Source organism: Physella acuta, unplaced genomic scaffold (assembly GCF_028476545.2).
Source record: "Physella acuta isolate Inbredline_101_S28 unplaced genomic scaffold, ASM2847654v3 ptg000239l, whole genome shotgun sequence".
Taxonomy (NCBI): Eukaryota; Metazoa; Mollusca; class Gastropoda; family Physidae; genus Physella; species Physella acuta.
Genome location: NW_026731758.1, coordinates 329,601 through 401,689, shown reverse-complemented (window position 1 = coordinate 401,689; position 72,089 = coordinate 329,601). Strand labels below are relative to the sequence as shown.

General features: G+C 35.1%; 3 protein-coding genes across 3 annotated transcripts; 2 read left to right on the top strand and 1 right to left on the bottom strand.

The window, feature by feature from the left end:
* Positions 1 to 7,561: 7,561 nt before the first annotated feature.
* LOC131938230 (uncharacterized) lies at positions 7,562 to 20,141 on the top strand. Its single transcript, XM_059296152.1, has 8 exons — positions 7,562 to 7,706; positions 9,057 to 9,118; positions 9,426 to 9,570; positions 10,905 to 10,979; positions 11,542 to 11,549; positions 16,879 to 17,026; positions 19,425 to 19,652; positions 19,820 to 20,141. The coding sequence occupies exons 1-8, from the start codon at positions 7,655 to 7,657 to the stop codon at positions 19,999 to 20,001; spliced, it is 900 nt and encodes a 299-aa protein (XP_059152135.1). The 5' UTR covers positions 7,562 to 7,654; the 3' UTR covers positions 20,002 to 20,141.
* An 8,914-nt stretch (positions 20,142 to 29,055) lies between these two features.
* On the top strand, positions 29,056 to 43,302 carry LOC131938231 (uncharacterized). The gene is made up of 12 exons (XM_059296153.1): positions 29,056 to 29,149; positions 33,930 to 34,053; positions 34,351 to 34,466; positions 34,813 to 34,915; positions 35,593 to 35,759; positions 38,257 to 38,318; positions 38,977 to 39,121; positions 40,103 to 40,164; positions 40,477 to 40,621; positions 41,787 to 41,861; positions 41,981 to 42,199; positions 43,000 to 43,302. Exons 1-12 carry the CDS (start codon positions 29,092 to 29,094, stop codon positions 43,179 to 43,181), a joined length of 1,458 nt encoding a protein of 485 aa, XP_059152136.1. The 5' UTR covers positions 29,056 to 29,091; the 3' UTR covers positions 43,182 to 43,302.
* A 24,311-nt stretch (positions 43,303 to 67,613) lies between these two features.
* On the bottom strand, positions 67,614 to 68,304 carry LOC131938237 (uncharacterized). Its single transcript, XM_059296159.1, has 2 exons — positions 68,081 to 68,304; positions 67,614 to 67,800 (listed from the first exon to the last, which is right to left on the bottom strand). Exons 1-2 carry the CDS (start codon positions 68,283 to 68,285, stop codon positions 67,622 to 67,624), a joined length of 384 nt encoding a protein of 127 aa, XP_059152142.1. The 5' UTR covers positions 68,286 to 68,304; the 3' UTR covers positions 67,614 to 67,621.
* Between the last annotated feature and the right edge of the window lie 3,785 nt (positions 68,305 to 72,089).

Here is a 72,089-nt window from a genome sequence, read left to right as displayed (position 1 = left end):
AGTTCAAAGTAAACAAAAACAATCAACCAAAATGTATTGTAAGATAACGACATTTTTGCGATTTTTAAAGTTACTCCAACGCTCTACTGTCGGCTGGCTGAAAAAAAAATCTTATTTTGCTGAAGTTGTTAGTAGGGGGATGTCACACTTTAGTACAACTGTTTTCATTGCGATTATAATTATTTTCTCTTGTGACTGGCATTTCATTTCTAAGCTCAAACAAACCTAAACTTATCCAGAACACATTGACATCTAGACATCCCCCACCACTAAGCCACTGATGGCTTACTTCCCTTCCACAAGTCACCCTCCTGCCATCAACAGAACCACCATACACCCCAACCCCACATCATCAACCGTGGATACCCCTGCTCCTTACCCTACATTTACTTTTCCGCATGACTGGAGTTCAACAAAGTAGAAACTACTTAACGGGGTTTTATGGGGGGGGGGGGGGGGGGGTAGGGGGCGGGGGGGGAGTAGGGGGCGGGGGGGGGGGGTTAGGGGTGGGGCTTGAACTAAAGTGCAATTAATTAACTGAAGCTACACAACCTACCCTATACCACCTATCCTGTACACCTCCCCTCATGTACAACCTATCCGCCACTGTTCACCTGAGCGTTTTCATACAGCTGCAGCAGGTTACTGAAAAATTAACGCATGAATGAGGGCAGTAAAAAAAAGCTTGTGCTCATTGGAAATGTCTTATTTGACCCTCAGACGTACGATTCGCCAGAAGCTATTGAGAGAGACAGTGTTCAAGACTGTCAGCAAACTTTAAGATGCGGATTTTCGTTTTAATCGTGTTTCTAATCTGCGTTTTTCATCAAGCTCAATCAGGTAAGCTGCCTTATTAATTAATAATAACGAGCCGACCCGCAGCGTATCATACGCCGCTATTTAGTTGTTTTATTTTCTACTTTTCAGTAATTCATAATTTGTGAATTCGACAGTACCAATGCTGCCACTGAAAATATTTGCTTTAAAACACTAACACCCGCCCCACTTTACCCTAACCCCGACCCTACACCCCCCCCCCCCCCCCGTGAAAGCAGCCTCCTCTTAGTTATTTCTTAGTTACCTCCTGTAAGTTTAAAATCGAACTAAATTATCTGCCCCTAATAGAAACCCGGCTCTACGATTTGTAAACATTTAGCTTTGTACACATTTAGCGTGACCACAGCTCACCAGACAATGTGGGGGTGGGGTGGGGGTGGTAGTGATAGTGATAGAGAGAAAGAGAGGGGACTGCAAGGAGGCGATTGCAGCTTGTTTTCTAACGGCTCCCAGAAGAGAATTATATATATAGAAGAAGATAGATTTCGTTACCATTAACTTATGATGTCAACAAAAATTTAAATTTTAGGATTGCCCACTCGTGTCCAATACCAATAAACCCTTTCTTCTCCCGATACAAAAGTTTACTAGAACTCCCAAAACATATAATTTACTATTTCAATGATTATTAATATACGGATTCAATATTTTTGTTAGTGATTATTATTAGGCCTAAATAGTGAAACTAGAATCTACACGTTGTTTTGAAAATAAGTAGATCAAGTAGGCCATGTTTTTAACTTCAACGTAACATATTTTTAATTTTATGGATTTTTCCATTCAAACTAAACAAAACTCCTGCAAAATAGGCTATATTGATCCGCCTTTTTACAATCTCGTATACGAAGTGTATAGGAAGTATTATAATCGTGCAAAAGATCAATGAGTCGGAAAAACATAGTTTTGAAAGTTTGTCCGTATGTTTGTGTGTGTATGTGTGTGTTTGTGTGTGTGTGTGTGTATGTCTGTGAACACCATAACTTGAGTACCGTTACAGCTAGGTTGATCACATTTCTTATATAAATATTAAATCAAATTTGTAGTTCTGTTTCAACTTTTAAGCGATTTCCGATAAAGGGAATTTGAACTCATTCTACTTTTGGTTTTTCAAAACCTATAACTTGAGTACTGTTTTAGATAGATTATTGACATTTCACACATAAGTAAACGATTTTATTCTATGCCTTCTCTCACATTTTGAGTAATTTCCGTGTATCGGAATTAATACTTTACGCGTTTTCCGATTTCTCAAGAAAAGCATATACAGTACTAATATTCCGCACTATTTTTAACACATTGTAAATGTTTTTTAAAGAAATAGCCACCAAATATCAAATGTAAGCATACAATGTACATAATAGCGCGGAGAATTAGTACTTTTCAAAGAAAACATTGATTCATTTTTTTAAAAAAGCGAATTAAGTCGCAGTTTATATCACATTTAATTGTCATTTAGTCATTACCTACAGGAACAAGTTTGAAAAACATCAATCCAGTAGATATATTGTGATATTTTTTGAGAAATTAGAAATACCGTAAAGTTATAGTTCCGGTCTCCGAAAATCTCTCAAAATGTGGTAGATTCAAGAAAGTAAGATTTTGTACCTAAGTAAAAAAATTTCGATCACCTAAATAAAATGGTATTTTCGTTATCGGTATTATAGAAAACGGAACTAAAGTTAAATACTACTTTCAGTTATCGGAGGTCACTCTAAAATTAAAAATAATCTAAGTATAAGATCCAATACCTATAAATGAAATTCCTTTTATCTAAATGAAACAGTAGTAGAGTAAAGTATCACAAACATACGGTTACCGGAAATCGCACAAAAGTAGATCGAATACTGAACATATAGTTTAATACATATATGAAAATTGTCTATCAAACTTACTTGGCGGTCTAGTTATTGGCATTTAAGGGGATATGCTCCTTACAAAATCACCAAATTCCTGTTTTTTTTTCGTCATGATGGGTTTCTTGCACTTTTGGATACTTTGTCCATTTTTTATACAATGCCCACCCTATTTTCATGAACTGTTCTTCGTGCAAAAATAAAACTCACGCTGAAATTGTGGTTATTTTCATAGAGATTTTTTTTATGGCAAATAATATGACAATTTGAAACATTTGCATACTAAAAAGGGTGCGATTTTTCAGACCTTGTAGAATTATGACCACCAGTTCTTTCAAAAAGTTGTCGTTTCAAAAATTTTTGGTATATACTGAAATATAAGATATTTAAATATGATTTCCATAAATGCATAAATAAAAAAGCCTTAGCGTTTTCAAAATGGCGGAGGATTTTTCAGGTTTCCACGACAAACCTTTTTTTGCTGTTTAATACTTACTTTCATGTGCCAAACATGGTAAAAGTTTTCAAAAATGGTTAGATCTTAAATTGTAAAAAATAGAAGAAAAAAAACAGAGCAAGAAACCAGAAGCACAATACGCACCTCTTCCGGTTATTGGAAATCCCTCGAAAATTGGCGCCCCCCACCATATATTATTTTATTATGCATATATTATATTTATTATGCAAAACTGCAGCTAAATAAGCTTTTAATTTTTTTTCCATCCCATTTCGGCCCCCAGGGTCGGCGCCCTGGGGCATATGTACCCTCCCTATACTTCTCATACTTTTATATAAGAGTACATGAGAAAGTAAAGGGGAGATCACTCTCGCATTTTTAAAAACGATTTCGAGACGTGTCATAGGCTGATGTGTTACGTCATTTTAGAAGGTGAATTCTGGCTTTGCGTGACAATGTGTGACGTCAGATAGGAAAGAGGAGGTAAAACTGACCCCAGTGTAGATATAAATCATGTGATTTTTTTTACCCGCTGAGTTGCATTTTTACTTTCTCGTATAGAGAAAGTCTTGTAATCGTGCAGAAAAAAAAAATCGAGATTTTTACAAATCTCGACGTTTTACACCTCACTGATACGGAAAAACATAATTTTACAATCTTGTCCGTATGTCTGTGTGTCTGTGTGTCTGTCTGTCGGTGTGTAAACACGATAACTTGAGTACCGGTAAAGCTAGGTTGATGATATTTCATATTTAAGTATTTTAGTAAAATCGTAGATCCTGATCAACTTTTGAGCGATTTCCGATAACCGGAAGTGGTACTTTTTCTACTTTGAATTTTTCAAAAGCCTATAACTTGAGTACTATTTCAGATAGATAAATGAAATATCATACCTAAGTAAAAGATCTAATCCTCTGCATTCTTTCAAATTTTGAGTAATTTCCGTTGACCGGAAGTACTAATTTACGCTATTTTCGATTTCTCAAAAAACGCATGTAAATTTATAAAGTACTAATAATATTGCGCACTATTATGCACATTTTGTTTTGGCGTTCGCTTGGTGCGCAATTATTTTTTCTAAGAGATTCTATACTATTTTTAAATGTTTAAGTAATTAAAAATCATGTCTATATTTCAAGTTATATAAGAATATTCGAGAAAGTTTAGGGGAGATTACTCCCGGTTTATTTTTGTTCGCCGTCACAATTTTACATCTTGTATGGAGGATACAAGTTTTATGTCAGTTTTACATGTGAGTACAGCGATGTTAAATTCAACAATAATCACACCCCCCTCCCTCCCTATCTGCACCCGTCCACAAAAGTCTTTTATTGGGTCCCCCCTCCACCACCCCATGGGAATGTCACATAAGGATGAAAAATATAATATTTCTAAATTGTCATAACTGATTTGAACAAACTCCATCGCCGGGCAGATTCCAGCTGGATAATCAGGTTTAGTAGGCGCGCAATCTACCGTTAAAATTAGGGTCTGTAAAGATGTTTTGTCTCCCTTGGCAAAATGCCTAAATATCACTGCATAGCTTTCCTAAAAAACTTTTTTTTATATCACATAGCTATTACCACTCTATTCATACCACTCAGCCACAAACACTTAGCCACTGTCACACAACCCTACCACCCCTCCTCCCCTGATAAACTGCATGCGATATCGCAATAATTTACATTAGAAACATACATACAAAGAGTGTACGGATGACTGATCTGACATCAGATTTGAAATACATAGAGCCTAACAAATATGGGACATCTTCGCCAGATGTTTATTCAGAGGATAAGTTAAACATTGCATATAGTTTAATTTACAAAGACGCGGGTCATTTTAAACACAAAATCCCATAAATCTATGTAAATAGGGCCTACTGTTTTTTTTTAATCGCAGGATGGCAGTCGAGATAGTAGCAAACGAGCAACTAGTTGGACGGCATCAGTGTTTCTTTCAGATATTCTTCTCCGGGGAGGGAGGCAATTGCAACTTTCGTGTGTGTGTGTGGGGGGATACATTTAGGGGGAGGGGGGACACTGGCTAAATTATATAGTTTAAAAATAAAATATGTTCTATCTTGTTCGTCGGAACTGTGATGGGTGGGGGGGGGGGGTACTACCCACCCCTCATCATCCCCTCCCCACCCTCCCACGAAGAGCTGCCTTAAAAAACTGTGAATCTCACATATTTTATGTCGTTTTAGAACCTTATGTACACCTCAATATCTCACTGCAGTCTGTGAACGAAATAATGGGAAAATCAAGTATGATTTATCGCTGACCATTTGCTAACGTTTGCCACAAAAAGTTTATTCAGAAAGTACAATACGCTCCTCAATACAATAACGTTAGTTGCAGATACAGATATAATGCAGATGTAGAAGCATGGTGGGACGGAGTGGTCTAGCGGTAGAGAGCTGTACTGCTAACCCGCAAGTCTCGAGTTCGAATCCGTGTTCAAATCAGTAGACCGTTCTTGAGTCTAGACCATCAGGTTTGAAAGGGAAACTTTACTTAGCAGTATAAGTATTGCATTATTGCATTTCTGTGAGAATAGAGGGAAATAAGGTTTCAAGTGGTGAAGACGATATTACGTCAGATCGTGCTCCTTTTGTACCCAATTAGCCACTTACACGTGGATGTTACCCGTGATGAGGCTTTTTCAATTGTGTGGTCATTTGACTAAAAACATGAAGACTGAGTGAAATAGACCACTGCCTTATATAATCTACATATCGGAGAAAGTTGGTACTCAATGAAACCTCAGGGAAAAAGTTAAATCCACCCCCGAATCCCCTCAGAACAAAACAGAGGCTGATATTCTTTTGATAAACAGTGAACGTTTACAATAATAGCTGGCAAAGTCGTCAGCAGCAAACCTTTTCCATAGTTATTTCATCGAATTTGGAAACCTAGAGTCGTTCTAAATGACATCGTTGAGGACTAGAAGGTGATCGTAAGTGAACACCTTATTATAGAAAAATATTTTTTTTAAAGGCGTAGACAATATCTCATTAACTTTAAAAAGTGGGTAACATTTACCGCATATCGCTTTTATCCGACGATTGAGAAGCTGCTCCATAAAATGATAATTTCTTTTACGAATACATATATATATATATATATATATATATATATATATATATATATATATATATATATATATATATATATATATATATATATATATAAATGAAATATATTTACGTTTATATGTGCGTATGTGTACACGCTGAGGCGAATGTATCTATGTACACATTATTTATTATACATTCTTTCTCATGTGCATGTTTAAACCATTTATTTTCAGCATCCCAATGTACAGCCTTAAGAGGTGTGGGGACGGTTACTCCACCTGCACCTACCAACCAGGTAATATGGGAGTTTTTAAGCTTATTTTGTATTGACTTTATAGTAGGTACTTTAGTAGGAATTTAGCTTTAATCTTTTTGAAGGTACCGAACTCAAACAAGTAGGCCTACATGATCCCGATCACCAAACCATTTTTAATAGATAGAAATATTTTTCTTTTACTTTCGATCATAAACAGTATAGAGAACATATTGTAACCATGCTGAATAATTAACATATACTTTGACAGTTTTTGATAGTTATGGTATACGGAACATAATGAATGTATTGTAATCGTTCAAAAAAATCTAAATCGAGTTTTTGACAAATGTAATGTTTCCGGGGCCGGAAATTTGCAATCTTGTTCGTCTGTGTCTGATTATGTGAACACGATAACTAAAGTATCGTTATATCAGGTTGTCAAAATACCTTATATAAGTATATTCAAAGGGTAGCCGTGGTCGAGTCGGTAAAGCTCCTGATTGCTAAACCTAAAAAATTCGGGTTCGAACCCTCAGGCAGATGAGGCACGTTATCTGGGGACAGCCACTAACAACTGCTGCCTTGTAGTTTATTCTTGGTTGGACAAAGGTTATGGACGCAAATCCAAAAAGAAAAGCAGGCTGAAATCGGAGTCAATGGCCTCAAATATTTAATTGTGTTGGAAGGGATCCCTTCCAACAATAACATTAAGAGAAGAAGAAGAAAAAGAAGTATATTCAATATAACATTTTATTGTCAACTTTTGAACGTTTTATGGTAACAAGAAATAGTACTTTCTCTACTTCCGGTTTTTCAACTTGAATGCCGTTTAAATTAGGTAGACCACATTTCACATATATATTTATTTTGGATTTTTTGATAAGTTGCCTGTTGATTTTCGAACCGCCTCCGGTAATTGGAGGGGGTCGAGAAATTGCCAGAGACCGGTAAAAGTGGAAAGTGCTTTCTGTGTTCGGCCCAACGGGTCTTGGGCACGAGAGGAGTTGAATTAAAACTTGATTCTGTTTCTGCTTTACGACAGAAGATGCTATTTTAATATTTGTCTATTAAAACAGGGCTGCTTTGAAGTATGCGCAGCCGACCCACTATGTTACCAGTACACGTTTGAAAACGGCGCGTGCAGTTATCAGATTGTGAGTTTGGATGTCATGAACACAGTGGACAATGTCGACACCTATGCATACGTCTACTGCAACTGTAGTGAGTATTTCAGTAGCTTTCATAGGTTTGTTTGTTTGTTTGTTTGTGGGTAACTGTAGTGAGTATTTCAGTAGCTTTCATAGGTTTGTTTGTTTGTGGGTACTGTAGTGAGTATTTCAGTAGCTTTCATAGGTCTGTTTGTTTGTGGGTAACTGTAGTGAGTATTTTAGTGGCTTTCATGGGTTTGTTTATTTGTCTGTGGGTAACTGTTGTGAGTATTTTAGGAGCTTTTATAGGTTTGTTTGTTTGTGGGTAACTGTAGTGAGTATTTTAGTAGCTTTCATAGGTTTGTTTGTCTGTTTGTGGGTAACTGTAGTGAGTATTTTAGTGGCTTTCATGGGTTTGTTTATTTGTCTGTGGGTAACTGTTGTGAGTATTTTAGAAGCTTTTATAGGTTTGTTTGTTTGTGGGTAACTGTAGTGAGTATTTTAGTAGCTTTCATAGGTTTGTTTGTCTGTTTGTGGGTAACTGTAGTGAGTATTTTAGTGGCTTTCATAGGTTTATTTGTCTGTTTGTGGGTAAGTGTAGTAAATATTTTAGTAGCCTGTTTGTGGGTAGGTTAGTTGTGGCAGTACTAAACACTATTTTGAACTATTTTTAATACAGATGATTCTTTCGTACTTTCCGCAAACGTTCAATACAGAGGCGTAGTGAGGAGAGGGTTTGGGGGTCAGGGGGGATGGCCGGCCAACAGTGTTTCTTCCACATTTTTTTCTCTGGGGGGGGGGGGTCACTTGATATTTTCGGGGGGTCAATATTTTTCAGGGGGGGGGGGCGGACACTGGTAGAAGTATATATTTTCTATATAAATTCCATTTCGTTCGATGGGGGGGGGGGGGGTGTAGAGCGCCGAGACTACCAGGTTAAAAGATTTTACAGCTCACATTTTTAAGCAGCAATTTTAAATTATCCACAGTCAATATACAGACAATAGACTTCTACCTGGTTTTGCTGACTTACCAACTGTTTTCTACGTCGATAAAATAGGAGAAAATGACTGATAATAAGTGCCCCTTTCTAGAGAACACCTCATATAAGCGTGTTTCTATGCAGCAATCCTCATATACATATGTAGCATGTAAAACTTTTAACCGTGACGTCTGACCGAAAGACACTAGTCTTGTCTAAATGCAATAATGCACGTTTAGAAGTTATTGCCGCAAGTGAGAAAGCTCAATAAGACGTTTACCAGAGATATATCAATACAAACGCCTTTTGGACAAGCGTCTTTTGATATTTTCTGTAGACCCATCCGGAAGAATACTAGCCGTATGGCTAGTAGAAAGCTAGAGTTGAAATACATGTATTAAACAAGGACAATTATATTCTATTTGTATTTCAATTACACAGCTAAAGTCTGCAAAACTGGAAAAAATCAAGTAAGATTAGACACAGAAGCGACTACAAATCAGGTAAGGAAAATTTAATTTGTTTAATCTTCTTTATATTATTTTTCAGTTTTTATAAACTAGTTATCACAGCTGTGATGTAGGACACGCCACCATTACCTGTTGTGAATTGACAATTTTAGAAATAGTCCTTAAAATCAACGCATTTATCTTTTGATTTTCTTTCATAGTACTGGTCAATGTTGGCAGTTATTTTATTGTGTTCTCCAATCGAGTTTGATATTAATTAATGGTTGTAGTTGCAGCAGTTAACAAATGTCAACCAGTTTCGAGCTATCTAAAAACAAATGTAAATGTTTCCTTTTACCAGGCATGTTTTCAAGCTTGCTCCAACAACCCGAGGTGTTTTCTCTACGATTATTATCAAGGTGCTTGCAAGCTGTATGGAGCTGACGGGGATGCCGTGGACACAGTGACCAACCAGAACACGCAGGCGTTCGTCTATTGCACGTGTGGTCAGTGTTTATACAGCTTGTGCATATAGTAATGACTTATTAATTGTAATCTCGGAATTTAATCCACAGCCTGATTAAAAAGTTTATCTTGTGATAATTATAAGCTACCAAATGAGGTTGAAGAGATAATTTGGTACACAGTTATAATTAAAGCGCATATGTTATTTTATCTTACGTTGCTAGCTCTTTATTATTTCGCATTAAGCATTTATTTATAATTAGCGTACTTGTCCCACGCGTTGTTGTGATCTAGTTCTACACACATAGTGGGGCACATTTTATAAGGGTTTCATCAACCCGTTATGGGACGAAGTGACCTAGTGATAGAGAGCTGGACTGCTTATCCGTTAGTCTCTAGTTCGAATCCTGGTCCAAGTTAGTAGACCGTCCCTGAGTCCACCCAGCTCTAATGGGAACCTAACTCACGTTAAGGAAAAGTTAAGGCGGCTGGGCGTAGTACTAACCACACTCTCCCTTCATATACAGAGGTCACAGAAACAAGTGAACTCTATTTCACTTGCCCCGTAGACCGTCAGGTTTGGAAGGGAACTTTACTTTTACTTCATCAACCCGTTACTAATAGTTTATTATTAGACTATGAAGTTGTTTTCTAGAACAGAGTAATTTATGTTAACAAAGCTGGCGTTTTATTTCCTGGATCATAGTTCTTGGGGCGCGAAAGTGTCCACACTACCGCTCATACGTCCCAGGGCGTTCTGAATAAAAGCCTTGTTTGTACTTTAGTCTTCCTCTGTAATAGTGAGGTAGAACACACCACAGGTGTCAGTAATTTGGCGGGACGCTTTCATGGACCATAGGATATTTTTTAAAGCTTTATGGGCGTCGACCGACACGCGTAATTCAATTTAGTCAACGAGTTAAGTAGTGCTAACTGGTGGAGAGGGGGGGGGGGCAATTGTGCCAAATCACACCCTAAGGGGGCGCCGCACTTCCGAAATAATTTTTTTGTGTCAAAGAAACATCTCCAGAAGTATTCTCAACAGCTTCCCAAAGCCACATGGCGATATTATGAATGGTGTCATAAAATACAGACACACACCCAAATACACCCACCCACACAAAAACAGACGTAAGATACTTTCATTTTTATATATTAAAATTTCGATTTATTGAACTAATGTTTTTGTATGAAGTGAGACTGTTTTAATAAAATATCACATTTGCTTTCGGTAAATGAATCGTTACACGTTGACAATGTATTAAAATATTATGCTTTTAATATGTTTCTATAATACAAATACATTTTAAAAATGTTTATTAAAAGATTATGAAATTATAGTTGTGGGCTTTTTATATTTTTATCCACTGACCAGATACAGCAGTTTCCGACACAACGCAGAACCCAGCTACAACCACAGAAACAGCAACAACCACTCCAGCTGCGATTGGTACACCTACTCTGTTTATTGTTTATTATATGAATAAATGTATATATAGGCCTATATATATATATATATATATATATATATATATATATATATATATATATATATATATATATATATAAAATTTATAAGCCAATATGAACGTTGAGTAACAACAATATAAGACGCTATGTAGTGTGTCATTCTTTGTATAGTCGGTATAGGAACGCGAGCTACGTCTTCGTTTTCTGTCCTTTTTATTTCTATATCATTAGTAGTTTTCAACGGATTTAAAGAGCATACTATATTATTACAAAAGAAACACCAACATTTGATCGTGTAACACGTGACATTTTTCATGCACGCCAACACGCCTTCGTCATACTGCACTTGTTGGAAGTTTTATATCTCTGTATGCCTCACTGGATGACTAAAACATGTTTTAAAATAAAGGCTTTTAAGTTTAAACTGACATTATATCATGTTCGTTGACTCGCTTGAGAATCCATGTCTCGCACGGCTGAACCCGCAGTCAGTAGACCATGAAGAGAGTCTTGTTTCTTTTTTTTTCTCTTAATTTCCTTAGAACTGGAGGTAATTTTGTAAAATAACCCGACATAAAATTTTTGTGAAATCTCGACCTTGTACAATTACTAAAATTGGATAAACATAGTTTTACAAAAAGACTAGCGGTTTCTACAAAACTACTTACGATTTCTATTGACATTCTACTAGAAGTGACATCACAACTTTCATGCTAATATTAAATACTACTCGCGTACCCGTCCCCGCGCGTTGCCGCGGGGATAGAAGAAAGTCCGACGAAATATACAAGAAGGGTTTAATTTATGCGTTACCAATCCTATATATATATATATATATATATATATATATATATATATATATATATATTCTTAGACGCATGACCTTGTTTTTCAAAAGTGAATTATTTAAATGTAAACAATGCCTGCTCTTGGATCATAAATATCGGGACACGGGTTTACCTACACTACCGCGTGTACATTAATCACTCACCAAAATAATCAGGTAGAACACACTTCAATGACCGCCCATGTGTTAGGGACGTAGTGGGCGCTCTCAGGAGCCCCTCCCCCCGATTACACTACCGCATAGGCGCCACGTATGGCCCCTGGGTCCTTAAAACTAACAGGCGCCATCGTGCCAAATAGCATCCTGTTAACAATGATGCAGATAGCGTCATTCGCTAAAGTTACACAAATGATCAGGATTTTTTTTCTTTAGCAGGTAAAAAAACTATTTGACGTGTTTTAAACGGTGTCCTGTCGAAACAGCCCGAGACAAATCGGCCCTGTCAAAACGGCCCCGTTAATATGACCCCGTCAAATCGACCCCCGACAAAACGACCCTGTTAATATAGCCCCGTCAAAAGGGCCCCGACTTATTAGCTCCCAACAAATGGGTTCCCGACATTTAGGCTCCCGACAAATGGACTCCCGACATGTTGGCTCCCGACAAATAGGCTCAGGACATATTGGCTCTTGACAAAGCGGCTCCCGACATATTAGCTCCCGATATAAGGGCTCACGACATATTGGCTACTGACAAAAGAGCTTCTGTGAGCCAAAATGACGGGAGCCTATTTGTTGGGAGTCGTAATGACGGGGGCCGTTTTGTCGGGAAACTAAATGACGGGAGCCTATTTTACGGGAGTCGTAATGACGGGGGCCGTTTTGTCAAAAAACTAAATGACGGGAGCCTAAATGTCAGGAACCTTATTGACTGGAGCCCTTTTGTCGGGAGTATATATGACGGAAGCCTATTTGTCAGCAGCCTATATGACGGGATCCATGTGTCGATGGCCCTTTTGACGGGGTCGATGTGACGGGGCTCTTATGTCGGGGCCGATTAGTCGGGGTCGTATTGACGGGTCCGTTTTGTCATTTGTCGTTTTGACGCCGCACGCATAACGTATAAGTTTCAGAGTAAAAAAAATACCCTCTTAAACTTACAACTAAGTATTCATTCTAATTCCGGTGTGATTTTCAGACAGCCGGATAGTCGAACATATCCCATTTTTCTTTCATATATCAAGTATCTCTTACTTTGGTATATATATATATATATATATATATATATATATATATATATATATATATATATATAATTTATATGGATTTACAGAGCTAGATTGCCCAGCTTCAAATGGATTAAAAGACATATATCCTGGTGTAAAATCTGAACAGGTAATTATTAACTCACAAGGTGAATCTATAACCACTTTAAGCTACTGAAATACTAAATGTAAATTGCAACATAAAATATTCCACAACAAGGTCGCTTAAAGTAAATTATTAATTATGGGATGGATTAGAATGATGTTTTAGTTTTTACTACGTTGATCACATAAATGTGTCAATAGTTTGGTTTAATGTGTTCTTAATTACAGGAATGCTTTGAAATGTGCGCGTCTAACCCAAAATGTCATACTTACCAATACTCTGGAGGGTGCACTAACCAAGTTTCTGACGAAACACCCCATGGTTCAACTACCCTTGGGGCGTGGGCATATGTCCACTGCAGATGTAGTAAGTTTTCAGCAAGAGTAGATACTGAAAAACAAAAGAAACTTTCAAATGTATTTGTATGTTTAGATGGATTCGTCTAGATCGTATTTTATTACTAACCACAGGCACACTAAGCATATTTATGTGATAAGGGATATTGCTACTTAGCATTCAACAATATTTAAAAATTTATTTCATACAAATCAAAGCTTTTACCAAGTAAACTGTACTTAATATTTATTCAAATGTAAAATTAATTTGCATTATATATTTTTTGAGTAAATTAGGTATTAATAGAAGCTTTTAATTGAATTAATATTAATTTAAAAAAAAAAACCCACGTTTTCTGATTGAACTAAAAAGTAGAAAATAAATGCTATACATCACAATAATACAAGCGATCACTCTATTATAAGCGATGAAAAACGTGGGGCGCCGTGAGTTTCTTACAGTTTCTAATACTGTTGACTCTCTACAAACTCCCTAATAAAACTCAATAGTATTATCTAATCAATAGTAATATAACTTTTACATCAGTGACCGATAACAAGCTTTTACTTCGGCGCCCCACGTTTTCATCGCTTATAGTACTTCATTTGTTTAATATAGCTTTGCGTTTGATGGTTAACTTTATGCGATTGCTTTTGAGTCGATATATCCCCAATATTAATTGTCCCCTTTCTATAGTTCTATAGAATATCTGCCATTGATCGACGAAGTACACATTTTTGTATATCATACTTTGCCTCAGCACCAAGAGAAACAGGCGAGATTTAAAATAAAAGCATTTCCTCCAGAACCCTAGATCTAGACTGCCTTGCCTTCGACCTAGCCCTAGCCCTAGCCCTAGCCCTAGCCCTAGCCCTAGCCCTAGCCCTAGCCCTAGCCCTAGCCCTAGCCCTAGCCCTAGCCCTAGCCCTAGCCCTAGCCCTAGCCCTAGCCCTAGCCCTAGCCCTAGCCCTAGCCCTAGCCCTAGCCCTAGCCCTAGCCCTAGCCCTAGCCCTAGCCCTAGCCCTAGCCCTAGCCCTAGTCCTAGCCCGTTAGGTTCAATGTTAGCTTAACGGCTTTTCTGTTTTTCCTTTTTTTTCTTAAATATTACTTGAAATATTTACTAATAATTATTTGTTTTTCATTGTCAACCAACAGCTAAGCAATGTAAAGCATTACAATCATGGAAGACAGTTAACGTAAACGAAACAACTACTCTGGTAACTATCCATTCTAAAATGTTATTGTATAGGCCCCTATTCTCCAATTACGTCAAGTTAATTTTTGAAAAAATAAACTTCGTTCATATAGAAAACGTATTAATTTAGAGTCTAATTCTTTTGTACGCGAAAATTGGCCCGTTGAGGAAGGATACAACGGGCGCTAGGTTGATAGTGCTGTCTCTTTTCTCTAAACTAAAACCAAAACCAAAATCACCACCTTAATTAAATTTAACCGGAAACGAAAAATGATATTGAAAACGGATTCATATCCAGAATCGTCATTTTTATCGCATTTAAGCTTGATCTACACGTAGCTATCACGCATTTATACCAACTATACTAAATATATATAATATAGTCGTAGCCATACCTCTAAACCATGCACCTAATCTCAATCATGATAAAGGTCGCATTTAGAGTTTCTTTCAGGCAACTACTTGGGAGGAAGGGGCTCCGCACAGCCCCCCCCCCCCCACACCAAAGCATCTCTAACGTCCCTTTTAGCGATATATACTTATATACTTTTTCCAGTCCGTCCCCTCACCGAAAATTTCACCCCGCCCCCGAAAATTTCAAGCACCCCCACCTCTCTCCGGGGAGGAAAATGTCTGAAAGAAACACTGGTAGCATTTGTTGATCATACAAAGTAAAGTTAGAGCTTAAGAGCGGCTTCGCCCCTACCGGAAGAGATGCATGAAAGAAACTGTGCACGCAAAACACTTTTTAGAACATTTCAAGTTCCCCCACCCCTCTCCGGGGAGGGAAAAGTCTGAAAGAAACACTTGTCGTATTTGTAGATCATACAAACTGAAGGTAGAGCCTACTTTTGTAATTTAGACATCGATTCCTACTTTTGGCCGATAAACCTCACTCTCGCAGACAGTGTTTCTATCAGATATTTTTCTGGGGGTGGGCACTTGAATTTTTGTCCCTTACCCGAACAATTGCATGAAAGAAACTCTGCACGCAAACCACTTTCAAGATTAGACAAAATTGGTTTTTTAATTCAATGCTTACTCCGCCCCGCGTAGCCCCCCCCCCCAACCACACACCCTAATGCACGTCTACCGTCTCATTCAACTAAATATACCTTTTATAGAAAACATATTTTTACCTTCCATAAAATGTATAAAAAACGCTGGTCGCATTTGTAGCTCATACAAACTAAAGGTTAAGCCTACTTCTATACTATAGACCTATTTCCTACTTTTGGCCGATAACTTTACTCACTCAGACGTGTACTTGTCAGGCTTTTTTTCCGGGGGTGGGGCACTTGAATTTTGAGCAGCGGCGAATAAATTTGTCCGGGTCGGGGGAAGACGATACATGAAAGAAACTATGCAAGCAAACCACTTTTTAGATTAGACACATGAATTAGGCTGTAATTTTATTATAGAGTATCGTTGACATTTCTTTTGAGTTGGGGGGGGGGGGGCTTAGACGTTCTTACGCGGGGGTGGGGCTTCGCATCTTTACCCGAAGAAATGTATGAAAGAAACTCTGCACGCAAAGCAATTTAAGATTAGAAAGACATGTTTTTTAATTCAATGTTTACTCGAGAATCAATGACGTCATATTACTGTGTGTGCACTCTCCCGGCTTTCGACTATTTCCTACTATATGCTCAATGTGACGTCATGTTTTGTTTTCGTTTCACTATGAAAGTTTTTATTTTGCTTGTGTTTTCTTTATAGCGTTCTTGTCAGATACATACTACATACACAGACAGAGAAACTATTAGTATAGATATTAATGAAGGCCTGGAAAAAAGTCAGAAGATGCTATGTTAAGGTCAATAGTGTATGCAGGGGGTGTGGGGGGGGCATGGGAAGCCGCCGCGTTTCTTGATGTCTTTTTGGTTTTGCTTGTGTTGTGTGTATATTTTGTGTTGTATTTTATGTTTTTTTTTGTGTGATAAATTGTTAGTGTCGCACTTTATTTGTGTTTTCTTCTTTTATGTTATTCAAAGAGTACTTTTTGAACGTTTTTTACACTGCAGCGAAGAAATGTAACACAGTCTCTGGTTTAGGAGAAGCATTATTTCAAAGGCAGAGAAATTGTATTTTAAAAAAATTGAATTTGGTCGATTCGCATCCACTTTTCTTTTTTTGCGTTTTAGGGACTTCATGTGTAGTTTTAATTACACTTTATATAAACGTATTTCAGGGTTGTTTCAAGGCGTGCTTTGTCAATCCCCGATGTTTCATGGTTAGTTTTGATGGTGAGGAGGGTATATGTGAAAATAATGTAGCAGATGGAGACGTTGTAACCAGCACCGTCAACAGCCAGGCGTATGTGTACTGTGAAGCATGTGGTGAGCATACATAGAACAGAAATACAAATGCAGTAGAAAAATTGCTACAAAAGTAACACAACTGCAGTTAAAAGTAACTACAATGGAAATACAATTGCAGTAGAAAATTAACTACAATAGAAATATAACTGACGTAGAAAAATGAAACAAAGACAATACAATAACAGAAGACAAATAACTACAATACAAAATACAACTGCAGTAGAATAATGACTACAATAGAAATATAAATGCAGTAGAAAAATGAATACAATTGAAATACAACTGTAGTGGAAAAATAATTATAGTAATAATACAACTGCTAGAGAAAATAACTACATTAGAAATATAACCACAATAGAAATAGAACTACAGTGAAAAATAGCTGCAATAGAAATATTACTACAAAAGAAACATACGTACAATAGAATTGTAGCAATTTTTCAAAGATGAAAATAATGAATTGTATTTGTATGTGGCTTTGTTTTGTAAATGTATGTGTGTTTGTGTAAGACTTGAATACAGTAAAAAAACTATTTATTTTTTTAACCTCATTAGACATTTGGCTAGTCATTTAAATTTATTTTAAAAAAATACTATAATCAATAATCCGTTGGCGGTGATCTGTTTCGTCAACTGATATCCTGCCTGAGAGTCGACTATAATCCAAGAAGTCGCAGACAGCTGTGTTTTTTTTTTCTGGAAAATGCAAGCTACTGGTCGGGTTTTAACGCGAACATTTTTAGTTTAGACTGTCTAGTGTCAACTTCATTTTGAACGAATGACTAAAAGTAGAAGAAAAAAAAAACATTAATGAAAATTATGTTTGAAATGCACCGAAAAAAAAGAAAAGATAGCAAACTTGTTCTCTTTAATAAAATCTTTGGTCGCTTATGAGATGTCTTACATATTTTAGTGACCCAAGCGTTTATTAAATTTCAGTGCATTTAAAAAAGTATTACTGTAAATGCTTTTATATTATTTTGTTTCATTCAATTAAACATTTTAATTAAAAAGAACAAATAACAAAATTGACATTAATTTATTACCCGACAAAAAATGTAAAAAAAAACCAAATTCTGAAAAAATGTAAACACACTAGTACGCGTGACCAGAATAGATAATTTACATAAATAATATCTACCTTAAAAAACATATTACGTCCAATTTGTTTCATATATAGTTCGAAACCTATAGATTCATTCTAAATTTCAAAAACATTATTTTCAATAAACCGGGAGTGATCTCCCCTCAACTTTCTCGAATATTCTTATATAACTCGGAATATAAACATGATTTTTAATTACTTAAACTTTTAAAAATAGAATGGAATCTCGTAGAAAAAAAGAATTGCGCAACAAGTGAACGTCAAAACAAAATGTGCATAATAGTGCGCAATATTATTAGTACTCTATAAATTTACATGCGTTTTTTTGAGAAATCGGAAATAGCTTAAATTAGTACTTCCGGTCAACGGAAGTTACTCAAAATTTGACAAAAGGTAGAAAATTAGATCTGTTACTTACATGTTAAATTTCATTTATCTATCTGAAATAGTACTTAAGTTATAGGCTTTTGAAAAATTCAAAGTAGAAAAAGTACCACTTCCGGTTATTGGAAATCACTCAAAACTTGATAAAATACTTATGAAATTTTATCAGATAGATAAATGAAGTTCCACATGTAGGTAAAAGATCGAAGTCTCTGCCTTTTATCAAATTTTTTTGAGTAATTTCTGTTGACCGGAAGTAGTAATTTTCGCTATTTCCGATTTCTCGAAAAACGCATGTTAATTTATAAAGTACTAATAATATTCTGCACTTGGTGTGCAATTCTTTTTTCTATGAGATTCTTTTCTATTTTAAAAAGTTTAAGTATTTAAAATGGATTAAAAATCATGTCTATATCCCGAGTTGCCATCTCCTGTTGTTTCATATAAGAATATTCGAGAAAGTTTAGGGGAGATCAATCCCAGGGCATTTTGGGACACACATTCACCGTGTCGCCGGTGTTTGCGTCTGTTGCAGTTTTACCGCTGATTATATGAGTACCCATTTCACGCTATGCAGGACGCTCGATTAACGGAAACCAAGGCTACGATAGCGTTTCTGAAACACTGAGCGCCAAATCGAGACGAAAATCACACCTTCCCGGCCACGGCAATTAAGAAATATTTTTTTTCGCAGAAAACACCGCGGGAGTATTCTCATTAATTCTCCAAAGTTTCATGGCACTCAGATGAAAAGAGTAGTAATGCATAAAAGTCACACATACAGCCATATATACTTTCATTTATATATATATATATATATATATATATATATATATATATATATATATATATATATATATATATATATATATATATATATATTCTATTTTTCTAAATTGATAAGAAAATTGCGTTACATATTTCTAGATGAAACAACAACGACAGCTACAACGACTACCACCATCACTACAAAAACCACACGAGCCCCAGCCCAGCGCTACTACGACTGCCACAGCTGTACCAGCGGCTGCAGCAGCAAGAAACAGAACTACCTGTGTCCTGCCAATGGGAAAATAAAGACTGGGACCAACACACGTTTTGCCAGGTGTAAGGGACCCTGCATGTCTACTGTCAACAAAACACCTTTTGGTGGCGGTGAGTGGATATGTTACATATTTAAAAGCGGTACATTATGGAGCGTCTTCACATTTTGTCTTATTTTTGACAAACTGTGATGCTATGTTACAAATTAATCTATATTCTGAAATGGGACATTAAGTTTGACATTTTCCTAATAGGTGTTTTAAATTTTACCTTTGAAGATGTGGTACGTGGATGTTCAGACGGCAAATTCCCAGGTCTACGTATCCCAGCCAATGGCTGCCTGACTCACAAGAAGGGAGTCACGTGCTTTTGTACTGGTGACCGCTGTAACACCAGAAACATGGTGCAGGAGCAGAGCAGGATGGGAAATGGATGGTGGATTTGGCGTGGACACCACTAATAGGTGTAAATAAGACCAAATTGATGAAGCGGCGAGATTTTCTTTGTACAATTATAATCACTTTCTATATTCCTATCTTGTAGATGTCTCACATATAGGGCAGTTTCACTTATAGGACATTGTTTTTACTACTAAAAAAAAATAAAGTCTGATATTTTGGAATTAAGATAACATTCAGAAAAGCAGCTGAAATGAAATAAAAAATATGAATAAAGTATTAATTGAAAGTTTCACAAGTCTGCCTTATATTTATATGTCATACGGTATCTTCTTAAAACAAGCTGTTTTTCAATCTACTTGTTGGCTGAAATCTGAACTTAATGGCAAGTATCCTACAAACACGACTAACATATATTATACTTATTCGTACTTATTCGTACTTATTCGTTTTTACTACTTGAACATTGTATATTTCGACTAAATGAAATGTAGGTAAAAAATCCAGTGAAAACAGCTGAAATTATATAAGGAATTTTAATAAAGTATAAATTAAAAGTTTTGAAAGTCTGATTTAGTTTTTTTCAATAACTGTGCGAATACATGACTTTAAATAAGAATTTATACGGTATCCTTCTTTTATTAATTAAAACGAGCTTTGTTAAATCGAAACCAAATATTTCATGTAGTTTTACTTTACACATTCAAACTATTTAAATACGTTAGGAGTTCATTGCACATTAAAATTTAAGACTTGTTTTTATTTTAGTAGATGCTACCTAATTTCTAGCCCTCAACTGGTTGAAAAATGTTACTTCAAAAATATACTTGCGAAATTTATAAATTCTCTACTAAAATCTATGTGATATATACACAGAATTTAATACCCAATCTACTGGCAAAAAAAAATAAAAAAATAAAACAGAAAATCTTTATCTCTTATGATCAAAGATAATGAATTAGGGGTCAACCATAAATGACAACACACCAGGGGCGGAACTACAGTGCCGCCAGACCCCGCAATGCGGGGGGGGGGGGGCCCAGGCCATTTAGGGGCCCAAAGCCGACCAGAATCAACTTTTTTATAGTTAAAAAAATATTTTTTTCCCAAAAAAACAAACAAACAGATCTACTACAGTAATGATGTTCTACAGTAACTAGCATCGCTGTTTCATAAAGGAAAAACACATATAGCTACATGAGTTGTAGTGTGAAAGATAGGCAAACGTTCACATCACTTCCATGACTTATTTCCCTTCTTTAAATAGTCAAATATGTGTGCTCTTAATTAAGAAACTTTTTTTTTGCACTAAACAAATTAAAGAGCAATTACTTCTCTCAATTATTTATTTTTTTAAATTACACAATAAAGAATGACATAGTATAAAAAGAAATGTATTAAAAACCTAATAATAAAAATACAAAAAAACTTAAAAATAAACATAAGGCGAGAAACCATTACACATACAAAGCTTTCATGCTTCATAATATTTTGACAGCCTTGTATATAATATAGCACCGTGTCAGACATTGAAACAGAGAATTTCAAAACAGACTAATAGCACTCTCACAAATTATGTGTTTTGCAATATGTTTTAATTAAAAATAAAAACTAAGAATTTTATTTTTTTTTAAATTTCGAACAAGCCCGTATTGAGTATTCTATGTTGATATTTTCGTATTTAGTTTATATATATATATATATATATATATATATATATATATATATATATATATATATATATATATATATATATATATATATATATATATATATATATATATATAAATTTATGGGGCCAAAAATTTTTTTTTGCGGGGTGGCCCTTTTTTTCTAGTTCCGCCACTGCAACACACAGCTAGGAGTTAACGGGGTTTGAACGTTTGTGACGGTTCGTGACGGTTTGTAGGGAGTGGGTTCGAGTCAGTGTTACTCTACACTCTTTTAACCCTACCAAATTAATTCACATACATTTTTATTGTTAATTCTTATTAATATAAAATATGTGCAATTTCAAATTGGTTTCGATACATCTAAAAACAGATAAGCTACATTTTAATATATAAAATTTAATTAAAACATCTGTAGTTGTTCTACCTAATTGATCCTGTTGTAATGTGCTAACGTCGTGTGTTTTGAAGAGAAAAATAAAGCTCTTGGTATTGTACGGTCAAAGAGGAATAACCAATTTTTTAACATATTATTGCAGTTGTCTTTCTTTGACCGTGTTTATTACTCTAATGGTCAAAGGAAAATAACCAAACTAATTTTGATTTATTTAAAGATTATTGCAGTTGTCTCCCATTAATCGTTTGTTTAATTTTGTGGTCAAAGAGGAATAACCAAATAAATTTTGATTATCTTTAGATTATTGCAGTTGTTTCCCTTTAACCGTCAATTATGAATCCCGATTGCCAAAAAATTATATTATAATAATAACATTCTAAAATTCTAATTTTTATCCATTAAAAAAATGTCAAAAACACTTACGCATTAAATTTATTACACAATATAATAGATCTAAGAAAAAAATATAATTAGAAAACCTTTAACACCAGAAACCTGGTGCAGGAGCTGAGCATGATGGGAGATGGATGGTGGATTTGGCGTGGGCACCACTAATAGGTGTAAATAAAGAAGCGGCGAGATTTCCTATATACAATTACAATCACTTTCTATATTCTCATACACGTATCACATATACAGCCGTTTTACTTCTAGATCATTGTTTTACTACTAAAAGAAACTCCAGTCTACATTTTGATTACATTCAGAAAATAAATAGGTGAAATAAAAAAAATATGAATAAAGTATAAATTAAAAGTTTGACAAGTCTGCCCTAGATTTAGATGTCTTACGGTATATTTCTTCCCGCTTTAAAAAACAAGCTGTTTTTAATTTACACATACACGTCCCACATATAGTGTGCTTGTTTGTTTCACTTTTAGAACATTGTTTATTTTGACTAAATTAAGTTTAAGTCAAATATTTTAGAACTTTGATTACATTCAGTAAACAGCTGAAATTAAATATTTTTTTAAAATAAGGAATAAATTAAAAGTTTTTCAAGTCTTCTTTAGTTTTTTTTCAATTACTATATGTGCATACATGAGTGTGAATAAGATGTTTTATTGTATTCTTTTCTTAATTAAACAAGTTTGTTAAAACCAAACCCAATATTTCATGTAGTTTTAATATGCACCACCGAACTATTTAGATACGTTAAGAACTTAAGCTTAATTTAAATTTAAGATTTAATATTTATTTTAGCATGCAAGAAAAATTAGCTCCGTATGCTAACACATATGGCTATATATAAAATATCTCATAATTATTCTTATAATAAGAATTCACAAAACTCATTACGACAAAACCACGCCCCTTTTTGTGTTTGGGGTAGGATTTTTTTCTCTCTGTTGAGAGTGCATGCGTTGAAGCTTACCTAGTAAGTGCAACCTAATTTCTAGCACTCAGCTGAATTCTAAATGTAACTATAAAAATACGCTTGCGAAATTTATAACTTCTCTATTAAAAAAATTTTTTAAAAAATATGTACCTATTATTTCTGTAATAAATCCAAAACATGTTGTAATGAAACATTTAAAATTCAAAATTATACCTTTAAAGGCATTACAATTTTGTATTCAATGATCCTAATTATAATGAGATGAACTAAGACATGACGCTATGTGATATTAACACTAAATTTAATACCCAATTTATGAGCAAACAAAAATAAATAAATAAATCAGAAAACCTTCCTCTCTTATGATCAAAGATAATACATTAAGGGTCATCCATAAATGACAACACACAACTAGGGGTTGAAGGGGTTCATCCCTTTGTAAAAACTACGTCATTTATTTTATATATGTGACAATAGTGGAAGGGACACTACCCCCCCCCCCTGGTTTATATAAGTGGGAGGGGGTGGAGGGAAAAGGGTTGGGTGGGTAACCCACTGTCTCGATCCCGGATGTCTTACAAGAATGTCGGACGAACTAGTGCTTTTAAATTAGATTCAATGCGCTAGATTCGATCTTTTTATCTAACAACTTTCTTCAGTGGTGTAAGACGGCAAGTTGGCTGACTTCAGTTCGGATTCACACGCCTCAGTGAATCTGTCGCACAATCTTGACATTCTATCAGACACGGTCTACTGAAATAAGTGGAAATGCTAGTCAACAGGTCGAGGAACTGAGGCGTCTTACATCCGTGCCGTTTGATAGCAGATGTAAGTGCTATTCTCACATTGTCAACATTGCACAAGCATTACATCAACATTACATCAACAGCAGACAACATTACGTCAACAGTATTGAACATTACGCCAACACAACGTCAACACAACAGCAACATTATGTCAACATTACATCAACAGCAGTCAACATTACATCAACAGCAGTCAACATTACATCAACATTACTCCAACACAACGTCAACACTACAAGAACATTATGTCAACATTAGATCAACAGCAGTCAACTTTGCGTCAATATCACGTCAGCATTAGCTAAGACTATGGCAACATTATGTCAACATTCGTCTCAATTAATCCAGTTTTCAAACTAGAGCAAAGACAACCGCTATCAGTTTATATTTTCAGTTTTTAAACTAACCAAATCACATTTCTTGGCTTATAGTTTTAGTTGTACAGATGTAAAAAAAAAAGCAATTTAAAACTTTCAAAACAAGAAGTTTGAAAGTTCCGATGGTGGCTTAATTAAACATTTACTTAAGTTACATAAAAATGAAATTGTATTTTAAAAAAATCTTTTGTGATTTGATGGGAAAAAAAACCCTGTGAAATCAATTTAAATCAGGGTTTTGAAACTAAAAAGTTCAGAAAAAAATCTAAATCTTTTTATTTATTTTAACACGTTGTTTTCCTTCACATAGTCTGTGAGTGATTGACATTTTACAAATTTTAGAACCACTAATTTAGATTCAGAGATTTTTGTTCAACCTCTATAAATGTCGGACTTAAATAAAACAAACCAGTTACCGGACAGCATACCTTGGTACCATTTCACCGTAATGGTTCAAAGACATCGCACACTACCCGTCCCCCGCTACCAACCTTTGACCCCAATCCCCTTTACCTCACATTCAGCGATCTGCATGACTGGAGACAGCAACTTAATTTGGCCGTACGCGTCAAGAGCGCCATTGGTATACTTATCAGAGGCGAAGCTAGGGGAGGGCGGAAAGGGCGGTCGTCCCGGGCGCCGACCCTAAGGGGGCGCCAAAAGTAGTACAATACAATTTTTAAAATGCTCAATTTAAACTATGCTATTCAATTATACACGGTCAAAGTTAAGAAAGTAAGCTGCTAGAAGTCTTCACACACTGATTTAACGGTTTTCTACATCAATGGTCTCTTTGGGACCTTCATTTATAAAAAACTTGTTTTATCAGCATGTACACTTGACAACAGTTTCAAAATGTCTATCATCGACTCCACCCTCCCTTCTCCTGCTCCGCAAGCAGATTGAATACTGGCAGTACAGTAAACGCCGTAGACCGTAAAGATATTATTTAAGGTTCAGTTGAGAAAAAAAATCATGTGACATTTGACATGCAAGCCTTTTTTTTATAAACCAGCATTTACCCACACTTAACGAAATGCCCGCATAATACAGACTCTATTCAGTTTAAGTATGAGCTCTACAGGCTCTGATAGCTTTTAACCAAGAACATGAAAGACTATATACAAATCTTAGAACTCTTAGAATGTCATAGAACTCCCAATATTAAAACTTTGGAGTTCGTGACTACTACACAGCTTTTAGAAATGATTATTTCCGAAATCAACACAAGGCACATAGCCTTATATGTTCACGCAATTCATAACATGTTAGACCACAATGCTTTAGAAAACATAATTAATCCGATGCAAAGCCTGACAGCATTTCTAGCTATGTCATGAACCAACCAGCCCGATTTGTGGCAAATATGCTCCAGCTAGTCATACCGCACATAAATAGTTATAGCCGCAGCTACAGAATGACTTGCTTGGTCTAGGGTTTGTCTTCTTGGACATGAGGTCCCTTAATAGTTAATATTGCGTTTATTAATGTTATGTTATTATTATTGACTGACTGCCGATATTTGGCTCAGTGAAAAGGTTTAAAATTATGACTAAGTAATTAACTCAGTTTCACAATTATTTAACTTTTAATACATGAATTATTGGCATAAGATACAACTTAGAGTAGCCTGGAATGGGCGACTGGTCTTCAGGGCGGCGTGGTCACACTTGCTCACACACAGACCTCAGTACTGTCTAAGTTTTAGCCCCAAGCTGGCCGGCTGTAAAATACATGTGACAACTTCCTAACATATGTGTGATATACACATTCATTCAGACACATACAAGTTTACAATTGTTACCAAGATAATACATTTACATTAGCCTTCAATAAGGCCTACAATAAACATTACTAGAAAATATGCTTTTCATTCATACATTGTTTTATACTCATTCCATACTTATTAATTAATATTATAACATTACAGCTAATAAAAGTAAGTGTTAATTACCTTCCAAAGAAGCCACACAGTCCTCTACACACGTTGCCAAACGTACGTTTAATTTCTCCGAGGAGAACAAGTGCTGTAGCACCAAAATATGTATAATATGTTATGTTGGCTAGTGCCTTAGCACCAAAAAAACGTGTACCTCCGAAGAGGGGAGAAGGTAGATTGACCGGACTGTAGCGTCCCTACCCTACAGGTCACATGACTTAGGCTCCGCCCTCGTGACCGCAGTCTGAGGTCGAGGCCCGGTCAGCCTTACGATACCGCTGGACTCAGGTCCATGTGTGTACCGTTACCCGTGGGGTAGCAAGAAGGGGGGAGAGGTGGAGACACCTTGATAGATATTTATAATCTATCATAACACGCTTCAATGTTGAAACTGGTTTTGAACGACACATTATGTTGATAATGCAGGATATCAGGTTTTTCTGTATTTTGAAAATTGATATTTCTAGACATCAAATCAAGAAAAAACCTGTTCGGCTTAAAAACTGAAATCATATAATTTCTATTACAAAATAAGTACAAGCTCAATGATGTTATAATATTGGGTTTTATTGTAATCAGCAGAACATTTCGCATGAAATCAGCTCAGCCATCGAACTAGTTTCACGTCTTTTATTTTATTCATGACGACTCAATATGTTTACCCGGATGGTAGGCTATATTAGCAAAGTATATATAAAAATAAAACAAGTATTAAAATAAACCGTCGATGTAAAAAGAAATAAACACTGGTATATTAGCAAAGTAAATATAAATACAACAAGTATTAAAGTAAAACTTCGTAATAAAAAGAAGTAAAAATTTTAATGCACTAATAACAACGAATTACAAAAAAAAAATTACATTAAATAAACTAAGTTAAAGCAATGGTCGCGAAAATGAAGAACCGATGTTTTCACTGAATAAACATGTTTATTTTAATATTGCTAACTTCATTGCTTATTATTATAAATATATATATTTTTTCCTGCATTTTACGCCTATTACTGCAGTCCAGTCAGTTTAAGTAAAGTATATTTTCGGAGAAGAATATATCTAGAAAGACCGAAATATTTGCATAATACGTGGGTCAAAATTAAGAGTATATAGATTCTTACTGGTGCTAAAAAGCATGCTTCACTGTATTCTATTGGGCTTTATGCGCCTCGGAGAATTTAATGCATGACTTGTTCTTGGGTTTCAGACACGGTCCACTGATTCGATCATCCCACATCCTGTCAACAGGTTAAAAGCACAGAGTCTGTTTGGTGTGAGCGCATGGTGTTGAAAACTGCATGTCTGCACATGTTCAAAGTAGACAAAAAACTGTATAATAAGATGACGACATTTTTTGCGATTTTTAAAGCTACTCCAACGCTCTACTGTCCAATTTTGCTGAAGTTGTTAGTAGGGGGATGTCACACTTTTAGAACAACTGATTTCATTGCGAACATTAATATTTTGTCTCGTGACCTGCATTTCTTAGCTCAAACAACCCTAAACTTATCCCGAAAACATTGACAGCTAGACATCCCCCACCCCCTAAGTCACTGATGGCTTACTTCCCTTCCACAAGTCACCCTCCTGCCATCAACAGAACCCCCATACACCCCAATCCCACATCATCAACCGTGGATACCCCTGCTCCTCACCCTACATTTAGTTTTCCGCATGACTGGGGTACAACAAAGCAGAAACTACTTAACGGGGTTTTATGGAGGAGGGGGGGGGGCGTGAACTAAAGTGCTACACTCGGCTCATGGATCCAACTCAAAAACCAGGTCTTGTTAAAAACAAATCTTAAGTGTAGTAATAAAACGATGCCTTTTCTGAACTCCGAATGTGTTTCAGGTTGCGTATGAGAATGTTCAAATTTAATTTTAAACACATTCCTTAGAGAATAGTTTGAGGGTAGGGGGTCGGCGTCTAAATAGGGGAGGGGGTCGGCGTCTAAATAGGGGAGGGGGTCGGCGTCTAAATAGGGGCGGGGGTCGGCGTCTAAATAGGGGAGGGGGTCGGCGTCTAAATAGGGGCGGGGGTCGGCGTCTAAATAGGGGAGGTGGTCAGCGTCTGAACACTTACCATATCTACACTTGTGACAAATTAACTGTACACCTATGTGACAAGACTAGCTGCACCTACCTATGTGACATCGCTAATTACATACATATTATCCAACTGAAACCTTTAGTTATAACTCCCCCCCCCACCCTATAAATTAAAATTATCAGATAAGTTTTGTTCTGGGAACTATAAATAAATAACTATATATATATATATATATATATATATATATATATATATATATATATATATATATAAATATATATATATATATATATATATATATATATATATATATATATATATATATATATATATATATATATATATATATCTCCTGTACCACCTATCCTGTCCACCTTCTCCATCATGTACAACCTATCCGCCACTGTTGAATTCACCCGAGCGTGTCCATACAACTGCAACAGGGCTATTGAAATATTAACGCATGACTGAAGGCAGTAAAAAAGCATTTTATTATTCAAATTGTTTTCTCTAACCAAAGTCTAACGATTTGCCAGAAGATATTGATAGAGACAGAGTTCAAGACAGCAAATTTTAAGATGCGGATTTTCGTTTTAATCGTATTTCTATTCTGCGTTTTTCATCAAGCTAAATCAGGTAATCTACTTAGTTAATTAATTAATAACAGTTGTGTTATTATTGTTGTGATATATGGGGTCATTTATTTATGACGTCATCGAAAATTAAATTTTCGACCCTCCCACTCGTGTCTTATACCAAAAAACCCTCCTCCTCCCGGCAACATAAGTTTACTAGAGCTAAAACATAATTAACTATTTCAATTATTATTTATATATGAATTCAATCTTTTTGAGAGTGATTATTATTAGGCCTAAAAAGAAAAGCTAGAATCTACAGGATGTTGTGAAAATAAGTAGATCAAGTAGGCTCTGTTTTTAACTTCAACGAAACTTATTATTAATTTTATTAATTTTTCCATTCAAACTAAAAAAGTTCTGCAAAATAGGCTATATTGTTCACATATTTTACTTTCTCGTATACGAAGTATAGAGGAAGTATTATAATCGTACACAAAATCGAAATCGAGATTTTCACAAATCTCGAGCTTTTACACCTCCCTGAGTCGGAAAAAAACATAGTTTTGCAATTTTGTCCGTATGTCTCTCACTGTGAATACCGTTAAAGCTAGGTTGATGAAATTTTATATATAAATATTATATCTAATTTGTAGTTCTGTATCAACTTTTCAGCGGTTTCCGATAACCAAAAGGGGAACTTTTAGAAACCGGAACGAAAGTAAAATACCACTTCCGGTTATCGGAGACCACTCTAAAATTTTAAATAATTTAAGCATAAGATCCAATACCTATAGGTGAAATTTATTTTACCTAACTGAAACAGTACAAATGTTAAAGTGTTCACATAGTAATAGTGTAAAGTATCACATGCGGTTGCCAAAAATCGAACAAAAGTTGATTGAATACTGTACATACTGTTTAATACATTTATCAAATTTAAACGGTGCTCTAGTTATTGGTATTTAAGAAAACGGAAATAGAATATGTACCTTTTCCGGTTATTGGAAATCGTGTGAAAATTGATACGTAACTACTAATTTGATATAATGCTTATATATGAAATTTCGTCAACATAACTGAAAAGGTACTGAAAAATACATGTTTACAGACATTACAGACAAATGCAAAATCAACTTTTTCCGTTTCGGAAGGATGTAAAAAGGTCAAAGTTTGTCAAAATGTCTATTTAGATTTTTTGCACGATTACAATCCATCCGTTTTATTCCCTATATGATAAAGTAGGGAGGTGTAAAACGGCGTCAAAATATGTAATAATTAATTCAGCACGATTACAATACATCCTCTATGCCCTGTACACGAGAAAGTAAAAAAAAATACATTCCTATTGCACGACTGCCCTGGGATTGCTATCCTTCTTAGACTTTTATATAAGAATACACGAGAAAGTTAACGGGGACATCACCCTCGCAATGTTTACAACGATTTCGAGATGTGTTATAGGCTGATGTGTTACGTGAGAGAGGGAAGAGGAGGTAAAAATCGTTAGAAATCGTGACGTCGTTTAAGGCTTGGATGACCCCAGTATAGGTAAAAATCAAGTGATTTATTTGCCCGTTGAGTTGGATTTTTTTTGTTTGACGTCATAACTTTACATCTTATATTCAGGATGCACGTTTTATATCCGTTTTAAATGTGAGTGCGTCGATGTTCAATTTAACAATGATCACACCCCCCTCCCAATTTGCACCCGTCCACAAAAGTCTTTTTAATGGATCCCCCTTCCCACGTGAACGTCATACAAGGATGACACATAGGATATATTAAAGTAGGGGTCGGTAAAGCTCATGGTTGCTAAACCGAAAAGTCTCGAGTTCGAACCCTCGGGCAGATGAGGCTAGTTAGCTTGGGACAGCCACTCTACTAGGATAAACAACTCCAAAATCAAAGAACTGCTGCCTTGTAGTTTGTTGGTTGGACAAAGGCAACGGAAGCAAATAAGAAAAGCAGGCTGAATTCGGAGTCAATGGCCTCAATGGCGCATAACCAGTTGACACGTAATCCTTAATTGTGATGGAAGCATGGTCGAGTCGGCAAAAGCTCATGGTTGATAAATTCGAAAAAAGTCTCGAGTTCATACCCTCTGGCAAATAAGGCTCGATCCCTCCCAACACTAAAAAAAAAATTAAGAACGAAGAAGAAAGAAGAAGAATATATTAAAGTTGACATAACCTATTTGAACAAACTTCATCACCGGGCAGATTCCAGCATAATAATCCGGGTAAGCAGGCGCTAAAATTTGGGTTTGTAAAGATGTTTTGTCTCCCTTGGCAAAATGCCTAAATTTTTAATATCACTGCATAGCTTTCCTAAAAACGTTTTTTATATACCACATGGCTATTACCACTCTATTCATACCACTCAACCACAGCCACTTAGCCACTACCACATAACCCTACCACCCCTCCTCCCCTGATAAACTGCATGCAATATCGCAATAATTGACATTAGAAACCTGCACACAAAGAGTGTACGGACGACTGATCAGACATCAAATTTGAAATACATAGAGTCTGACAAATATGGGAGATCTTCGCCAGATATTTATTCAGAGGATAAGTTAAACATTGCATATCGTTTAATTGTACAAAGACGCGGGTCATTTTAAACACAAATTCCCAGATATCTTTGTAAAGTCTGTTTTTTTATCGCAGGATGGCAGTCGAGATAGTAGCACACGAGCAACTGGTTGAATGGCATCAATGTTTCTTTTAGATATTCTTCTCCGGGGAGGGAGGCAATTGAAACTTTCGTGTGTGTGGGATGGGGGGGGGGGGGGGTGGGATAAACTTCAGGGGAGGGGAGACACTGGCTAAATTATATAATTTCAAAATAAAACATGTTCTATTTTGTTCGTCTGAACGTTGAGGGGTAGGGCGACTACCCACCCCCATCATCCCCTCCCCAGATAGTACTCTCTGCTCCAGGCTATACCTACACTACAATGACGTCAGTAGCAGATACAGATATAATGCAGATGTTGCATATCTGTGACACCTCTCACAATGGCGGGAAATGCGGTTTTAAGTGGTGAAGACGATATGACGTCAGATCGTGCACCTCACCTCTTGTACCCAATTAGCCACTTACATGTGGATGTTACACGCAGAGTTTCTTCCAGGCATATCTTCGGGGGGGGGGGGGGGAGCAGAGCCCCCTGAAAAAAAGTCTACCTCCCCCCGAACGACATGGAATCTATATAAAGAACATATACTTTTACCAGTGTCCGCCCCACCCCCACCCCCCCCCCACGGAAAATGTTGACCACCACCCCCCTCCCCGAAAATATCAAGTGCCCCCCACCCCCCGGAGAAAAAAGTCTGGAATAAACACTGGTTACACGTGATGAGGCTCCTTCAATTGTGTGGACATTTGATAAAAATGTGAAGACTGAGTGAAATATATAACGTTATATAACCTATATATCGGAGAAAGTCGTTACTCAATGAAACCTCAGGGAAAAAGCTAATGACAGCCCCGAATCCCTTCAGAACAAAACAGAGGCTGATATTCTCTTGATAAACAGTGAATGTTTATAATAATAGTTGGCAAATTCGTCAGCAGCAAATCTTTTGCATGGTTTTTTCATCGAATTTGGAAAACTGGAGTCGTTCTAAATGACATCGTTGAGGACTAGAAGGTGATCGTAAATGAACACCTTATTATAGAAATGCAAAACTTAAATAAAACCGGAGTGATCTCCCCAAAACTTTCTCGAATATTCTTATATAAAATAACAGGGGATGGGAACTCGGGCTATAGACATGATTTTTAATCCATTTTAAATACTTAAAGTTTTAAAAATAGAATAACATCTCGTAGACAAATTAATTGCCCACCAAGTGAACTCCAAATAAAAAAGTGCATAATAGTGCACACAATTATCAGTACTTTAAAAATTTACATTAGTTTTTTGATAAATCGGAAATAGCGTAAATTAGTACTTGCAATCAACGGAAATTACTCAAAATTTAACAGAAGGTAGAGAATTAGATCTTTTACTTACATGTGAAATTTCATTTATCTATCTGAAATACTACTCAAGTTATAAGCTTTTGAAAAACTCAAAGTAGGAAAAGTACCACTTCCGGTTATTGGAAATCGCTCAAAAGTTGATGCGGATCTACAATTTTGATAAAATACTTATATATATAATTTCATCAACCTAGCTGTAACGGTACTCATGTAATCGTGTTTACACACGGACAGACACACGCACAGACAGACACACAGACATACGGACAAGATTGCAAAATTATGTTTTTCCGTATCAGTGAGGTGTAAAACGTCGAGATTTGTAAAAATCTCGATTTTGTTTGCACGAATACAATACTTTCTCTATACTTCGTATATACGAGGAAGTAAAAAAATGCGTAGACCATATCTCATAAACTTTAAAAGGCGGGTAACATTTACCCCATATCGTTTTTATCTGACGATTGGGAAGCTGCTCCGAAAAATGAAAATTTCTTTTACGAATATATATATATATATATATATATATATATATATATATATATATATATATATATATATATATATATATATATATAAAAATTGGAGATTTTATCGGCTAACGCGTGTGTCTGCATTTGTAAAAATCTATATGTATATAATATAATGTATATAATATAACGCTGCTGGTAGTGCGTCAGTCCTTCCTTCCTTCATCGCTATATATTTTGGAACCATTAAAGTAAACTTCGCACCATGATACATTAAAGCGCCTCTTCTTGTTACAACAGCCTCATATATTAAGACTCTCTAGCCGTCTCTGGCTTGCTCATTGATGCCTTATTTGTCTCTCCCTGCTCCAACAGACACGTGCCCAGAAACCACGGCCGCTGATGCCTGCCTGGCTCAATTTGGGAGTGATGTTCAACAGTTCAATGATTTTAGCTACATACTTCAGAACTCAGTGACGATATGGGCATCAATTTGCACGTATGTTGATGTTATTGGTAGTTCTTGTATTTTAGTATTTATTGTCCCTGAACGAGAGTTTCGTATTAGTGAGATCGAGATATTGATAGAGTTAGATATGATAGTGATATATATATTGAGATAGTCAGCGTCAGTTCAAAGTGTGGCTAACCAAAATGTATGTATTAGGAGATATAAATAGTTGAATCGTTTTTAAATCCTAGTTACTTGTAGGTAACCAGTATTCCTTGCTTGTGAGTGCTGATCAATTCTAAATAGCTCCGTTCTATTTATTTACATCGTGAGTTATTGTTCCAGGAACGCCGGCTGTGTCGTTAAAGTTCTAGACAACTGCCCTAGAGGACCAGTCTGGGAGCCGTACTTGATCCAAGCTAACATCCTGGAATTCTTTTGCGCAGAAGAACGATTTGCTAGTGAGTGACAAGCGGAGATAGAGATTCATTCTCCTATATTGAAAAAAAGCCTACACGTAGACTAGTACTAGAACTGTGATGTTTTAAAATAATGATTTTAACCCTCAACTTGAAGTAGTTTGGTTTTTGTTTGATGTTGTGTGCTATTGAAAGTGCGGATAGCCAGATTTTTACAATATATTCTGAACCTTAGCAATCTTAAGTCACAGATTTAATTTAAAAAAGCAAATAAAATCAATAAGTCCATATTGAATCACATAGTTGGTCATAGATTATATCAAAATGTAAATCATGAAATGTATCAAATATTGAATCACATAACAAGTACACTTCGCTGCTATTTCAGGTGCTTTTAGTTTCCTGGAGTGCGCGGGAGGTAGTGGCCAGGAGGCTCAGGTGCAATCAGATTTTTCGTCGTGTTTTAGTCTAAGTCGTGCTGACCCCTGTCAGTAAGTACATTTGTTATAGCATTTTTGTAATCCTATCCGGCTTGTCATTTTGTTCAAGAATACGTGTTTTAGTATATAAGTATATATGTTATGATTTAGTGCAAGTATATCTTTTATAATGTTTTGTAAGTATGTCTTTTTTATAATTGTGTAGTAATATATATTTAATATTTTTGTGTAAGTATATATATATATATATATATATATATATATATATATATATATATATATATATATATATATATATATATATATAATTTAGTGCAAGTACTTTTGTTATATCCGTTGGTGTATTTATGTTAAATCATTTGACAAAAACTGATCAATAAATATATAAAGCGTGGGTTTTGAAAAAATATTCTGGTAGAAATTTCTAGAAGTTATGAAAATGGATATTGCACACCAAACTATATTTTGGCTTATTAGCAACACAATCACACGCAGTGAAATGGTCGAAAAAAAAGTGTAGATTTTACACGATAAAAACGAAATGAACTGAGTTTATTTTTTAATTAGTAAAAATCCAAACAGAAAAGAAAAGTTAAAAAATAGATCTACACACTTTTCGAACTATAGATAAGTCTTTATTTTCGTCTTTTATAAACTCTAAAACAATTGTAATGTAATTTAAAATCATAAAACGTATCGATTAAACTCACTATGCTTCAATATTTCAGGTTTTCTGTTGAGATCAAACAATGCTTGGCTAATGCCGCCATTACTGGCTGCAAAGCCGGTGATCTTGCTTTATTCACCGAATATGCCAATGGCATAATGGATCGCTATGACAATTATTACTGCGGCCCTACCACACCTGCCGCCGCAACGACAACAGCTGCAGGGGGTGCGTAAGATGCTTTGTCTACTTTATGATATTTAAGTCTACTTGATTTAGGTGTTAAAGTCTATTTGCTCTTGATGCTTAGTCTAATTTATTATGATTCTTTGTCTACTTGATTATAATGCATAAGTAACCTATAGGTCATCCGCGCATTGTAAAATATCAGCCTCGGTAACTTCTTCGTTCTTAATTTTTAGCGTTGGAAGGGATCCCCTCCGAAACAATTAAGTATAGGCCTACGTGTCAGCAGGTTACGTGTCAACTGGTTATGCGCCATTGACGTCATTGACTCAGATTTCATCCTGCTTTTCTTTTTGCATTTGTTTACATAGCCTTATTCCGACCAATAACAAACTACAAGGAAACAGTTGTTTGATTTTGGAGTTGTCTCTCCTAAAATAGTGACTGTCACCAGCTCACGAGCCTGATGTGCCCAGAGGTTTGAACTCTAGACTTTTCGGTTTAACAACCGTGCTAGCTTTACCAACTCGACCACGCAGACAACTTGATCATATTTTTTTTAATTATTCGGAGTAAACTTAAAAACATATCGCGACTAATAATATACATGCAAACGACACGCAAAACTTAATTCGCGACACTTTCAGAACACAATACGCAACAAGTGACGTATAAAGCACTTTACAGCAATACGTACATAACACGACAGTCCAATTAAATGACAGAGTATAATAATATTATAGGATATATAACAACACATGGAAAACAGTATGCTCAAAGTTGTGTTTATAATACTACCACGTGCCAACACTAAATAAGTAATTAGTAGTATATGACGTTACATATTTGCGGGGTAGAGCCCACTGATACTTTGTAAGAGGTACACTTCGTTGGAGAGGAGAAAATGGCTATAAAATATGAGACGCAGCATATATTTTGCATACAGGAGAGCTAAAATGATACTCCATGTGTGTATATGCCTTTGTGTGTTTCTGTCGTATAATTTTCTACTCACCCACAACACATCAATAGCGAATCTGCCGTCTCCCGTCACTACAAATCTTCTGTACTCACCTCTCAGCGTCTTGCTTCTACGTGTTTCTTTGCGTTTCGTTGTTTCTTTGTCCCTCTACGTGTGTCTCCGTGTTTTTCCCTGTTGCTTTTTGTTTCTTCACGTTGTAGATAGTTTTTTTATTCTGTTGTTCTTCCAGCTAGCATTTGATGTATGTTCCACTGCCGTCAGACCCCGCAATGGGGGCGGGGGGGCAGGCCGTTTAGGGGCCCACGGCTGACCATAACTAATGTTTTTAAAAATTTTGAATTTAATTTTCGTGCATTTTTGTCTTGATATTTGGTTTGTAAAAGAAAAACACTGTTGCTCGGTACGATTATTTTTTTTTACAGTCACTATACCACGCTCTTCAGCAAAAAATAGTAGAGCTAGTTAACGTAACTAGCTTTCTAACTTTAAAAAAAATGTTACACAATTGTACAATGCAATTTAGTACAATTAGTTTCTTTTCTAAGTGCTAAAGGTTCTTTACTCAAAATCCAGTGTAATTTTGCGATTTTAGTTAGTCTAAAAGCGCCCCCCCCCCCTGCACCATCTTAATTAAAGTCACTAACGTATTTTACTGTTAAACAAACTGTTTTAATACAATTGGTTGTTTTTATAAGTGGTAACGTGTATCGACTCACCAATATAGTGTAAATTCTTCCGATTTTAGTCTCGAAAAAGCGCCCCCCCCCATCTAGGTAAAGCTGGAAAGCGGTTTTGCTGGTCACTGCTTCTTAAGAGTATATGTTTTACAGAATTTTTCAAGGTAGAAAACAGTTTAACCAGTATGAAAAGGCGTGTTCTTAACTTAGACTGTCTATAATTCAAAACTGTAGAATAAAATCAGCTTTAAAAAAAAATTTCCACCCCCTTTTGGCGCCCCCTAGGGTCGGCGCCCGAGGCGACCGCCCCCCCCCCTCCCTAGCCACGCCTGTGGCTGAATGGGGCCAGCTCGTGTGTTGGAAAACCTCTGATTTATTCGTGTACCAGATGGAAAATTTTCTTAAAAATTTGTTTTCCATATATATATATATATATATATATATATATATATATATATATATATATATATATATATATATATATATATATATATATATATATATATATATATATATATATATATATATATATATATATATATATATATATATATATATATATATATATATATATATATATATATATATATATATATATATATATATATGGGCCTAAGGGGGGGGGGGCTTTTTTTTCTAGTTCCGCCACTGGTTACACTCTTTTGGATTCATGTATATATATATATATATATATATATATATATATATATATATATATATATATATATATATATATATATATATATATATATATATAATGAATTATATTTACGTTTTTAAGTGCGTATGTATGTGCGCTTATGCGAATGAATCTATGTAGGCCTACACATTATTTATTATATATCATTTTCAAGTGCATGTTTACACCATTTATTTTCAGCATCCCAATGTACAGCCTTAAGAGGTGTGGGAACGGTTACTCCACCTGTACCTACCAACAAGGTAATATGGAGCTTTAACGTTACTCTAGATTTGACGCATTCAGTGGGAGTTTTTAAACTTATTTCCTATTGACTTTATAGTAGGTAATTTAGGAGGAATTTAGCGTTAATCTTTTTGAAGGTACCGAACTCAAACAACTAGACGATCCCAATCACCAAACGTTTTTGATAGAAAAAAAAATATTTTTATTTTACTTTCTCTCATAAAGAGTATAGAGAAAATATTGTAATCATGCTGAATAATTAACATATATTTTGACAGTTTTTGATAGTTATGGTATACGGAACATAATGAATGTATTGTAATCGTTCAAAAAATCTAAATCGAGTTTTTGACAAATGTAATGTTTCCGGTGCTGGGAATTTGCAATCTTGTTTGTCTGTGTCTGATTATGTGAACACGATAACTAAAGTATCGTTATATTAGGTTGTCAAAATACCTTATATAAGTATATTCAAGGTGTTGCCGTGGTCGTGTCGGTTTTTTGATAAGCTGCCTGTCAATTTTCGAACAGCCTCCGGTAATAGGAGCAAAAGTGGAAAGTGCTTTCTGTGTTCGGCAAAATGGGTCTTGGACACGAGAGGAGTTAAATTAAAACTTGATTCTGTTTCTGCTTTACGACAGAAGATGCTATTTTATTATTTGTCTATTAAAACAGGCCTGCTTCGAAGCATGCGCAGCTGACCCCCAATGTTACCAGTACACGTTTGAAAACGGCGCGTGCAGTTATCAGATTGTGAGTTTGGATGCCATGAACACAGTGGACAATGTCGACACCTATGCATACGTCTACTGCAACTGTAGTGAGTATTTCAGTAGCTTTCATACGTTTGTTTGTTTGTGGGTAACTGTAGTGAGTAATTTCAGTAGCTTTCATAGGTCTGTTTGTCTGTTTGTGGGTAACTGTAGTGAGTATTTTAGTATCTTTTAAAAGGTCTGTCTGTTTATGGGTAACTGTAGTAAATATTTTAGTAGCCTGTTTGTGGGTAGGTTAGTTGTGGCAGTACTAAACACTATTTTCAACTATTTTTAATACAAAGGATTCTTTCATACTTTTCGCAAACGTTCAATGCAGAGGCGTAGCGAGGAGAGGGGGGGGGCAGGGGGTACGGCTAGCCAACAATCTTTCTTCCACACTTTTTTCTCTGGGGGGAGGGGCACTTTATATTTTCGGGGGGAGGGGTAAAGATTTTCCGGGAGGGGGGGGGGTGCGGACACCGGTAGAAATATATGTTTTCTATATAAATTCCATTTCGTTCGGGGGGGGGGGGGGGGGGTAGAGTGCCGAGACTACCGGGTTAAAAGATTTTAAAGCTCATTTCTAAGCAGCAATTTTGAATTATCCACAGTCAATATACAGAGAATAGACTTCTACCTGGTATTGCTGACTTACCAACTGTTTTCTACGTCGATAAAATAGGAGAAAATTACTGATAATAAGTGCCCCTTTCTAGAGAACACCTCATATAAGTGTGTTTCTATACAGCAATTCTCATATAAATCTGTAGCATGTAAAACTTTTAACCGTGACGTCAGACCGAAAGACACTAGTCTTGTCTAAAAGCAATAATGAACGATTGGAAGTTATTGCAGAAAGTGACAAAGTTCAATAACACGTTTAACAGAGATATATCAATACAAACGCCTTTCGGACAAGCGTCTTTTGACATTTTCTGTAGACCCATCCGGAAGAATACTAGGCGTATGGGTATTAGTCAAGCTAGAGTTGAAATACATGTATTAAACAAGAACAATTATATTCTATTTGTATTTTAATTACATAGATAAAGTCTGCAAAACTGGAAAAAACCAAGGAAGATTAGACACAGAAGCGACTACAAATCAGGTAAAGAAAAACTAATTTGTTTAAACTTTTCGGTAATTATATTTGTTTTTATAAACTTGTTATCACAGCTGTGATGTAGGACACGCCATCATTACCTGTTGTCCGTTGACGAATCTAAAATTGTTCTTAAACAAACCAAAAAAATTATCAATTGATTTTCTTTAATAGTAAGCCTACTGGTCAATGTTGGCAGTTACTTTAGTTTGTTCTCCAATCGATTTTGGTATTAATTATAGGTTGTAGTTGCCGCAGCTAACAAATCAGCCAGTTTTGAGCTATCTAAAAACAAATGTAAATGTTTCCTTTTACCAGGCATGTTTTCAAGCTTGCTCCAACAACCCGAGGTGTTTTCTCTACGATTATTATCAAGGTGCTTGCAAGCTGTATGGAGCTGACGGGGATGCCGTGGACACAGTGACCAACCAGAACACGCAGGCGTTCGTCTACTGCACGTGTGGTCAGTGTTTATACAGCACGGGAATTCGTGGCGTTAAGTTATGACTTGCTAATTATAATCTCGGGATTTAAGCCACAGCATCATTAGAAAGTATATCGTTTGATAATTATAGGCTTCCAAATAAGTGGAAGAGACACATTTGGTACATAGTTTTCATTAAGCGCAAATGTTATTTTATTTTACGTTGCCAGCTTTTAATTATTACGCGCGTACGCATTTATTTATAATTAGCGTACTCGTCCTGTGCGTTGTTGTGATCTATTTCTACACACAGAGTGACGCAAATTTTATAAGGATGTCATCAACCCGTTACTAATCGTTTATTTTTAGACTATCACATTGTTTTCTAGAACATATTTATTTATGTAACAAAGCTCGCTTTTATATTTCATGGATCATAGTACTTGGGTGCAGATTTGTCCAGACTAACGCCCAGACGCCCCGGGGCGTTCTGAAAGAAACCGTTTGTAAATTAATCTTCCTCCGTAATAGAGAGGTAGAACACTCCAGATATGCCAGACAAGTGGCGGGGGGTTCTCATGAGCTTTAGGTTACATTACAAATTGGGTGCCGAGTGCGACCCGTGGTTCTTCTTAATCATGAAAGTAGTGGCCCAGAGTGTCCCTTTTGTAGATGCCTTTTAAAACTCCAGGGGCGCCGAACGATTTAATTTAGTCAACGATTAAAGTAGCCCACTTTATCCATAGTCTATTACACACTTTAAAACAAATGAAAATAAAATTGGGTTAAAGAAGAAGCCAGGGAAGCCAAATGCCACCCTACGAACGATTCAAACGTCCGAAATTTTAATTTTATTCACATAAACATCTCCTGAAGTATTCTCAACAGCTTCCCATGGCTTCATGGAGACAGTACGAATGGTGTCATAAAATACAGACACACACCTAAACATACCCACCCACACAACCGCAGACATAAGATATTTTCATTTTTATAGATTTATTGAACTAATGTTTTGGTCTTAAGTGAAACTGTTTTAATAAAAAAAATCACATCTGCTTTCAGTAAATGAATCGCTACACGTTGAGAATTCTTCAACGTATTATAATTATAAAATATTTCTTTAATACAAATAAATTTAAAATAGTTTAAAGGATTATCAAATTATAGTTGTAAGCTTTTTATAATTTTATTTACCGACCAGATGCAGCAGATGCCGACACAACGCAGAATCCAGCTACAACCACTACAGCAGCAACAACCACTGTAGCTGCAACTGGTACCGCCACACAGTTTATTATTACATATAAGTTATAATATTATTTATTTATTGTATGCGTGTGTGTTTGTTTGTAGACGTGTATATTTGTAAGTTTAATTTTTTACTTCTCGATGTAGCAACGACACGAACAACAGCTATCACCACCACCAAAACCACAACACGAGCCCCAGCCCAGCGCTACTACGACTGCCACAGCTGTACCAGCGGCTGCAGCAGCAAGAAACAGAACTACCTGTGTCCTGCCAATGGGAAAATAAAGACTGGGACCAACACACGTTTTGTCAGGTGTAAGGGACCCTGCATGTCTTCTGTCAACAAAACACCTTTTGGTGGAGGTGAGTGTTAACACTCAGTTTGTGGCGTACAAATAATTGTTTATGGAATCTAAAAAAAATGTAAGAAAATAAAGTTACAAAATTAATAAACCCCAGACCAAACACATAAAAGAAAATAAGTATTTTGGTTTTTACTACTGAAAGTTTTTACTACCGTAATCATGCTAGTTTTTTTTTTTTTAAATCGACTTCTACAAAGTTTGTATTGTTTTACGGGAGACTTACAATCTGAAACAAGTTTGTAACAAATTTACATCAACTGAACTTATTTCAACTTTTTGAATATGTTTCGTTATTTTAATTTTATTTGAAGTTAATATGAGAACAAACAAACAAAAATGAAGTGTTTTGCCAATTTGTAAATAAGTCATTATTTATAACCGTTAAATTTAATAACACATTTCAAATGTTACTATCGTTTGTATATATATATATATATATATATATATATATATATATATATATATATATATATATATATATATATATATATATATATATATATATATATATATATATATATATATATATATATATATACATACATATATATATATACATACATATATATATATATATATATATACATACATATATATATATACATATATATATATACATACATATATATATATATATATATATATATATATATATATATATATATATATATATATACATATATATATATATACATATATATATACATGAATATATACACGTTCGAAAAGGGTACCTTACTTATACTTCATCTTCTTCAATTTAAAGTATCTATGTTAGTAAGTTTTTTTTCACACTAGATGTGGTCCGTGGCTGTTCAGACGGCAAGTTCCCAGGTCTACGTATCCCAGCCAATGGCTGCCTGACTCACAAGAAGGAAGTTACGTGCTTTTGTACTGGTGACCGCTGTAACACCAGAAACATGGTGCAGGAGCAGAGCAGGATGGGATATGGATGGTGGATGTGGCGTGGACACCACTAATAGGTGTAAATAAGACAAAATAGAAAAAGCGGCGAGATTTTCTATGTACAATTATAATCACTTTCTATATTTCTATCTTGTAGATATCTCACATATAGAGCAGTTTCACTTATAGGACATTGTTTTTACTACTAAAAGAAAATAAAGTCTGATATTTTGAAATTTTGATTACATTCAGAAAAGCTGCTGAAATGAAATAAAAAATATGAATAAAGTATTAATTAAAAGTTTGACAAGTCTGCCCTATATTTATATGTCTTACGGTATCTTTTTAAAACATGCATTTTTTCAATCTACTTGTTGGCTGAAATCTGAGCTAAATGGCAAGTATCCAACAAACACGACCCACATATAGTATACTTATTCGTACTTATTCGTACTTATTCGTTTTTACTATTTGAACATTGTATATTTCGACTAAAAGAAATTTATCCAGTGAAAACAGCTGAAATTATATAAGAAATTTTATAATATAGTTTAAATTAAAAGTTTTGAAAGTCTGATTTAGTTGTTTTTTTTCAATAACTGTATGAATACATGACTTTGAATAAGAATTTATACGGTGTCTTTCTTTTATTAATTAAAACGAGCTTTTGTTAAATCGAAACCAAGTATTTCATATAGTTTTACTATACACAATCAAACTATTTAAATACGTTAGGAGTTCATTGCACATTAAAATTTAAGACTTTTTATTTTAGCATGGAAAAACATTAGCTCCAAAATCTCATCCATATAACTATATTTAAATTATCTCATAATTATTCTTCACATATCTCATTAAGACATGGTGTTAAGGACGGATTTTTTTCTCTCTGATGAGTGCGCATACGTTGAACCGTAGTAGGTGCAACCTAATTTCTAGCACTCAACTGATTGAAAAATGTTACTTCAAAAGTACACTTGCGAAATTTATAAATTCTCTACTAAAATCTATAGGATATTAACACAGAATTTAATACCCAATCTACTGGCAAAAAAAAAATAAAAAATAAATCAGAAAATCTTTATCTCTTATGATCAAAGATAACGAATTAGGGGTCAACCATAAATGACAACACACAGCTAGCGGATGACGGGGTTTGAACGTTTGTGACGATTTGTAGGATAATAAAATCAAATTATATAACTATAGCACTATCCCTACCCAATTTAGAAGCTAATAACTAAAAAAACTAGGTCACTAAATTCAACTTAATACACACTGACACATAAAAAATGCTTTATGAATAAAATAACAATTAGTATTGAAAATATTCGAAAAAATTGCACTTTGGTAGTGGAAAGCATGGAACCACTGCCACGGGGCTGGCCACATCACAGTTGTGAAGCTGGCCCTTGTGACAGCTGTGTCTATACGTTCTACCTCACCTATTCTCATAGTTTTATCTTGTTTCAAGTTGTTTTTTACAGTATAATATTTTTATTAGTTATGAAAATAAACTAATATAATTATTATGGGAATAACGTGCCGGATCCTTATATTAAAAGAGCCGAACTGAAACCCTAGATACACCAGTGAAACCCTAGATACACCAGTTTAACCCAAAATACACCGATGAAACCTTAGATACAAGAGTGAAACCCTAGATACACCAGTGAAACCCTAGATACACCAGTGAAACCCTAAATACACCGATGAAACCTTAGATACAAGAGTGAAACCCTAGATACACCAGTGAAACCCTAGATACACTAGTGAAACCCTACATACACCAGTGAAACCCTAGTTACAATAGTGAAACCCTAGTTACACCAGTGAAACCCTAGATACACCAGTGAAACCCTAGTTACACCAGTGAAACCCTAGATACGCCAGTGAAACCCTAGTTACACCAGTTAAACCCTAGGTACACCAGTGAAACCCTAGATACACCAGTGAAACCCTAGTTACACCAGTGAAACCCTAGATACCCCAGTGAAACCCTAGTTACACCAGTGAAACCCTAGATACACCGATGAAACCCTAGATTCACCAGTGAAACCCTAGTTACACCAGTGAAACCCTAGATACACCAGTGAAACCCTAGATACACTGATGAAACCCTAGTTACACCAGTGAAACCCTAGATACACCAGTGAAACCCTAGATACACCAGTGAAACCCTAGATACACCAGTGAAACCCTAGATACACTGATGAAACCCTAGTTACACCAGTGAAACCCTAGATACACCAGTGAAACCCTAGATACACCAGTGAAAAACTAGATACACTGATGAAACCCAATAGCGCTAACCACACCACTTTAACAACCACATGCAATCAACACCACTTTAGCTGTTACTTACTAGCAACTTTTCTTTAAACTCTACACACTAGCCATCCCAAATTAACCACTCCACACTAACCCAACCACTTAAACCCCTTCACACTAACCCCACCACTTAAACCCCTTCACACTAACCCCAACACTTAAACCCCTTCACACTAACCCCAACACTTTAACCCCTTCTCACTAACTCCACCACTTAAACCACACTTCTTTATTCAATTCATGCCAGCCGTACCACCGTTATACACCATTGACACCATTGACACCAAGTAACACCACAAACACCACTACAACCCCTGCACACCAGCCATCCCAGTTTAACACTTTCGCACTAACCCCACTACTTTGAGCACAACACACTACACACTATAGCCACACAACTGTAACCTGCCTCTCCCCTTCCCAGTTTACCCTTGTATTGCTTAGCCAAGCGCTCGCTTCTATTACGCTGCATGTATTACATTGTAAAGACGATTTCTCGTTTACAATTTTTCTTAAGAATTGCGTTTTCTAAGCCAGTCTAAAATTATTCTCTGGGATAAAAGAAGTACAGATCTTCAGTTAGATTTAAGATTAATTTTTATTCCTGACAGCAACGGTTCTAATTACTTTAACTATGGGGTACATAGACATTTTTACTTTCTCTAATACAGAGTATAAATATTGTAATCCTGCAGATAAATTAAATGAATTTTTTAAAGTTTTCGCCGTTACACCTCCCCACTATATAGTATACGGAATATAAAGATGCATGTAATAGTGCAAAAATCGAAATCGAGATTGTCATGAATAATTTAAAAAAACAGAAACTAGGTCAGGAAAATAACATTTCTGTGTGATTTGTTAAGCCGGTTTAAAGCTTAGCAATTTGATGCAAATTTCAATTAACAAATACCGGACAAATCCAGCTTTCCAATTATGCCAAATACACTATAATGGCGGGTGTCAAATATTTCTTAGCGTAAAATTAAAACAAATATGATTTTTTTTTTCTTTTATATAATATATATTATAGGGTCATACTTTTTTATAACTTTACAATTTTTTTTTCTCAATTAAGTTCTTATTTTCTGAATTAAGAAAAGGGCAAAGAATCCAAAAGTGCAAGTAACTCATTACGACGAAAAAATCAGAATTTCGGTGATTATTTCTTGTCTATATCCCATTATAAAAAGTAAATAATTAAAAAAAAAATTAATAAATAACATTTCTATAGCCAGAAAGCACTGATACTGCCATCCCTTACTGTTATATAAGAATATTATACAGAGGGGTGCTAGGTCGGGTGTCACCCGGTGCGGCACTTCATGGTATCCCCCCCACATAAGAAATAAAGTGTGTGTATATATATATATATATATATATATATATATATATATATATATATGTATATATATATATATATATATATATATATATATATATATATATATATAGTAACGATGTTTATATATATATTCTGTTAATAATACAGTTGGGTCTAGCATTGTTTTCTCTATAGTTAACCCGTTTACGCCATGGGTTCACCCCACCCTCCTGTAATAATTGTCGATTTGTGCTTAGAGGTCTATTTAACTTTAATTAATCATTTATGGTACGGGCAAAAGAGCATTTTCTCCAATACATTTTGCAATTTTTGGCATTGGTGTCACCCCCCTAAATGGTGTCACCCGGTGTGGCCCGCACCCCCCGCCCCACCCTCGCTACGCCTCTGATATTATAGAAAGTGTAGGGGAGATCAACAATCCCTACTGCTAATTCCATACTAACAACCCTTACGTTTAATCATTTACTGCCCATCCCAAACAACTCACCACTATTTATTTATCCCATTTATCCTATACCCCAACCATATGACCCATCCCTACCATTTATCCCATACCCCACTCAAATAATACACCCCTACTATTTTTCCCATACCCCACCATATCACCCCTCCCTAACACAATTTCCTTACAACTGCTCCTCAAATAAATCTCATGAATAACAATCAAGAGACGATCGCTTGCATCTACCCATTTGCTTTAAAATATAGCCGTAGACTTAAAACAGATCTTCAGATTTTGAAATATTCAAATTGTTGTAGCCGTTCTTTCTCTACGCTGCATTTCACAGCTTGGCATTGTTTCCGCTTGAAGACATAAGAAAAAAGGAATATATCAGGGAGCCACAACGTTAGACGAGGTTCTGGATTCTTCTACAAGATCCCGAAGCTGATACAAGTTACACGCAGTGTGATTGGATATTCAAGATGAAGCTGGTCATCTTTTTAATGTGCCTCCCACTAATTCGGTCTGGTGAGTACTCTAAATTATTAGCGTATGACTGGGCCTGTGTCAAACTATGACAACACTGTAGATACTTAGGGTCATGTGTTAAACTATGAGAGACCACAGACTCAAGTGGCGTAGCTAGGATTTTCGATCCCCTATGCAAAAATTATCAGTGGGCCACTGAATCAATCTGTAAATATTGTATTTTATACGCCATGATCATGTATTTATTCGGTATTATTATACAGTAAAGGGTTCGGCGTGGTCGAGTCGGTAAATCTCATGGTTGCTAAACCGAAAAGTCTCGAGTTCAAACCCTCGGGCAGATGAGGCTCGTTAGCTGGGGACAGCCACTCTTCTAGGAGAGACAACTCCAAAATTAAACAACTGCTGCCTTGTAGTTTGTTCTTGGTTGGACAAAGGCTATGGAAGCAAATCCAAAAAGAAAAGCAGGCTGAAATCGGAGTCAATGGCCTCAATGGCGCATAACCAGTTGACACGTAACGCTTAATTGTGTTGGAGGCGTGGTCGAGTCGGCAAAAAGCTCATGGTTGATACATTCGAACAAAGTCTCGAGTTCAAACCTACTGGCAGATAAATCTCGCTCCCCTTCAACACTAATAATTAAGAACGAAGAAGAAGAAGATTATACAGTACCCCGAAAAGTAGACACTATTTATATATCACTTACTTCTAAGTAATACAAAACCACCAAATCAACTGTAACCCTATAACATAGTAACTTAATACAGTAGCGTCACAAGGCAGAGCAGGTGCGGTCCGCATGGGATGACACCATTGGGGCAGTGGGGGTGACACTCACTACACGTACAGGATGACACCCGACCTTGTGCCACCACTAAATAACACCAGTTTTTTAAGAGTTGCTCATGATTTATTTAGATTTGTTTTTTTCCTCTTGTTTTAAAGTTAGAAAAACGATTCTTCTGATGAATTGTCCTGAAATATTTTCTCCTGATATAATTTGTATAAGAATTAAGAGAATTTGTAATGGAAATATACACGTATAGGCTATGACACCTACCCCCCACGCAAACAAGCACAAACACAACCAAACACACACACATACAAAAACACACACACTCACACAAATACACAAGTCTATAATTAACAACTTATATTATAACAGTCTATTTTAGATGCGCTAAAAATAAATAATTTAGCAGTTTTCTTTATATATACACTATTGCAACTCTGATTTATATATATACTAGGCATGCTGCCCAGCTTCGCTTAGGCTTTCGAAAACATTTAGAATTTTAATGCTTAATTAATTCGCCCGAGGGTCGGTCTACGACCTCAAGAGTTATGAAGAGGTTCCTCCGTGTACATTTTTTTTTCGATTTATAGCTCATATAAGGCGCCGGTCAGTCGAGGTCAGTTTTGACCCCCTCATCGTAAACTTTTCGGCCAACCGGCCCTCGTGTTCTGTCGCCCCAAGGCAAGATCCTGCCAAATTTGAAGCGCCTGCGGCGCCGGGAAGTGCCCTGTCGGACACCCGACAACTTTGCTTTATATATTATAGAGATTAGCAAATTGCATAGATAAAAAAGATTTCAATAAAGTAATTAAGGCCTGGAATACTTTAGTATAGAAATGTATTGTTTGAATAGATTCTAGAGCTAGGTAGGGTTTACATCTGTGTAAGTCTAGTTTTTCCGTAGATCTAGATCATCTAGATCTAGATCTAGAATCCGAATAGAATTTTTTTTAAAGTTTAGCCCGAGCAAAATAAAAAAAAATAGATTAACCAAGTTGACTTGGTGTGTCTCGAACCCGCACCACCTGCGTGGATTTAAATACACTATCATCTCCGCTATATAGGCACCTTATAAATTTCGGAGAATGAAAGACGTATTTTAAAATCTTAACTTACGCGAATATGCCTATTCTTTCAAATTATTTTTTTTTATCCCAAATGTTGAAATTAGCCAGTTCCAAACAAAGATTTTGTATAAAATAATTATGTCTTGAAATAGTTTAGTCCTAATATAGAAATTTATTTTTGGAATAGATTCTAGAGAAGTTAGAGTCTAATTCTAGATCTTAGCGTCTACGTCTCGATCTAGATCTAGATCTAGATATTGCGTAGATTTGTAGATTTAAATCTAGTCTAGATCTAGAATTATGAGTTTAGGCCGGAAAAATATTGTATTGTATACATTTCATAGTGTACGTAGATCTTAATCAAATTTGAATGAAATAGTTCATTTCTTTTTATTCTAAACACGACAGATGACGTCATTAGTAAGCAATAGTGACGTCACAGTTTTATGCGTTCTTTTACACATATATTAATGCTTTTCCGGTTGCATAAATAAAACTGTTTTTCTACATTCGAATACGCCTTTATTTTTTATTTTTCTTCTTTAAATAAAATTGTGGTTATACATTTAAAACATCTAACATATTATTTTCAACAAAATTCCGTATAAAGCTCTCCATATATCGCTGCCGTTTCTGACGTGATGTCCGGCGAAAATATTTTGCGGACAGACAGAGAGAGAGAGAGAGAGAGAGAGAGAGAAGAGCGCACATGGCTTTTTATATATTAGGATATATATATATATATATATATATATATATATATATATATATATATATATATATATATATATATATATATATATATATATATATATATATATACTCTTTTCTATAAATAACATTTTTTTCAGAAGAAGTATGTAAAGCTTATAGTAGAGTTTCGCCTACAGATGGCACCGCAACTTCTCATCAGGTAAATATGCCATAATTCAAGCAATTTATATGTAAAACTAAATTAATTAGTCTGCATTATGTATGATTAGGTTAGGTTAGGCTAGGTTTGCCTGTCGCTCCTCCTTGGACATAGGCCGCTGACAAGAGCTTTCCAAGCATTTCTGTCCTGGGCTAGTCTCACCAACTGTCCCCAGGTGTATCCAATCTATTTGATGTCTTCTTCAGGTCACGTCTCCAGGTCTTTCTTAGTCTGCCTCTTTTCCTTTTGTGTCGATCATGAGATTAAAATATGGAACAAAATGTACATAAACTAATTTAGTTTTATAAGTTTGCACATCATTTTTTTGGCTATTCTCTTTTACACTTTTATCTTACACTGTAGAACATTCTAAATATTAACATTAGCAATTGATTTAAACATACGTCTTGTAAAAAAAAAAGTAGTAATGAAACATTTTAATAGCATTGTATTAAAATTTGCAACAATGCACGTATTATTATTATTGTGATTCTATTTGGTAAATAAACCGGGAGTGATCTCCCCTAAACTTTCTCGAATTTAATATATAAAGTTCAATGCTGTATGTTTGTAAAATGTTCGTCGTGGATACTTCGATGGATTTAAGTATTAGATTATTATTGTACTCATGGTCTAAATTTATGAGTTAAAAAATTACTATTGAAAATCTTTCAAAACAATTTTCATTTTATATACTTAGAATTTTCAATTATGAACATTACATAAAATTACAAAAAAAAAAGTGTATCAACGTTAATAAAATTTCTAAAATTGTGTCCGAAATGCATTTGCATTTTTTCCTTTAGTTCTCATAGCGTCCCTTGATTTGGAAAACACAGTTACTTCCCTTTAAAAACCCATTATTAAATCGTGGGGAGAAAGAATTTACTTTTTATTACTTTGTTTTGGTGTTAGGAAAAAAAATAATTATGTGATAGCGGGGATTGATTAAGCGCAATGTTATTGGTATTTTTAATACTGCATTTTATTTATTCCATACACTGAACGTACTGCTTTATTCTGATTATTTTTAATTAATAACAGAAAGCCAGGTCCTTCATGTCCTAAACGTTTATTTCTATCCGTTTATGGATAAGCTTGGAGTATTATAATTGTTCACTAAATTGAAACAGGCGCGTCGCCGGCGCCACAGCAGTGTTCGATTTGGCGCCCTGAGCTAACCTGTGAGCACTATGGTCCATAATTTCGCTTTAAACAGTGCGATTGATTATGGATAAGAAAGGTTATTATAGTCTTTAAGTGAATCGAATCCGGGCGTCCTCTGGCGCCCAGACTTGGTGCTATTTGGGGCCCTGGGCCTCCCGTGCTCAGTTTGGCGCCTACGTTCGTTTAAGTGAGTGCAAAAGACTATGAATAAGTTGGGGTACTATAGTCGTTTATTAAGCGATTCCGCCGGCGCCCCAGGGCTAGACTGTGAGCACTTTGCGTTTATGTTTGCGTTAGTGTTTTCTTTGTGTTTAGGTTGGGTTTGCGCTAGTGGTTGCGTTTGCTTTTTGATTTGGTTCGTTTTTGTTCTTTCTTTTTTGTTTTCGTTTGTGTTTTTTTCTTTGGGTTTGTGTTTGTATTTTTGTTTGTGGTTGGTTTTGCGTTTGGATTTGGTTTGTTTTCGTTTGCTTTTTCGTATGTTTTTTTCTTTGTGTTTGTATTGGTATTTGTGGTTGTGGTTGGGTTTGTTGTTAGGTTTGTTTTCGTTTACTTTTTTGTTTGTTTTTTTCTTTGCGTTTGTAGTGGTGTTTGTGGTTGTGGATGTGTTTGTGGTTAGGTTTTTGTTTTCGTTGGTATTTGTAATTGTGTTAGCGTTATGTTTGCGTTTTGTTGTTTTGGTTTTGGTTGGTTGCCGGGTATATGATGATTACTTAACACACGGGTAATGGTCTTTAACAGAAAGGTTTTTTTACAGAGGCCAGAGCAGGGCCTGGCCGGGACGGCTAGTATTCTTATATAAAACAACAGGAGAACTCGGGATATAGTTATGATTTTTAATCCATTTTATATACTTAAACTTTTTAAAATAGAATAGAATCACATAAAAAAAGAATTGCGCACCAAGCGAACGCCGAATAAAGATGTGTATAATAGTGCGGAATATTATTAGTACTTTAAAAATTCACATGCATTTTATGAAAACTCGGAAATAGCGTAAATTAGTACTTCCGGTCAACGGAAATTACTCAAAATTTGACAGAAGGTAGAGAATTAGATCTTTTACTTAGATGTGAAATTTCATTTATCTATCTGAAATAGTACTCAAGTTATAGGCTTTTGAAAAATTCAAAGTAGTATTCTATTTTAAAAAGTTTAAGTATTTAAAATGGATTAAAATTCATGTCTATATCCCATCCACTGTTTTTTATATAAAAATATTCGAGAAAGTTTAGGGGAGATTACTCCCGGTTTATTTCATTTCAGGATTGCTATCAACAGTGTAAATTCAAGCCAACGTGTATTCACTACGATTACATTCCACCTACCCTTTGCTCGTATATTACTGTGGATTCGGAGGTCATCGACGCCGCAACGAACGATCGCGGCTACCTCTTCTGCAACTGTTGTGAGTATATCCGACATTTTTTTTTATTCCGGGGTCTTCACACGGCACCCAGGCATCCGGATCTTTGATAAATTAATGACGCGTTATTTTATTAAGTGTCAGATATTATAAAAGTGTACGCAATGGTAAACAGATAAATAAGGATTAAATAAGTAACCAGCTGATCAATTTCACATTTCATTATATGTAATGTTACGGCCAAAACCCGAAATAGGCCAAAATGTAAAGTAACCTGCTTGACCTGAAAATGACCAATATCGCTAAAAGTTTACACTTTAAAATAAAGTGTCAATTGTATTCATATAAAAAACACGTTTTCGTTGTTTTAATAAAACCAATCAAAATTATTAATAATTATTTTAAAGACAAATTTGTCGACTCCTCTCCGATAAAATTTTCCTTCAACTTAATTGTGAACAACTCCTATATTATATGAAGTCTACTTAGAATTGAATATGAACTATAATCTAGTATATCAATCCACTTGAATAAGGCCTTGTTTATTCTAGGAAAAAAAGTTCAATCGTAACCAGCCAACACTTTCCTACCCCAATGTTTAATCCGATCTTAACTAAATATTTAACGCTATCAGTTATAAAATCGGCTTTAAAATACATTGTTTTAATATTAAAGTATTACATAAGGTGCCACCTTACCCAGGCCGTTAATTAGCGTATCAGTTGTTAAATTAACTCAACAAAATGTAATTCTATTCCTCTATATATACGGTATATAAAAGTAAAGTTGATTGCGGTTTGACACAGTTCATACAATCACCATGAAACTTTGGAGGAGTTATTAGAACAGCCTAAAGCGGGTTTCTGCAAAAAAAAAAGTTTTAATTTCGCAGTGCGGCGCCCCGGGAGGGTGCGATTTTTATCTATAAACGGTATATAAAACATAAAAGTCGGATGCGGTTCAACACCTTTCATACGAGTGCCATGAAACTTTGAATACTGCCGGTAGGTATCCGTAAATCGGGCGTCCTGCATACCAGGTAAGGGGTATTAATATATTCAGCGGTGAAACTGCAACAAACGCAGCAGCCTGTGACCATTATGACGCATCTTATTTGTAGTTTCTGGATTGGAAAACAAAATATCAAACAAAACACTTAATTCGCTTAATCTGAATTAAACTTCATTTGAATAGTTAATAAATAAATGATTAAACCATATGTTACTAAAATAGCAATGATTTAGAGCCATTCGCGTGCTTTGAGATTTCCTTTTGTCCACTTTAGGAGTGGGAACATTAAAAAATAAATAATTGACATTGACGTCTAATGTTCCTTACTCATGGCACCCAAGTAATTAGCTATCGCGCTATCATCTTGGCTATAGACTTTCATATTATTAAATGAAAATATTTAGTAATATCAGCATTCTTGCATACTACTTAATCATAAGTAAAGATTGATAATTAAACTATATCCTAATTTAACCTATTCCAGTGTTACCTCATAGAAATAAAAAAGTTATATCATAAATCTATAGCCGAAAGCTAAAATTGTATTAATACTTAATTCTTTATTGTGTTTTTATAAGCCGAGAATCTGGATGTTAGATTCTAGAATGGTGGTTCTCCGACAGATATGACTAACCAAAATAGCCAAAATGCTTATTTCTAAACATAATACTATTATATTTGGCATATAGTTATGACTCAAAGAGGTAAGTCTAAAAATAACAAAACAGCCGAAAATTCATGAACTTGCCATGGTGATTGAGGCCATCTTGGATTTTATTTGCCTTTTTAACAACTCAAAGATGGCTAATGCAATTCAATAAAAACTTGCAGGATTAAAGAGATTCATGTTTTTAACAATCTTTATTGATTACAATTTCAAATTTTTAAATACTTTTGTTTTTACAATTTTGTTTTTGAAAATCAGTTTTAAAAACATCGAAATTTGTGCACAAAAGACACCATTTTAACTGTAAATGGAAAACCATACGAATTTCAAAACTTTATTCTGTAAGTTTTTTTGTATATGTCCACAGAATTTTAATAATAATTTAAAAAGTTATTTCTATGTTAAAATTGTAAAAAAAAAATACAAGATGGCAGCCATCACCTTGGCAACGGCATGAAATTTTGGCTATTTTGTTATTTTTAGACTTCCCTCATTGAGTCATACCTATATGCTAAACATTATAGCATTAGGTTTAGAAATAAGCATTTTGGTTATTTTGGTTTTTTAGCACCCGCCCATGCCCTTCAGTCCATTTATCGCTTGTACTCTCGAATTAGATGATTTTTAATACTGTTCATAATAGAAACAACAAACATTACCTTCTTACAATGCTTCTTACATCCCAATTCTTATATAAGCAGAGGCGTAGCGAGGATGGGGGGGGGGGGGCGGGGGTGCGGACCGTACCGGGTAACACCATTTAGGAGGATGACACCAAGACAAAAAAATAGCAAAATATATAGAGAAACATGATAATTCCACTTAATTAAGTGATTAATTGGAGTGTTAAATAGTCTTTAAGAGGTGTAAAACGAAAGTTTGAGAGGGGGGGGGGGGGGGGGAATTGCAAATCGAAAATTGAAAGTTTGTCCCCGGGAAGGGTTGCTACGCCTCTGGGGGGTAACACCATTAAGTGCCGCGCCGGGTGACACCCGACCTCTCTATGCCACTGTATATAAGTATATATATATATATATATATATATATATATATATATATATATATATATATATATATATAATATTTATGTATGCATGAACCTGTTTTTGTCATGATTCATAGCACTAGAGTGTACAAATTTGGATGACTCCGCGGACATTACTGTGGCTGTTACTTCATCTGAGGTAAATATCAACTAATTCTCTTTCCGTCGAGGACAAACCGTATTTAAATTTACCATCTGGTTTATTGTGTAAACGACTTTATTGAAATCAACTCTCTCCCTTCGTGTTAGAAACACGAGATTTTGATTAAATATCGTGTCAAGTGTTTAACAACGTCCCATTTTAGTCACCATTGCATACATCGTAGTGTTAAGACATGCAGCACGAATTTTATCACATTGTTCTGTTTATGACAGGATTGTTACAAAGCTTGTGCAGACAATAACAGGTGCTCAATGTATAGCCTCAGTGAAGGAACCTGTACGATTAATGTTCTTGGCGGAACTGTCATAGACACCAGCGTAAATAAAGCAGTTTCAGGCTACATTTCCTGCAAGTGTGGTGAGGGATTTTTTTTTACGGAATGTCTGTTAAATGTTCTGTCACGAAAGTGCTGTCATATTAGTTATGTCACGAAAGTGCTGTCACGTTAATGATGTCACATTAGTTATGTCACGAAAGTGCTGTCATATTAGTTATGTCACGAAAGTGCTGTCACGTTAATGATGTCACATTAGTTATGTCACGAAAGTGCTGTCACGCTAATGATGTCACATTAGTTATGTCACGAAAGTGCTGTCACGCTAATGATGTCACATTAGTTATGTCACGAAAGTGCTGTCATATTATTAATATCACGAAGGTGCTGTCACGCTAATGATATCACATTAGTTATGTCACGAAAGTGCTGTCATATTATTAATATCACGAAGGTGCTGTCACGCTAATGATATCACATTAGTTATGTCACGAAAGTGCTGTCACGCTAATGATATCACATTAGTTATGTCACGAAAGTGCTGTCACGTTAATGATGTCACATTAGTTATGTCACGAAAGTGCTGTCACGCTAATGATGTCACATTAGTTATGTCACGAAAGTGCTGTCATATTATTAATATCACGAAGGTGCTGTCACGCTAATGATATCACATTAGTTATGTCACGAAAGTGCTGTCATATTATTAATATCACGAAGGTGCTGTCACGCTAATGATATCACATTAGTTATGTCACGAAAGTGCTGTCACGCTAATGATATCACATTAGTTATGTCACGAAAGTGCTGTCACGCTAATGATGTCACATTAGTTATGTCACGAAAGTGCTGTCATATTATTAATATCACGAAGGTGCTGTCACGCTAATGATGTCACATTAGTTATGTCAGGAAAGTGCTGTCACGCTAATGATGTCACATTAGTTATGTCACGAAAGTGCTGTCACGCTAATGATGTCACACTAGTTATGTCACGAAAGTGCTGTCACGCTAATGATGTCACATTAGTTATGTCACGAAAGTGCTGTCAAATAAATATTACACAAAAGATGTGTCACGCTAATGATATTACCTTGACGCTGTCATATCAATGCTGACATATTAATGCTGACACAATAAGAGATTACCAAAGTCCACACATTATTTTTGACCAGTACTTTTATTAAATAAGCACATTTTATATTTTTCAAATAAATATTTTGCGCATTGAACAGCTTATTGTTAGTACGGTATTTATATTTATTTTCATTTCAACATTTTGCTAAATAAATCTTTATGAAGTCGACACTATACACGACTTTAAAAAATTCGTTTAAATCTGTTTGCAGCCTCTAAATGACAATTATCTGCCCTTTTTAGTCCGTGGTCGGCTCTCAGGTAAGAGACAAGCTGGCCCTAAAAAAAAAGAGAACCTTTTAGCAATCGCTATTTATTTTGATTACCGCCCCCAGCTTTTTTATTGAATTTTGCAATTGTTAAATTTAATTTTAACAACTAATCAAATGTCTAGTTATAATAAAAATTAAATACTATTGCATTGTGGAAAATTTGAAAGAAATCATTGCATTAAAAAATGGGCGAAAAGCAAGTTAGAAAAAGTGCCACATACCCGAAAAACAAGCAAACAGACATTGTAAACTAAATAAAAGCTGACCAAAACAACCGGAAAATACGGTCATGAGCATTCTAAAATATGTAAATCATGTTCACCCCCGTGCAGCCGCTCCAGCCGCCACTACAGCCGCAGCTACAGCCGTTACTACAGCAGCAGCTACAGCCGTAACTACAGCTGCAACTACAGCTGCAACTAGAGCAGGAACAACAGCCGCAACTAGAGCAGCAACAACCATGAGTAACCAAAATATTACCGCCGCATCAACCACCACACGAGCCCCAGCCCAGCGCTACTACGACTGCCACAGCTGTACCAGCGGCTGCAGCAGCAAGAAACAGAACTACCTGTGTCCTGCCAATGGGAAAATAAAGACTGGGACCAACACACGTTTTGCCAGGTGTAAGGGACCCTGCATGTCTACTGTCAACAAAACACCTTTTGGTGGAGGTGAGTATGCTTGGTTTGTAACATTTAAACAATTGTTAGAGAAATCTCCTTTTGAAATCATTAAAATCAAAACAATAGAAATAGCAATCAACATCTAAACATAATAGACATAAAAATGTTTTTATGTATTTTTTATTTTATTTTTCATCGTCTTGCACTTTCCTCTTTCACGGTCACAATATGTTTTTGATAATTTCGCAAAAATGTAGAAACAAAATTACAAATAAAACATGTATTAAATTATCGTGTATTATGTTTTGTGGTAATGGTATAATGATGGAATGCAAACTATGAATAAAATTGTTATTTCCTCTTCTAATTTAATTTACATTTAACTTTAAAATAAATAGTTACTCAATGTTCAAAACTAACAACAAGAACAATATGCTATTTTTTTGGCTGATTAACCAAACGCAATGGACAGTTTTCCCACAGCGGATCGAAAGAAAGTACTTATGACGGTTGTGCCTGTTTTCGTTCTTTAAGGAATTCAACGACAGTTAGTGACTAACTTAAATCACCATATGACAGTGGTGGAACTAGAACCCTTCCTCCCCCCAAACCCCGCAAATATATATATATATATATATATATATATATATATATATATATATATATATATATATATATATATATATATATATATATATATATATATATGTGTGTGTGTGTGTGTGTGTGTTCAGTGTCTCGCATAATTTTTTTTAATTATTGAAACCATCTCCTAACTTAGTAATTATTTAAGTTTATTCCATGCAAAGTAGGCCCTACACCGAGCGTGATACAACGAATTACACTAAAATATGCTCAAACTCATTCCGGGCCTGAATTTTCTTTTTGCCTCGGAAATCTTTTTTTTTTCAAGGGCAAACTGTGTACACAGCTTAATAACGTTTTGTGATTGTACAAATGTTTGGATAACCAGTAAATACGTTTTAGCCATAAATGTTAATCACTATTTTAGTAAATCTCGATGGGTTTGCTACTCTTAAAAATATTTTCGCGATTACATTTTCTACTACCCCAGATGTGGTCCGTGGATGTTCAGACGGCAAGTTCCCAGGTCTACGTATCCCAGCCATTGGTTGCCTGACTCGCAAGAAGGAAGTCACGTGCTTTTGTACTGGTGACCGCTGTAACACCAGAAACATGGTGCAGGAGCAGAGCATAATGGGAAATGGATGGTGGATGGGGCGTGGACACTTTTAAACATTGACTTTACTAATATACAGGATGTACATATTACAAAAAAACATTACATATACATCAGTACATGACAGGATGTAGCATCACTAAATCACATGACGCACTCATCAGTAAATGACAAACTTAAGCCACCAGATAGAATGTGGACGCATTAAACATACATGAAGCGGATTTGTTTTGATTAGAACGTATGTTTAGAAACAACCTTTGTTTTAAGTATATAAAAAGTATAGGCCTATGCATTCTACATGTACTTCCTACGTATAATTAGTTTTATTCCTCAGTTTTTATTTTACGAAAAAAATGCGTATTTTTTTTTAAATAAAAAAATCATGAAAACAAAAACATTAAATAGAACAAAAATATAATATATAGTTTTAAAGTTATAAACGTTGTCCTGTATAAATATATATATATATATATATATATATATATATATATATATATATATATATATATATATATATATATATATATATATATACGTTAATTTTTATAAACACACATAAACACTTCTGAATCAGATACTTTACAGTAGAGTAATTTCGTATGTTTTCTTTTATAACAATGCTGTGTTTAATTTTTTTTTAAAATTCAGGCAGTAAAATATTTAAAATTTGGTTGGTGGCGATTTGTTTTGATTGTTTTTTTATAGAGATAGGATTTTATTCATATACCTTTGACATGAAGATAACACGTTATGACTATATTTCTATTTTGGGAATTTTAAACGTTTTTTATTTATTTTTTATTTATTTTTAGTTGTATTAATCGGTTTTTTTGTGGTAGATTTAGATGCCGCCTTTTTGATATCGCTTTTTTTCTCCAACTTTATTTACCTATCGCCAAAGGTTGAAATATTCCTACAGACAAAAGAAATACGTTAGACATGTTTATAAAACGAAATGTATTTAAGAAAATATGAGTATTAAGCACATTAAAAATACACAGTAGATTATGTGTTGTGTTGGATGTATGTAATTTGTAAAGGTACAGTGTGTTGTCTCCCGTGTGTAACTATGAAGAGTAGCTTCCCTTCTGAACAATGCATTGTATTTGTGCCTTATATTATAAACACTAGGCATGCTACCCAGCTTCGCTTAGGCTTTCGAAAACATTGAGAATTTGAATTCTTAATTAATTCGCCCGAAGGTCGGTCTACGACCTCAAGAGTTATGAAGAGGTTCCTCCGTGGACATTTTTTTTCGATTTATAGCTCATATAAGGTACCGGTCAGTCGAGGTCAGTTTTGACCCCCACATCGTAGACTTTTCGGCCAACCGGCCCCCGTGTTCTGTCGCACCAAGGCAAGATCATGCCAAATTTGAAGCGCCTGCGGCGCCGGGAAGTGCCCTATCGGACACCCGACAATCTAGATCTAGAGCTAGATTCCTAAAAGAATTTTTTTTTAAGTTTAGCCCGAGCATAATAAAAAAGAATACATTAACCAAGTTGACTTGCTGTGTCTCGAACCCGCACCACCTGCGTGGTTTAATGTACACTAACATCTCCGCTATTTAGGCACCTTATAAATACGGAGAATGAAACACGTATTTTAAAATCTTAACTTACGCGAATATGCCTATTCTTTCAAATTAATTTTTTATCCCAAATTAGCCAGTTCATAACAAAGATTTTGTATAAAATAAATAAGTCTTGAAATAGTTTAGTCCTAATATAGAAATTTATTTTTGGAATTGATTTTAGAGAAGTTAGAGTCTAAATCTAGATCTTAGCGTCTACGTCTAGAATAGTCTAGATCTAGTTATTGCGTAGATTTAGATTTAGTCTAGATCTAGAATCTCTAGATCTAGAATCCAAATACATAAAATAAATTTTATGAGTTTAGGCCGGAAAAATTGTATTGTATACATTTCATAGTGTACGTAGATCTAAATCAAATTTGAATGAAATAGTTCATTTCTTTTCATTCTTAACACGGCAGATGACGTCATTAGTTAATGTATAAGCAATAGTGACGTCACAGTTTTATGCGTTCTTTTTCACATATATTAATGCTTTTCCGGTTGCATAAATAATACTGTTTCTCTACATTCGAATACGCCTTCAATTTTTATTTTTCTTCTTTAAGTAAAATTGTGGTTATACATTTAAAACATCTAACATATTATTTTCAACAAAAGTCCGTAAAAAGTTCTCCATATACCGCTGCCGATTCTGACGTGATGTCCGGCGAAAATTTTTTGCGGACAGAGAAAGAGAGAGAGAGAGAGAGAGATGTGCGCACATTGGGCTTTTATAAATTAGGATAGTTTGACAGGAGCAGTTAGAGTTCGCTGTTTACGTTATACGAATGTATCTATATATATATATATATATATATATATATATATATATATATATATATATATATATATATATATATATATATATATATATATATATATATATATATATATATATATATATATATATATATATATATATATATATATATAATTCTCTATGTGGGAACCATGCGAGACACCACAAAGGCGTAAGCTCAACAGACCATATCGCTACCACCCCCACCCCCACCAGTCTGGTGAGCTGTTTACTATCGGGTCGAATTAGTGACGGCTATTAGGAGCAGATAATTTAGTTTTTTTAAACGATTTGAATCTATGGTGAGGTAATAACACGTTCTTCTTGATCTTTTCATTGTCGTCTGTAAACTGTCGTCACGGATGGCTGCTTTCACGAAGGAGGGGGAAGAGGAGTGGAAAGTGAGGGTGAGGATAATCGTCCTTCACTAGCTAGAGATAATGTTTTAAAGCAAAATATTTTCAGTCGCAGCATTGGTAGTGTTAATGGTAGTTGTTAATGTTTTAACACAGTGCAAGAGTGGCTAACATGTGCAACTTATCATACGCTTCAGTGATCAGGTGACCTTAATTGATGTTTTCAAACAGATTTCTGTCTGGAATGTTATCCATATTGTAGTCCTACCTTCACTGACACCTGTACAAACTTAGCCCTACATCATCTAGTGGAACCTGTCCAAAATTTAGCCCTACATTCACAAAAACCGGTCCAAAACTACCCAGTTTTAAACGGATCCAGGTTGAATAGGGAATATGTCTCGCCTCAATTTGCAACCGCTAGGTTCATTTGTTCTCGCTGGGCTTTTACTTCCTTCGCTAGTGCATCGCACCAGTGGGTTTATTTTTGTGGGAGGAATGGGGGGGGGGGGGGCATTTATATCGGGAAAGACCCGCGGTTTTTAGCCTGGTTAAGCTCGTGCAGCTGCACGAGGTCTTGAGTTTATAATTTTATATTCAAAATGTTATCATTCACACACCGTTACACATCGGGCTGTCCCCTGTACGGAATGACGACAGGTTCGCCGACCTGCTCGACTTGATATGCCTCAGTAATCTGTTGCACGATCTTCACCGAGGCCTTTCAGATACGGTCCATTGATTACGTTATACACCATGTTGTAATTCTGTTTATGTCAGCGCTGTTACGTGGTAACTGCTTGGTTTTTATCAGCTCTCACAGTTGTGTACCAAAATTTTTTGTCAAACGAAATTAACGAATACGTATATAAATTAATGTATTTTTTTGGCCGATTGCGTTACCAGCCATCATAAGTTTCCTAGATCTATACAATTTTATAAAGAACGTCAAAAAAAAATGTTTATCATAATTGTTTTTCATTTTCGATATCTCGTATAGGTCCATACGAAGTAAAGAGAAATTCTTGTACTCGTGCAAATAAAAATCGAGATTTTTGCAAATCTCGACGTTTTACACCTCCCTGAGTCGGAAAAACATAGTTTTGCAATCTCGTCATATGTCTCTGTGTGTGTGGGTGTGTAAACTAGATAACTTGAGCACCGTTACAGTGAGGTTGATAAAATGTCATATATAAGTATTATATGAAATGCTTAGATGCGTGTCAACTTTTGAGCGATTTCCGAAAACCGGAAGTGGAACTTTTCTACTTTTCTACTTTCAATTTTTCAAAACCCTATAACTTGAGTACTGTTTCAGATACATGAATGAAATTTCACATGTAAGTATAAGATCTAATTCTTTACCTTCTTTCAAATTTTAAGTAATTTCCCTTGACCGGAAGTAGTAGTTATTGCTAATAGTATTCCGCACTATTATACACATTTTGTTTTGCGTTCACTTGGTGTGCAATTTTTTTCTACGAGATTCTATTCTATTTTAAAAAGTTTAAGTAATTTAAAATGGATTAAAAATTATGTCTATTCTATATCCCGAGTTGCCATCCCCTGTTGTTTTATATAAGAATATTCGTGAAATTTTAGGGGAGATCACTCCCGGTTTTTTTAAAAAAAAAAAGATATTGACAAACAAACTCTTAAATTGTTTGTTGTGAAAATATAAAGGAAAATACTCGGGTATTCTAGCAAATGAGGCTGGTTACTCGAGTTTAGTAGAGAAGAAGAAGAAGAAAAGGTAGTGAAATTTTAAAATATAAAGTTTAGACACATGAAAGAGTAAATCGTCAACAGCTTTTAAACCGGATATTTTTCTATAATATTCATTGAGAAGCAAAGCTTCTTTTTTATTTTACTATCTATTATAATAGTTTCACTATTGTGTCTGTCTATCTGTTTGACAAGAACGCTCTAGAGAAAACACAATTAAAAATAAACGTTACACGGGTAACTATAGTGACGTCACATTAAACTAATAGCAATTTATCAAAATGAAACTAATCATATAATGTTCTAAAGCGGAAAGATACACTCAATAAAATGATGTCATTGATTCTAGAGTAAAAATATAATTAAAAACTATAGCTGAAAGCAATATACAAAAATAATGACGTCATCCATACTTGGAAATAAAGACTTACATTACCGCCTAATTTATTTCTCTAATCTTAAAAGTGGTCTGAATGCAGTGTTTTTTTCAGACAACTCCCACCCCCCCCCCCCCCCACCCCCAGCCCACACCGCAACGAAAAATAATTTTTATATAGAAAATATATAATTTTACCAGTGTTCGTTCTCCATCCCTGTGAGAATTTAGTTCGCTGCCGCTAAAATTGCCTCCCCCTCTCCGAAGAGAGGCCTGAAAAAACTCTAAATGCGACCTATGTCAAGAGTGAGATTACAGGCAAGGTTAAGGGATATGATCTAAGACTATATTAAAATAGTATGAATGTGCAATAACTACGTGTAGATGAAGGTTACCAGATAAAGTATTGTTGTAATGTCTAGAATTTGCGTCTACACACAAAAATAATAGCGTCATTGATTGTTGAATAAAAAACAGAATTAAAAATGGAATGCCGAAAACGATCAACAATAATAATATAGTCATTGATTTTAGAGACAAAAAATAAACGCTTAATTTAAGTGGCTAGTTTAAGAAGTGTACTTGACTACCCGTAATCCATGGATAACTGTGGGTTTCGGGGTCATCCATAAATGATGTATCTTTTTTTTGACGATTTTTATCTTTCCCCTCCGTCTGCAACTGTCACAAAAAGCCAGACCCTGCATTTAAAAAACGTCACACCTCAGACAACACGTTTTCGTCTTTTAAAAACATCGATTTCGGCTGAACATGGTTCTCACCACACTGTATGCTGAGGTTATAGAAACAGAAACAGAAACATGTGAACTCTACTTCACCTGCCCCGTGTCCCACTAACTCACAAAAGCAACTGTATCATTCACGTCTGAAAAAAAGTCACACCTCATCTTACATGTTTTTGTCTTTTAAATGTCTGGATTAAGTTAAAATGTCGATTCTGGATTAAAATCCGTTTTAAAATACAAACTTTGTGTTCGATTTAAATTGAGGTTGATGTGCTCTACGAGGCGTCCACATGAAGGATGACTATGGTGATGGTAATGAGTCAGTGAAGGGATAGGTCTTGACAACTGAGAACCGCTTATTTTAAAAAGGTCAACTATGTGCAGATATGAATTGTCTTTTGACCTCCTTAAATTCCTTACCATAATAAAACAAACTTATTCCAGGACGTCCCAAGCTAATGTATGCAGTGCAACCCGTTTCCTTTCACCAATAAAATAACACAGCTCCGTCCCCCCCGTTATCACCGTGCCACCCAGATTATGTCCCCTTTATCCCAGATTTAGTGATGTGCATGACCGAAGACGCACAAGCCAGCAGCCACTTAAGACTGATTTACAGGCAGCACGGTAAAGAGAAGAAGGTACATTTATTAAACATGCGCTGCTTTTTTGAAAAAAAATGTCTATGAATAAAAAAAATATCCCTGATCTCAGTGATAGGTATCTTTTGGGATTCATGCTAGACGAACATTTCACATGCATGTATAATTTTATTACGGATGAAATCAGTCGATATCGCCAGTCAGAGGCGTAGCGAAGGGGGTGGGGGCAGGGGTGCGGACCGCAGCGGGTGACACCATTTAGAGGGTGACACCAAGGCAAACAATAGCAAAATATATACAGAAAAATGATAATTCCTCTTAATTAAGTGATTAATTAGAGTGTTAAATAGTCTTTTAAGAGCAAATTTGACAACTCTAGATGTCAAATTTGCTCTTAAAAGACTATTTTAGATAAGGTTGGAGGGGGATGGGGCGGGGGTGGTGAACCATGACGTAAACCAGCTAGTGATTGAGAAATGCTACATCAAGCTGTATTTATAACCGAGTATAGATACAAATCGAACAGTTTAAAGCAATCGGCTGGGGGGGGGGGTAAGGAGGGGGGGGGTAAGGTGGGGATGGGAAGGGGAGGGGGGAAGTTACATTAACTCAACGTTGCAAAATATGCCTGAGGCCCTTCTTCCGCCACTGCCTCCAAACCTAGAAACGTCATCCTGGTAATATGATTCAGTTTGTCACAATTGCCGTAACACATTCCTGTCCACTCGGCCCCTCCCACAAATCTACAGTGACTCTGGGTGCTATTACTTAATCTCTGCCGCATGCTCCCCACTTTAAAATATTATTACTTGCCATATGAGCTGCTTGTGATTATTATGAACAATTTAGTTGCATAATGGCGTATAAAGACCAACTTAGATGACTGATTTTGACTCTTGTTGTTCTTGTTGATTTCTGTTTTTTGTTACCATTACCGGTACCAGTCGTTCATGTTTTACTTATTTTAGCGACAAAAGCTTTTATTAAAGAAAACAAATTAGTTCTATTTTCTTTTTAAGTGCATCTAAAAGCTTGTTGCTATAAAGGTTTTTTTTTATATTTGTTTTATTTTATTATACTTTAATTTTGTTCCTGTTTTTTTTTTGTCATTGGGCTAACGTATCCCATCCATGTAAATTTAGACTTCCATTGAAGTATTTTTGGACCATGTGATGCCAGCTCCAACTAATGTGTCTTATAAATTTATTTAAAGTCATTTTTTTTTAGTTTATGTATTATACATATATTTTAAGTCAATTTTTATTCTTGTGAGCCTCGAGGGAAATAATTCACTGTGCTGAATTATTGGTTTGTTGTATCCCTTGGGCTAAAGTTCGCCAGGGATAGTTTTTGTCTGTTCATATTTAACCAACAGTTATAGTTTACTTCATACTGTGGGATTAGGTGGTGCATCTGTGTTTGGATGTTCATTGTCAATTTCATATATGCACTCTGTGACTTCTACTGTGATTGTCTTTATTGAGACTTCAGGGGAGAGAAACAAACTTTATTAAAACATCAATGGAAAGATATTGTTTAAACAAGTCCCTTTTATGTAAAAGGTAACTGTTTTTAAAATGCCATTGGAGACCATCAGTTCCAGGGGGTTTCTTTATTAAAACCTCAGGGGAGTGCAAAAAAATATTGCGCACCAAATGAACATGCAAAAGCGCGTATAATAGTGCTTTTTATAGTAGGTCCACTTACTGTATGTAGTAAATATTAATTATTTAGTACAACATATAAATAGGCAATTCATTTAAATTTGATGTGGTATTGCATTGCCGTTGGACCTAAACCCACGTGCTAAGTTTGAAACGAATCTGTCTGTTAGAAGTGCTCCAAATTTCATGTTCGATCTACGACGGCAGACATTAGGAATAAAAGCTTGTAAAAAGGGAAAACAACTCATTTCGGTGTAGGTATTTTGTAATAAATTTCATGGTATTTATTTTATTAAATATAATCAGATTTGTATAATAATATTATTTGAATGTAAAAGCGACATCCACGTCTCTAAAATTAGTGTTTTCGCCACATCCACCATCCATATCCCATCCTGCTCTGCTCCTGCACCATGTTTCTGGTGTTACAGCGGTCACCAGTACAAAAGCACGTGACTTCCTTCTTGTGAGTCAGGCAGCCATTGGCAGGGATACGTAGACCTGGGAACTTGCCGTCTGAACATCTACGGACCACATCTGAGAAAAAAACAAAATCTCACATGTATTGCTGATCCTTCTTGAAAGATGTAGGGTGGGGGAGGGTGTTGGAGAGATAAGTGTTGTTGTGTGATGGTGGATGGGTTGGGGAGGGTGTCTTTAAGCATAGAGTATGATGCCCACACTCTACCAACATAAAATGACCTTGATTATAGCTATAATGTAAAATCTGTTGAAAGCTTATTACAATGTTTTGATATTTATTGTGATTATGACTCTGCAGTATTTATTTTTTATTTTTTTATCGATGTTAACTCACCAGCTCCGAATGGTGTTTTGTTGACAGAAGACATGCAGGGTCCCTTACACCTGACAAAACGTGTGTTGGTCCCAGTCTTTATTTTCCCATTGGCAGGACACAGGTAGTTCTGTTTCTTGCTGCTGCAGCCGCTGGTACAGCTGTGGCAGTCGTAGTAGCGCTGGGATGGGGCTCGTGTCGTGGTTGGTGTGGAAATAGTTTTCATGAGAGTAGTTGAATTGGGAGTTGATGGTGTTGCGGCTGTAGTTGATGGTGTTGCAGCTGTAGTGGAAGACGTTGAGTTGGCAGTAGATATTGCATCTGTTGTGAAAGTAAGATGATGGTCATTTATTAGTACCTATTAGCATATATATATATATATATATATATATATATATATATATATATATATATATATATATATATATATATATATATATATATATATATATATATATATATTACACATACGCGTACACGTACACGTACACGTACACGTACACGTACACGTACACGTACACGTACACGTACACGTACACGTACACGTGCACGTACACGTACACTTACACGTACACGTACACGTACACGTACACGTACACGTACACGTACACGTACACGTACACGTACACGTACACGTACACGTACAGAGATCTTAAGTATTCTTTTAAAGTTTATCTGAAAATATTTTCCTAAACATTATATTTTTTAATTGGGTGTATTACCACAAGTGCAGTATATATATGCAGTAGAGTTAAAGTTAGAAGTGTCTACATCATCTCCGATTATTATGATTTGTTGGCATCTAGAATTGCTTATGTCATAAGCATAAACTGCGCACATTGGATTTGCAGCGCAATCTGTAAAACAATCCTGTAAAATACGCATTTTTTTAATAAATATTCGTAACAAAGAATTGCATTCATTAAATAAAAGAAATGTACATAAAATATCATTTGCAATTTCTTCTTCTGATTTTAGCTTCTTCATTTAGTACGCCAATAGATAAAAATTAAGTGAAGAAGTAGTTTTTATAGAAAAAATCGGCGTAAATAATTACATAACTTTTGACTACTTATTGTGAAAGCCTTATATAATTTACCGGGTTGGATGTTATATTTGGTGTTTTGATAGTTGCGCCTGCTTTCGCTTTGCACTGCAGAGCTGTAAAATAATATACATTTATAAGCGGCGTATACAGGTTTTCATGCTAAGTGGAGCGGCTAGACAAGAAAAAAAAAAAAAAAAAAAAAAAATATATATATATATATATATATATATATATATATATATATATATATATATATATATATATATATATATATATATATATATATATATATATATATAATATATAAAGCTCAGTTCTGTATGTAATGCATATGTTTGTCGTTGGTCTTGGATGGATTTAAGTGTTAGAAAATTATCGTGCGCATTTGTCTAAATTTATGAGCTAAAAAATTACTATTGAAAGTGTTGGGAAATAATTTTCATTTTTCAAATTATAGTAATAATTGTCGGCATGTTCATTAAACACAAGTTTTAAAAAAATATCATCTTTTACAAAAATTCTAATTATGTCTTTATTTAGTCCAATAGCACTTACTTCCCTTTGATAAATTAGGAAAACAAAATTACTTCCCTTTATAAAACCATTGCATTTTGTTGAAAATAATTTACTTTTTAATTACTTTGTTTTGGTGTTGGGAAAAAAAAATAATTACATAATTAGCGGGGATTGATCAAGTGCAAATGTTGTTGGTATTTTATGGATAAGCTTGGAGTATTAAAATTGTTCATTAAATTGAAACAGGCGCGTTCGTTTAAGTGAGTGCAAAAGACTATGAATAAGTTGGGGTACTATAGTCGTTCATTAAGCTAAAACAGGTGATTCCGCCCCGGGCGTTTATGTTCGCGTTAGTGTTTTCTTTGTGTTTAGGTGGGTTTGCGTTAGTGGTTGCGTTTTGATTTAGTTCGTTTTTGTTCTTTTTTTTTTGTTTTTGTTTGTGTTTTTTTTGTTTGGGTTTGTATTTGTGTTTTTGGTTGGTTTTGCGTTTGGATTTGGTTTGTTTTCGTTTGCTTTTTCGTTGTTTTTTTTTTTTTTTTGTTGGTATTGGTGTTTGTGGTTGGGTTTGTTGTTAGGTTTTTGTTTTCGTTTGCTTTTTTGTTTGTTTTGTCTTTGTGTTTGTATTGGTGTTTGTGGTTGTGGTTGGGTTTGTTGTTAGGTTTTTGTTTTCGTTTGTATTTGTAATTGTGTTAGCGTTATGTTTGCGTTTTGTTGTTTTGGTTGGTTGTGGTTTGGGTGGGCAATGCCGGGTTTATGATGATTACTAAACACACAGGTAATGGTCTTTAACAGAAAGGTTTTTCACAGAAGCCAGAGCAGGGCCTGGCCGGGACGGCTAGTATTTATATATATATATATATATATATATATATATATATATATATATATAAATATATATATATATATATATATATATATATATATATATATATAGCCTATATATATGTATATATATATATATATATATAGGCTATATATATATATATATATATATATATATATATATATATATATATATAGGCTATATATATATATATATATATATATATATATATATATATAAACTAAATACGAAAATATCAACATGGAGTACTCAATACGGGATTATTCGAAATTTAACAAAATTAAAATTCTTAGTTTTTAATTTTTAATTAAAACATATTAGAACAACACATCATTTGTGTGAGTGCTATTAGTCTGGTTTGAAATTCTCTATTTTAATGTCTAACATGGTGCTTCCTAATTTACAAGTCGGGCAAAAGAATATAAAGCATGAAAGCTTTTTATGTGTAATGGTTTCTCGTATTATGTTTATTTTTAAGTATTTTTGTATTTATATTATTAGTTTTTAATACATTTCCTTTTATACCATGTAATTCTTCATTATTTTTTTTTAAAATAATAATGAAGAGAAGTAATTGCTTTTTAATTTGTTTAGTGCAAAAAAAAAAGTTTCTTCATTGAGAGCACACATATTTCACTATTTAAAAAAGGGAAATAAGTCATGGAAGTTGTTTGAACGTGTGCCTATCTTTCACACTACAACTCATGTAGCTACATATGTTTTTCCTTAATGAAACAGCGTGTGTTAGCTACTGTAGAACATCACTACTGTAGTAGATCTGTTTGTTGTTGTGTTTTTTATAAAAAAAAAACAATACAATTTTTTTTAACTATAAAAAAGTTGATTCTGGTCGGCTTTGGGCCCCTAAATGGCCTGGGTCCCCCCGGGGTCTGGCGGCACTGCAGTTCCGCCCCTGGCCTCTGCCCCCCCCCCCCCCTCGGTTAACCCAAATTACCTTTGATTAAAAGATATTCATGAGCTGATTATAAACAACATAACGTACCCTACATGTTGTTAAAAACATACGATTTTAAAAAAAACTGTTTTCTAACTGCTCAAGTCATTTCCTTGTGTTTAAATATACATACCACAACGACAATGTACATAAGCTACAACGGTTGTGTTTTCACTTCCTATATCTGCTGGCTCATCGTTGGAGACTGTGTTAGTGCAGTTCCCATCGTATTGATATACGGTGCATTTTGGGTTGGACGCACAGGACTCGAAGCATTCCTTTTAATTAAAAAACTTAAGACGTTAATAAAATGCAAAATCAAGCAGTAAAGTATATACAAATTAGCGTAGATCCCTTGGTATATAGCAGAGGCGTAGCGACCCTTTTCGGCGACCGGGGACAAACATTCAAATTGCACCCCCCCCCCCACCCATCAAACTTTCGATTTGCACCCCACCTCAAACTTTCTATTTGCACACCCCCCCCCCGCCTTAAACAATTTATAATGCAAAAATGCAGCATAAATGATATTTTAGTTTGTTTTTCCAACCCATTTTGGCGCCCCCTAAGGTCGGCGCCCGGGGACATATGTACACCCGCCCTCCCTCGCTTCGCCTCTGGTATACTAAAGTAATTAGAATTCTAAAGTAAAATAGAAAAAAAAGAT

Bases quoted from the DNA above. Each gene is read 5' to 3' on its own strand.
- LOC131938230 (XM_059296152.1), top strand. From the start codon at position 7,655: ATGAACACAGTGGACAATGTCGACACCTATGCATACGTCTACTGCAAC. The intron at 7,707-9,056 runs GTGAGTATTTCA...TCAATTACACAG, and splicing joins ATACGTCTACTGCAACTGTA to CTAAAGTCTGCAAAACTGGA. The intron at 9,571-10,904 runs GTCAGTGTTTAT...TCCACTGACCAG, and splicing joins GTTCGTCTATTGCACGTGTG to ATACAGCAGTTTCCGACACA.
- LOC131938231 (XM_059296153.1), top strand. From the start codon at position 29,092: ATGCGGATTTTCGTTTTAATCGTATTTCTATTCTGCGTTTTTCATCAA. The intron at 29,150-33,929 runs GTAATCTACTTA...CTGCTCCAACAG, and splicing joins TTTTCATCAAGCTAAATCAG to ACACGTGCCCAGAAACCACG. The intron at 34,467-34,812 runs GTGAGTGACAAG...CTGCTATTTCAG, and splicing joins CGCAGAAGAACGATTTGCTA to GTGCTTTTAGTTTCCTGGAG.
- LOC131938237 (XM_059296159.1), bottom strand. From the start codon at position 68,285: ATGAAAACTATTTCCACACCAACCACGACACGAGCCCCATCCCAGCGC. The intron at 67,801-68,080 runs GTGAGTTAACAT...TTTTTTTCTCAG, and splicing joins CAAAACACCATTCGGAGCTG to ATGTGGTCCGTAGATGTTCA.